Raw genomic sequence first — 65568 nt, forward strand, 5'->3', positions numbered from 1 at the left:
GGTGATGATCCCTGTGTTCGAAACGGCTCTTTGTTCCCTGGACTGCGTAGGTGAGCAGGAGGTGGGGTGGGGACCCTCCAGAAGCAGCAGAATCCAGCTCCTCTTTGTCTTCAGGGCACCCACCACCCTCAAGGTCTTCCCCGGTTCCGGGACCTCTTTGTAGCAGTGGGGTGCAGGCCCCACTGCCTCCCAAGGCTCCTGGAGCCCTCGCCTTGCCCTGTGCCAGAGGGCATGAGGCTGGGTTCGCTGGGCTCAGAAGCCCCCACTCTCTGAGCTGCTCCGGCTGTGGTAGCTGGGAGTGGGGCTCTGGGAGGGACTTCGTGTGCGGCTGCGGGTCCGACTACGGCTGCTGTAGCTTCCGTGGCTGTGGCCGGGGCTGGGGCTGTGGCTGGGGCTCCGGCTGGAGTAGTCACTGCTCAGGCAGCTGGAGGAGGACGAGGGGCTGGGTCGGTAGTAGGGGATGGGACGCTTCCGGGCACTGCCGGGAGGGAAAAGCCGATTACAGGCCATTAGGGGCCCTGAGCTCTGCCAGTCCCGGGCCCTCACTCTGGCTCTGAGCCCATCCCCATCAGTGGCCAGGGCTTGCCGGCCTCAGTTTCCCCTGATCTCCGCCTTGGAATTCTCCCCGCCTCCACCTCCACCTCTGCCCCCACAGGATTAGACAGGCAGTGGTTCCTAGCCAATTTCATGTTGATCGCTTTGTTTTTCCTGCAGGGAAAGGGGACCAAGTCTCTGCTTGATTGAAGCAGGTGCTTGATAAATATTTGTTGAATAAACGATACTTTTAAATATAGTCAACTCATATCAGCCAAGCTAAGCAGCAGCTTCTGTGCCTGGGAGGGTTTGTGAATACAGCTGAGTCCTGCTTCTTTGTTCCCCCAAAGAACTGAGGGTTTTGGTTTTGAAGTCACTCAGAGGGAACAGGAGGAGGCCCCTGGCCACTGCTGCCCAGGCCCAAGGCCCTGGCCCAAGGCCCCCAGCCTCCCAGCCCCCCACACCTTACTCCACTACCTCCCCCTGGCCCGGAGTTAGTCTGAAGCCAGGAGACTGTGACCCAGAGGAAAGAAGATAGAGTTAAGGAGGCGACAGCGCCCCACCGCGCGGGGTTAATTCTGAGAAAGAAAACATGGATAAGTTAGTTGGCAGGGGAGGAGGAGGCAGACTGGGAGCGGGCAGGAGTGGGTGCCAGGTGGAAGGCGTGGAGGTCCAGCTGTCTTAGGGCACCCTGCTTATGTGGGTATCTACTGGGGGGGTATCCCAACCTGGCAGGCTGGCCTCTAGCTCTGATAGGAGAACTGAAGCCCAGAGAGGCAGGCTTATCTCCTAAGGCTGCCCAGCAAGGCCAGAGCAGAGGCGGCCTCAGCATTTTGCCTGTGGTCCTTTACCCCATGTCAGGGACCTGGGGCTGCAGAGTGATTTCCACAAATGCAGACCATCCTCTCACCTGGAGACCCAGGCCCAGAGCCCCAGTCCTGACAGACTGTGTGGGCACAGTGGGAGGGATTGGCTCCTCTCTCAACTGCCCCAGAGACCAGACTGCTGTTGCCCCCTCCTCTAAATTTCCCCCCGGGGTGGGGGGTGCTGAGAAGTGAGCAGAAAGGGTTAGTGAGAAAAGGAGAGGCAGACAGACAGCTGAATAGAGCCAGTCAGCTCACATGGATATCTCCCCTGCGGCCTGTGGAGAGGGGGTCCACCCGGCCCCCAGGCTGGCCACAGGCCACTCAGCAGGCTGGACCTTAAGATGAAGGAGAGAAGGAGAGAGACATCATTGCCAGGAGGTGAATGAGGGGCGGGAAGGAGGAGGGAGGGGCTCCAACAGGGATGGCTGGAACCTTCCAGAGCCGAACTCCTTGCCTGCTGCTGTCCCCAGACCGAGTACCGGCCCCTCCCCTCCAGGCCTCCCGGACGGCTTCCCGTCCGGAGGCCTCCCTCCTCCCGAGCCTGCCCCAGTCTTCGGGTCCTACCCCATCATTTCCCTTCCCCAACCCCCACCTTCTCTCCTCCGGCGCCCCCCCACCCGGCCCTGCACCAGGTTCAGTGGGTGGGGGAGCCCCGCGGTCCGGCACCTGCCTACCTGGTGATGCGCCGCGGCTCCATGAAGCTGGGCGAGTCCCGGCGCCGCTTGCGGATGGGCGAGTAGCTGCGGGAGCGGCGCCGGGCGCGGGCGGCCTCGGCCTCGGCGTGCCTCGCGCGGCTCTCCCCGTCCTTGTCCCTGCGGGGCCCGGCCCGGGGTGAGCGACGCGGCCCGGCCGCCCCCGTCCGGTCCCGCCGCCGCCGCCACCCCTGGACCCGCACTTACCGACCCAGGGTTTTCTTGGGCGACGGCGTGCGGCTGGGGCTGCGGGCCCTCTTCTCCGCCGAGCGCGAGCGGGATTTGGAGGGCGAGCGGCTGGAGCTCCAGGAGCGCGGGTGCGGGCCCGGGCTGCGCGACGAGCTCCTCCCCTCGGGCCCGCCGTGCCTGCCCGGGGACGGCGAGGTGCTGGCGGGCCGGGCGCGCGGGGCCCGCTCCTTGGCCCTGGAGGAGGGGGCACGGCGACAGGAGGGGGACTCTCAGCTGGCAGAGAGTGGGGCCTGAGCAGGGGAGGGGGCCCCCGGGTGACAGGAAAGGGAGTGAGGGGGCCCCCTCGAAGGGAAAGGTCTTGGGAAGGTAAGGGGTTCTATGGGGTTGGCGAGGGGACGGGGGTGGTGTTGGGGGAGAGGGAGGGAGTGGGTTCCAGGAGGAGGGAGGGGGGCTCTGCTGCGGGGAGAGGAAATCAGTGAGGAAGAGGCCTTTCCGTGCCGTCGAGGGAGAGTGATCTTGGGGTTGGAGGGGCTCGTCAGGAAGAAGGGTTTGCTAGCGTGGGAATAGGGCCTGGATTTTAGCGGGGAGATGGGGAGAGGTCTGCTTGGGGGAGGAGGGAGGGAGGGGGAACTCAGTGCGTGGGGAGGGAGGACCACCAGGGAGGGGGGAGGGCTCCGTCGGAGGAGGGTGATCCGCGGGGTGGGGGTAACTCGGTGCGTGGAGAATGACGGGGGCGAGGGCCTGGTGGGCAGAGGGGCTGGCGGGGGTAAGTGCTCAGTGCGGGGAGGGGAGCCCCGGGCGGGTCCCAGGGGCCGAGCCCGCTCACCGTTTCCCGTGCCCGCCGTGGCCTCGCTCGGAGCCGGGCTCGGGCCCGGGGCCGGGGGCGCCGCCGCCCGAGTCGCTGCTGGAGCGGGCCCTGCTGAGCGAGCGCGACGAGCCCCGGGGCGGCGCGGGCCGGGCGCGCCGGCGGCCCCTGCGGCGGGGCGCGGACGCCGAGGACCGCGATCGCCGCCTCCGCCGCCGCCGCCGCCGCCGCCGCCTGGCCGCCCCGCCCGCCGCGCGGCCTCCTCTGCCCCGCGACGACGGCGCCGAGCGCGGGCTCGGGCTCTCCTTCCCCCGCGCGGGCGGCGTGGCTGCGCCGGCCTCCGCCTGGTCGCGGGCCCTGGGCGAGGGCGAGCTGGGCTTCTGACGGGGAGAGAGGCAGAGAGGGCACGGAGCGGGGTGGAGAGGGGACGGGGCGGGGGCGACAGGGGCGGGCAGAGACGGGGCAGAGACGGAGAGTCCAGAGGGGGGCAGACAGAGCCGAGCAGAGAGGAAAGAGACGGGGAAGAGGTTAGCGCAGCAGAGAGAAAGAAGAGGACAGACGGAGAGGGCAGATCCAGAGGAGGAACCAGAGAGGGCGAAGGGGGAGAGAGCGGGCGGGTGGGGGGGGGGGGAGAGAAGGAGAGGGAGCTTTCACCGGGCCCGGGCCGGGGGCCTGCCAGTCCCGGAGCATCGCACACACGGTTCCCCGCGCCTGCCCTGCCTCTGCCTCTCCTGAGTGTCCACCTTCTGGCCTCAACAGTGCAGCTCATGCAAGGTTCTCGGCATGCAGAACACAAGAGGGACGGAGCGGTGGGGGCTGGGGCGGGGCCGACAGGGAGGGGCATCCAGGACGGGCACGGGGTGGGGGCTGGCATTGCCCCCGCCCCTCGACGGGATGGAGGATCCCGGCAGAGAGAAGAGAGAGGGCGGGCACCGGGGAGGCCGGGCCAGGGCCAGCCCACCAGGCCAGGCCGCCCAACGCGTGGGGGTGGGTGTGGGGGTGTGGGATGGGGGGGGCACACGGCACACAGATGGGGTGGGGGCGGGTCGGGACAACTGAACTCAAAACTGAACCGAAGAAAGGGAGGAAAAACAGAAATTTTAAAAAAAAATCCACAAATGTCATTAGATACCAAAAATCAAAAACAATGTCTGAACTCCTGGGGAACTGACATTTTTCTGTTAACATTTTTTTTCTTTCTTTGTTTTCCGACCCTGCAGAGATCTGTGGAGCTGTCAGTAGCACCCGACTGTCTTTCTGTTTCTCTCTTTTCTTTTCCTTTCTTTTTCTTTTTTTTTAAGTTCTGATTTTTTAAGTCCCTCTTGGTTAACGTCCACTTACCAATAAAGTGGCACTTCCTCCTTTAGTAGGTAAGATGTGTAAGAGAAGGGAAAAGTGTGGTAGCGTAAGTTCATCATTAGATTCACAAAAATGCAAGAGAGATAGAGAGAGAGAGAGAAAAACGCAACCACCCCATTCTAGGCCGGGAGGAGGCCACGCCGCCTCTGGAGGAAGGATGGGTAGCACCTGGCTCCTTGGGCCTGTGCCCAGGGGTCACCTCTGGAGTGACCGCTGGATAGAGATGTGCAATGTTTTTTCTGAAAGTGGACTCAGGACACAAGGATTGGGCTACGGAAAACCGGAAAGGGCCCTGGCTGGGAAGCAGGGCTCTGAGAGCCTGCCACTACCGACCTCACTGAGTGACCTTGGCCAAGTCGCTTGCCCGATCTGGGCCTCAGTTTCCCATCCACAAAATGACAGGGCCAGACTTTGCTTCTGGCTGTCCCTTCCAGAGCAAATGTTCCAGGATTCCCTGACTCCCCTTTTCATCCCCCTCCCTCTGCAGAACTGACCCTTCCTCCTGTCCTTGGGCTTCCGGCCAGTAACAGTTGATTGTATTTGTCTGTGAGTCTGTCTGTCCCTCATTCCTCCCCATCCCTCAGTCACCAGCACCAACTTGACTGTGAGCACCTTCAGGGCCAATCTGGTGTAGGAGTCAGCTTTGTAACCTCGGTTGTTTTTGTTTTTTGCTGTACCACACTGAGCAGCATATGGGATCTTAATTCCACAACCAGGGATCAAACCCGCACCCTGTGCATTGGAAGTGCAGGATCTTAACTACTTAACCAGGGAAGTCCCCTGTAACCTCAGTTTTTATCACAGAACTTGGCATCTAATAGGGCCTCGATACGAGTTACTGAGGAAGGAAGTCAGGCCCTTACATGGGCCAGGGCCCAACCAGGGAGTCCTGGGAAAGGGGCAGGCTCTGGGCCAAGCTCCTTTGGCAGCCTCTTTGGAAGAAAAAGCAAAACCAGCTGCCACGCCTCAGGGCACCTTGCTGCCAGGGACCAGAAGGAGTGTGGCTTCCTTGGTATGGTCCTGGGTACTTCCGGATGGAGGCAGTGTCGGGGGTTGGGGGTGTCAAGACCTCTCTGTGCAAGCATGAACCCATCGACCAAGAAGTTAGCCCCGCTTGGGGCAGGGTGTAGCTAGCTAGCTTGTGATTGGTGGGTGCAGCAGTCAGCGAACACCAGCCATAGCAGGGAAAGCAACTGTTCAAAGCCCAATGGGCCATGAAGCCCAGAGCCTCTGTTTAGAGCAGAGGCAGGCATAGGCAGGCAGAATGGATATCACTGGGGACTGGGGTGCCCCTTGAGCACCCTGACCTTCCTGATCACCAGCTCACCTCTGCTGGGAGAGAGGGAGACTGGAGTGTTTGGCCATGGCCCCTCTGAAATGGCCGTCCACTCTCAGTAGACATCACCAGGAGACCTTCGTCTCTTCTAACACAGACCCCCCTCCTCCCCAGCGCCCAAGCTCCCAGAACTAGGTTCTGTTATCCAGCATCATTTTCCTTCCAGAGGAGGCAAATGAGAAAGACGTCTCCAGGATTCTAACCACTAAGGTCCAGGCCCCTGGACCAGACCCCAGCATGGATCTGGATGCCTTCCGCTTAGCATGTCTTGAAGTCCAAGCTCTTCCCCACTTCCCTCTCACCTCCTTCAAGGCAAATGGCTGCCAGAGGCCAAGATGATACTAACTGGCAAGGTGGAACACCGTGGGATTAGCTCTGATTTGAGTTCGTTACGAAACCTTAAGGAAGTGATCAACTCTGAGAACCTCAGTTTCTCTGTTGGTATCGCGGGGGATAAGTGGATCCTTGCTTGGTAGGCCTGTACAGGGGTTGAGAGGTTCTCTTCAGAGGTTGACTGACTCATGGTCCCTTTACAGATGAATAGGGTCTGAGCAGGGCAGGAAGGCCTGGGGGCCCATGAGGTATCACCCAAGTGCCCAGATGGAAGAGGATATGAGGAAAGCTGTGATGGACAGGGTAGCAGATAGCACCTCCCTGGGGAGACTTCTAGAGCCTGTCTCACCCTGATCCACCCATGCCTCCAGAAGCCGGGGATAAAGAATCACCCTGATCCTGCCAGAGGGTAAGCCTCATCTCCAATTGGGCTCTCATTCTTCCCAGGAGTCTAGGGACATCCAAGTCCAGACACCATGGAACTTCATAGCTGGACAGAACTGATGGCCAAGGACCTCCAAACATCTCCAGGAGCCTGCTCTTAGGGACTCTTGTCCCTTCTTGCCTCTTTCCCCTTCACTTTCTTTCCCACAGCATGGCTGCTGCTGTTGCTGCTGAGTCGCTTCAGTCGTGTCCAACTCTGTGCAACCCCATAGACAGCAGCCCACCAGGCTCCACCGTCCCTGGGATTCTTCAGGCAACAGCATGGCTAATTCCTATCAGTCCTCTACCCTAGCTCAAGGCCACTCCCTCCAGGAAGCCTCTCTTGATCCTCACCCTGAGTTGGGTACTCCTCCATGATCCCACAGATCCTGTTCCTTCCCTCGGTGTGGACTGAGCCAGGCTGTGCCAGGGCTGGGGGTACCATGGCCAGCAGGAACTAGCTCCCTATCCATGGTTCATCTCTTCCCTCGCATCATTCTGAGTGATTTTTGTCAGTCCTCCGGCCTGGCAGGTGGGGGCTGTGAACCCAGGTCTGCCTGCCTCTCCCTGGCATGGACACCCAGATCGGGCCTGGCATGGAGGAGGATCAGCAGGTGCTGGCCTAATGTGTGCATGCAGGAATGAAGGACCTCACCTGCCTCTGAGCCTTGCTCTCAGGAGCCTCTCTGCTCCTTGGTACCACTTGCTACTTGCCACCTTTTGCTTATCATGCAAGACATTTTGTGGGGGAAAGACAAGAATAGTAAGGGAGAGGGCGCTCACCTGATCCTGGTATCCTTTAGGGCAAGAACAAGTGAGCATCTGAAACCATTACCCCCTCTAACTCAGCATCTGAAAATCCCATTTCAGGAGCTCTGGTCACACTGGACACTCCTCGAAGGTGAGGCCTCCACTCTCCCATGAGGCTGGGACAGAGTCTCCTCCAGCGGAACAACAGTGCTTTCTCCCTCCCCGAGCAGTTTCTTTCTCTGCCCTCCAGCACCACCCAGGAATGAGGGCGACCTCCCCAGGACCTACTTTTGGGCCAAACATGGGGGTGGGAAGGAGAGGATGAATAGGCAGCCTTTCTCTTGTCGAAAGCTCAGGATGGAGCCCTGCTGAGGCCTCCCAAGGGCTGTGATATCAAACTTCTGCAGCAGCTCCCAGGTGGGAGAGGAAACAGTGTCAAGGGCAGGTATGGGGAGGGGAGGCCCCTGAGGACCAACTGCTGATGTGTATCCTCCGCGTGCCTGCATGTGCACTGAGCTGGGAGTCCCAGGTCCCCAGATCGAGGCCTAGTTTTGCCTCAGCATCTCAGGGGGACCCTGGCCCTTGTTGACTGTCCCTTCTGGATCATCTGCACTGGAGCACTGCATTTAGCTCAAATCTGGAAGAATGGAAGGATGCTGGGGGACTGAGGGAGCCCCGGTCTGGTTGGGTTATGGTTCAGGCAGCGGGCAGGTGAGCTGAGTGTCATCCTCTCCATCTCTCAGATTGCCCCACAGAGACTTTGCCAAGCAGCCATCCTATTGTGTACTTCCGGCACCTGTTCCTGGCCAGCTGGCATTGCCCCTGAAGTTAAACTACCATTTAACACCTGAAAGATACAGCAGGGAGGCAGTTCAGCCCTGATGCCAGCTACCACCCCAGAGTCTGTGGCTCCCTGCTAAAGCTCCACCTGCCGCCAGGGCAAGACCGAAGGGGCCCAGAAGGGCCTGGAGGGTGGAACACAGCTGTTTCCTTAGGACTGACCTCAGCCGGAACTTCTTCCAGGATCTGGAGGCCAACAGGCCCAGCACAGACCCCCTCCAACATTGCTTATTGCCCAGGGTGGCTCCGGGGATGGGCAGGGGTGAAGGGTCAGGGGCTTAACAGCTACTCCAGAAAACAGAAATCAAGTTGGCTCGACCGCAGCATACAATTCAGGAAGGGAACACAAACTCAGAATGCTAAACCACACAGAAATGCATTCGGACAACAAAATGAGAGAGAGGGCCATGAGGGAGGGGCTGGGGGCAGGATGGAGAAGAAGAAGGGGAAGGTGGGAAAGGAGGGTAGAATGAACCAGAAAAGCTGTGGGGGGCGGGGGTGGAAAGTCAAGAAAACTAAACGACAAACCAGGAAACACAGCTTTGCAGCTCATTTGGAGAAAATGCAAGTTACAAATGAGTAGTCACTAAAAGAAAGAAAGAAAATGGGAGGGGAGAAAAACCAACCAGAGCGAGATCGAGAGATTGAGAGAGAAAGAAAACCACATTCAAACCAAGCAGAGTGGCGGGGCTTATCTGGAGATGGGAGCGGCGCACAGCGGAGCCAGAATACCTACCTTCTCAGTGGTCAGGGACGGGAATGCAATAATAAAAGAGAAAAGAAGGTCTCCGCATTGGGAATGCAGAATCCGGGAAGACAGAGACGCTAAGCTGTGCTCCCCCTCTGAATCGCACGGGGCAGCCTTGCGGCTTTCTGCTTTTGGTCTAGTCCCAGGGATGGGAGTGCGATCCTGCCCAGCCATTTCTGTTTGCTTTTTTTTTTTTTTTAACCCACACACTCCAAGAGTCAACCTTTCCTTAACTCTTTAAACAACAGAAAACCTCCAGAGGGCATGCAGGAAGCAGCTGATGGGAACAGAACCACTGCATGGGTGAAGGAAGGGCTGGCAGCGTATGGGGAGAGAGGCCCAAGTCAGGGGCGAGAGGTGGTGAGGAAGAGACAGAGAGACACACATAGAGACAGACAGACCAAGAGACGCAGAGAAACAAGGGCAGAAGGAAGCACAGACAGAGGCGGGAAGACAGAGGGGAAGGTGGACCCACACAGAAGAGAAAAGCTGCTTAAACACGGCCAATCAGAGTGGACTGATGGGGTGAAAGGGATCATGCATTTAAAAGGGAAGGCAACCACAGACTCAATTTGGAGGACTGGCTCAGCCTCAACTCCCCTTTACCCCTGGCTTCAGTATCATTTTTGCTGGCCCTGGTGGCTCAGACAGTAAAGCGTCTGTCTACAATGCAGGAGACCTGGGTTCAATCCCTGGGTCAGGAAGATCTGCTGGAGAAGGAAATGGCAATCCACTCCAGTACTATTGCCTGGAAAATCCCTGGACAGAGGAGCCTGGTGGGCTACAGTCCCTGGGGTCGAAAAGAGTCGGACATGACTGAGCGACTTCACTTTCACTTTCAGTATCATTTTACCAAAATTCATCCCTTCTGTCTTCTGGTTTCATCCTGGAAGAAATGCCAGGATGTCCCTTCCTATCCTGACTGCCCCCCTACAGCTGTGGTCACTGCTCTTTCCTGGGGTGGGGGGGCCAGGTAGGGTGGGACGGGGAGGCTGAGATGAGGCAGGTTGGGGAGATCCACGGGCACCTTTTCTTGGAGTCACTCTAGGCCACCCACTGGATGATGAGACTTGAGCCTGAGGCAGAGGCCAGAGAGAGCCCGGGGGCCTTGCTCCCCAAGTCCTCTGCCATCCTCACCAAACAGCAAGGCTTCCCTCAACACTTTCGACACTAGGGGCAGGTGCAGCTGAGGCAGGGGACCCTGCTGCCTAAGGCTGCAAAACCTGCAGCCTGTGTGTTGGGGAGGGCAGAGCTAGCAGGTATGTTCTTGGGGGTGGAGGGAGGCAGGTGAGATGGGATGGAAGGACTTGTCCCGTGAGGTCATCTTCCTCCTCTGTCCCACATAGCTTGCTTTGAGTCACTCCCTTCCCCTTCTGTGCCTGTTTATTTCCCCACATGTATGGGAACTGTGGGGGTGCGGGGCTCTGTGGGTCTCTGAGGCAGCAATCATGTAGAACTGGGCTGTGTAATGTTGGGCCCCCCATAGCCTGATTTTGGTGCAGGCAGGCTCCCGTGCTGGGGAGCTGAGAGAGCTGGAAGCCGGCCTTGACACCTGTTGGGATCCCCAGGGAGGGAAGCAGGAGCTGAGACACCCAGCAGCCACCTCCCACATCCTCCTCCCCTTGCTCAGGGCTCCTTGAAGTGGGTTTTCTATTGACAACCCTCCCACATCTTGGCTGTGCCTGGGAATCTTGAGGTTAGAGGGCTGCAGTCTCCTTTTGGTTCAACCTCTAAAAAGCGGTGTGACCTTGAGCTGGTCACTTGACCTCTCTGAGTCGCAGGGAACAATAAACAGCAGAACCCAGAAATCCCTCTGGGGCTCAGCTCTGCCCTGGAATGGGACAACTAACAGATGTGTCAGGAGCTAGCACTCAGTCCAACCCAGGATGGACTTTTTCTTTTGCCTGAGAGTATCTGGCTTTGCAACCCTCACCTGAATTAAACTCTATCGTGCGTCTTCAGCTCCCTGCTCCAGGGCCTCCTAAGGATCTGAGACCTGGAAGGAATGGAACTGAGAAAGTTCAGGGCTCTGGGAAGCAATGGATGATGACCTCTTGCCTTCCCTGTGTTTCTCAGCTTCTCACCAAGGTTCCTTATAGACTGAGACATGGACGCACCATCTTTTGTTAATTTAAAAGCTGAAGCAGTTCCAGCTTATGCCCTGAGGTGGAGGGGAGGGCTGGTTGGTGCCCAAGGTTTGGCAGGAGCTGTTGGTACTCGAGTCTTTTTTTCTTTTTTTTTTTTTTAGGAGTTATCTTCCCTTTTAAATCCTGATTACAAAGGAAAAAAATATAGATATGTATATGACTAATGTTCACTTGAGATTCAAAAACCATCTCTGCATTAGAAGGAACAATCCCCACAGTAACACACACAAAAGCAAAATTCTAGAACAACATAGAAGATAGAGGAAAAAAACCCCGAGAGATGCTTTGCATTTCTGTACGTTACAAAATGAAAAAAAAGAAAGGAAATACGAAGAAAACAAAATAACAGGAAAAATTACATAAACTTCCCCACCCCCCCCTTGCCGGCTAAACAAGAAATGGAATCACAGTATTACCACGTTTCAAATGGGAGGCTAAAAAAAAACAAACAAAAACATAGACGGGGTTAAAAAACGGTGAGCTTTTTCTTTTCCCATTTGTTTCTCTCTCTTTCCTTTTTTTTTAAAGGTAGCATCCAAGAATATCAGCCCACCCTCGGGTACTTTTTCCCAAAGACATTTTTGGTTACTGGCCAAAGTCTGTGACCCCAGAGCCCACCTCACCTCCCTGGAATGAGAACTCATGTCATTTCACTCCTCCGAAAGGATGTGCAGGCAAGAGGGGATGAGGTTCGGGTGAGAGGCCTAGGATGTTCCGAAGTCCCAGACCTCCTAGGATGCAAGGGGTAGAGAGGATCTGGGGGGCATGCTTGGCGGGAAGAGTAACAAAGTGTTGTCTTCTAGAAAACTCCCAGGGCAGTGCCAACTTCCATATTTGTTAGGGAGACAGGACTGGGGTGCTGCAGAGGCTTCCTCCCCACGGCCGGCCGGAAGCTAGGCAGCCTTCCCTGATTGCCCTCTCCTGGGGTTTTACTTAATTGGCCATTATGTCTGCGCAGGCCCTGGGCCCTTGCTGGCTGTCGTTTGGGCCTCCAGGGAGGGGGAGGCAGAAGGCCCTGATGGAGAGAACCTGCATTTCTGCGCTTGTCAGAAGATAGGAAGTTTCCTGGAGAAGGTGTCTGGGCCGCTGTGCTAATCCAGCTCTGTGCCCATGGGGTTGGGGATGGGGATGCTCTATGGGGTTTGCCCAAGTTGGACATCTCCTCCGTGGCCTGTGGCACCAGTCCCTGTCCTGGCCGCCCTCAGCTACCTCTGTGAGCCCTCTCCTCCGACCAAGACAGACCCAGGGACACAGGAGTGATCCTCCCCATGTAGCCCAATGAGGCCCTTTGGAGCCCAGGAGCCTGGCACCCTGTCCAGGTGGGACGGTTTCAAGACAGGGGATGTCCTTAAATAAAAATGATCCTGAGACTCAGCCTTTTGTCAGCTGCCCTTGGCTTTCCTCGCGGAGGCCATAGGAGTAAGGGTGTTTGAGAAAAGAAAAGGAGTGAAAGGAAACAGCCAAAAATCAAAATGAAACTGACCAACACGTACATGTTTGCTGCTGAGACCTGAGGTCTGGGGAGGGACAGCCCCCACCGTCACTGAGGCTCCTAAGGGTAGCCTGCAGGTCTGGGGGGGGACCTGCTGGCCTACCCACCCCAAGTCCCCTGTGCCCATCCAGTGCCCCTGCCAGGCTCCACCCTGGACTCTAAGATGGACAGACAAAAGGGGATGTGGGCCTCTGGGGGGACCTGGGAGAGCCTCCCACCCTGGCCCAGCCCATCCACCCAGCAAAGGCTTCTTCATCAGTCACCACACAGCCCCATGGGTCTCCCGGAGTCTGTGCACCTACTAGAAGTTGGGTGGGGACAGCACCTCTGAGGGAGACGTGTGTGTGGGGAGGTGCCTTAGGAAGGATGGGCCGAGGGAAGTGAAGCTGCAGGTTTGAGACCCTTGTCTAAGCAATGCCCTCGAAAGGACAAGTTTTCCCTGGAGCAGGGACTGCAGAAATGCAAGGGGACAGACGGGGGAGGGATCTGAGAGAGGGAGAGGGGCTGTGAGGGGGCTGAGGAAGGAAGGGCTCTCCAGAGGGGGAAAGGACTCGGTGGGGAGAGGAAGGCTCGGGGCGCCAGTGACGCCAGAGGTCGGGGGTGGGGGGGTGTGGGGGGGCGGGCCTGACTCTTGAACCTTGTATCCCAACTGCGACTCCTACCACAGCCCATGCCCCCTCCTACCCCCCCCCCCGCCCCCCCCCGCCATACGCCTGCGGGAAGCGGGGCCGAAGGCCTGGGTTCCTTTTCAGCTCTTTACCCAACTGGCTGATGTCCCAGTGGTCAACCTGCTCTGGCCTTCAGTGTGCCAAGGTCAGGGGTGCAGACCTCCCTCACCCTGACACTAAGGCCAACTGGGCGAAACCACCCGGCCTTCCTGGCCGCTCTGGTGCGGGCAGGGCCCCAGGGACCGGGGAGCGGCCGGCCCCCTCGCACTCACTGGCCCCTACCCCGCGGCGACCCGGTGCGACCCCGCTCCGCCCCCGACCCCGCTCGGCGCAGCCCGCGCGGCGCGCGAACCCTCCGCAAAGCCAAGCGTACGTACATCGAGCGGGCTCTGCGCCGAGCCCGGGCGGCCCCCGTGCGCTCCGCTCCGCTGCCTGCTGCCGCCGTTCTGCTGGGGCGACCCCCACCCGCTGCCGCCGGATGGGGACGGCGACCGGCTCCCGCTGGACCGCTGGCTACCCGTCTTCCGCCCGTCGTCTCGGTGTTTGGGGCTTAGCCTGCATCGGGGGAGCCAGCGTGGGACTCCCGGTCTGCAAGCTCCCGCCCCTCCCTCCTTCCTCCCCCACTCCCTCCCCTGCCCCCTCCCTTCGCCAGGAAACCCTTCCCGGGAGAGAGCAAGTTCCCAGCCCTCACATTGCCTTGGTCCCCAGTCACAGTCGGGGGCGCCTTTGGGCAAGGGCAGTACCACGGTCCCATGTGGCGCTGGGACCCGCCCGCCGAAGCTGCAGATGTAAAAGGTGCGGGTTCGATCCCTGTGTGGGGAAGATCCCCTGGAGGAGGCCATGGCAACCCACTCCAGTCTCCTTGCCTGGAGAATCCCATGGACAGAGAAGCCTGGCAGGGCTATAGCGAAGCTATAGTCCATGGGGTCACAAAAAGTTGAACACGACGGAAGCGACCTAGCATATGCCCAGCACAGCTGTCCTAGTAAATTTACCCACTGATGCTGTTCCTGTCTGTCCACCAGTGCCACTAACCAGCCTTGGGGACTGCAGGCACCCTCCCTTCAGCAGAAAGGGAGCTCAGCCACCCCTTAGAGCCCCCTGGTAGCCTGGCACCTACCTGCTGGGTGATCTGGAATTACTGTAATGGGAGGACAGGGAGGGGCTGTGGGAGCTGCCGCTGCTGTGACGATGGGACCTGCGGCCTGGGGACTCTGCGTGTGGCCTGGGAGAGAAATTGGCTGCCCTCACGGTCTGCCCCATCTCCCTGGGGGATCCCTGTGAAGGCCTGATGGAAGCCTCTGCTTCCATCCCTGACCCCCCTCATGTAGTTTACCCCTGCCCACATAGCCCATGGGGGCCACCCCATACTCTCCCCTCCCATAACCTGTACCCCCAAAACCTCCCTCTCCTCCCGTGGCCCCCATACCTCCCCCCACATAGTCTCCTACAAAAATAACACAAGCCGTGCCCATCCTGGGTACAGAGCTAGTCCATGTGGGTCATTTGTCAGTATTAGGAAAAAGGCGTCCTTCTCTCTAGGCAATCCCAGCCTCCCAGGATCTCATTCGGCCCTCAGCTGGTGTTCTTATGACTTCGATGGGGGCAGGGGTGGGGGGCACTCTCTGCTTCCTCTCTGGGTCTGAATTTTTCCATCTGGGCAGCAGGGACAAAAATGAACTATCTTCAAGGGCCTGATTCTGTGATTCCAGAAGGCCAGGGCTTTTTTTGAGGGGGATGGGGGAGGGGCGGGCTGAGGGTCTGGAGAGTGGGAGAGGGTACTCACCTTTTCCTCTCTTTGTTCTTTTCTTTTCGTTTGCTCTTGGGGCTTCGAGATCTACAGAAAGCAGAGACTACCGTGACAGCACAGCCTGAGCCCAAGCTGGCCCGGGAAGGGCGGGGCCTGGGAGCCCTGCAGCTGGGCTGTGTCCTGAGGTGTGCTCCTCTCTTGGGCTGGTGTGGACCCGCCCACCCCACCCCACTGCTTTGGTCCCTGTTAATCTGCAGGCCTTCTTCCCTCCTCCTGTAAGTCCTGGCCTGGATCACCTTGCATCTGGGTCCCACTTCTGTTCCCCCCAGGAGTGCCACAGGAGATGTGACCCTGGCCCCAGAAGGAGGGGTGACCTGCCCTTTCCTTCTGGCATTGGTCTGGGGAGAGGCCCTTCTGATGAGTCGCCACGGTGAGGATGGCCCCTCCAGACCTCATCTGTGACCCCGGGGCCCCAGGTTGCCTCGGACAGGTCTCTCTAGGGCAGAGTCCAGGCCTCCTGCCCCTCTGTCTTATGTGGTCCAGGCCTGGTGCCTAGGAAAGAAATGCTTTCCCCTGGGTTTGATGATCTTCCTGCTTTGGGATTACTCTTCTGGATCCTCTCCCATCTCATCCTGCTCTCTGGGGTGAGCCCCTCAGCCCAGCTCCTTCTGCCTTTGACCGAGATGGACCAAGAAGCTTCCGCTCAGGCTTCTAAGGTCTCACCCCTGTGGGTCTCTCAGCCCCACTCTCCTTGATGTCACCAGACTCCTGCTCAATCCCTCTAGCCCTGAACACATGCCTCCTCCTGACCAGAAACAAAGTGATGCTAAGAAATGCCAGAATGTGTTTCACCTGAGAGAAGAGTGGGTCGGGGGCAGGCCCAGGATTCCAGAGGTTTGGGTTCTAGAACCCAAGCTTCCTGCTTTGGGCGGGGAGCTGGTCTGGCCTCAGATCATCTCTAGGTCCTTCCCAGGACTGACGGGAATGGGACAGAGGATCTGTGCAAGCTGATGCTGACCACTGAGGGGCAGGAGGGGCCCCCATTGGCCCAGAAGGACTAGAGGAGGGTGGCAGGGGAGGAGGGAGATGGGAAACTGGGGGATTGGGAGAGCCAGGATTAGGTGCTGTTGTTTAGTCGCTCAGTCATGTCCCACTACTTTCTGATCCCATGGACTATAGCCCACCAGCTTCTTTGTCCATGGGATGTTCTGGGCAAGAAGACTGGAGTGGATTGCCATTTCCCTCTCCAGGGGATCTTCCCAACCCAGGGATCAAATCCACATCTCTGCATCTCCTGCAATGCACGCAGATTCTTTTACCACTGAGCCACCGGGGAAGCTCTGGGAATAAGGTGTGGCCATGGGCAAATGCTCACTGCCTGAAAGGAAACTGAGAACTCTGCCCCTCCTCAGGGGAGCTGCGGGTGGTGGGTCTGGCTCCAATGCCAACAGTGGGGATGTGACTGCCCCACAGCCTCCTGTCCTCTGCGCTGAGTTTTCTTCCACTTTCCACATGCCTGCCTCTACTTGGGTTCTGGCCTTACACCTCCTTCTCTGCAATCCGTCCTGAAAAAGTCACTGTCCTGCTGTCGTGCTCAGAGTCCCTTGCTGGCTCCCAGCCCCACAGAGTGGAGGTTTCACAGTCTGGCAATTAGGCCTGTTGGCGGCTGGCACCAGCCCCCCAGAAACTTCACATGCAGGCACAGCCCGCTTGCCCTGTCTCCTACTTACTGAGCCTTTCTACTTCAGGGAGATCCTTCTGCCTGCAGGCCCTTTCTCTGAGAATCTGGGGTCCTGATGTTTCTGCCTTCCTGACTGGCACCTCCACAGATATATCCCTTGGACACTGGACCAGTATACTGTGTTGTCTGGACATTCTTGGGGCTCCCAAGGCAAGGCTGACTCATGGGGCAAATGAGAGCTGCAATGGCCTTCCTCCTCCCCAACCCTCCAGCGCTCTGTCTGGCTCTGGGGAGGAGTCCCTGGTGTGGGAAGATGGAGCGGACAGGACCCTGGCAACCCTCCTCGCATCATGGCTTCCTCAGGCCCTGCAGGGGGGGCCACTGGCCTCTGTCCATGTCCTCCTGCCCTGCCTCCACGGGGCGCCACTCACCTGTGCCGCCTCTTCCTCCGGGACCCAGATTCAGACCTGTAGGGCCACAGAAGGGTTCTCTTGAGCCCACACACAGCCTTGGTCATGGAGGAGGGCAGTCCCACGGAAGTAAGCGGAGGCCCCCGGGGACAGAGGGTACCTGTCTCGGCGGTGTTTCTTCACACTCTTCTTCTTCTTGCGAAGGGGTGAGGAGCTCCCACAGCTGCGGACATAGTGACGGGGGTCGGGGGTGGGGGCTGTCTAGTGAACTGGGGCCCTGGGATGGGTGGGGGTGGCATGGTGGTGGAGATGGCTGGGGAAGCCCGGGCGCCTGGGGCCTTGAGGTTGAAAAGGGGATTCCAGGGCTTCAAGCCAACAGCCATCCTACAGCGAATCAAGGCCCTGAGGGCCCACTAGGTCCCTGAGAGAAGTTGATGGAGCTGCCTGTGTTGTCCCCTCGTCACCTTTCCAGCCCCCTGGACTGTTTCAAACCCAAAGGTTAGAGGCTCCAGTGATGGGATTTCTGGCCTCTGCAGGGAAGTGCTGGAACGCTGGCTGGTGCCCAGGCCCTGAGGTGCAGGCCTCCAGCCTCTGGGGAATGGCCTGGGACCCTCTCCCACCCAAAGACACCCTCTCCTGGCCCAGCCCATCCCTCCCTGCCCCACCCTCATCACTGACCTGCACTCAGAGTCTAGTCTCCTCTTTTTGCTGAGGGCGGGGCAGAAAGAGGGGGAGACAGACAATTGGATGGGATTAGTGTGGGCTCCAGACATTTGCCAGGGCCTCACTTAGGAGAGGGGAGAAGGCGCGTGTAGAGATGGGGAGCCATAGGTGACCCCAGCCGGGGGTGTGCAGGACCCCTGTGGGAGGGTGCTGGGGACCAAGAGCAGGTGCTCCGAGGTGTGAGGCTGGGTCGTGGGCCTGAGCAATTCGGGGGTGGCTGGACATTGGGGTAGGGTGGGGAGGGGGAACTCAGTGGGGGAAAGGGCCTGGTGAAGGGAGGGGGCTCAGTGAGGGGCAGGGCCCACAGTGCTGGGTGTCAGAGCTCTGCCCGCCCAGGGATGGGCACCTGGGGGCCCCACTGCGCCCCTCCCACCGCCTCCAGCCCGGGGGGCGGCTCTCACCGGCTTCTCCGGTGGCCGCCTTTCTTTTTCTTCTTCTTCTTGGGAGGGGGCGACGCGGAACTGCTGGACCAGTGCTTGGTCCTGGGTGAGAAGGGGGACAGGGTGGGGCAGGGCGGGGGGCGGGGGGTGGCGGCGGTGAGGGCAGAGGTGACGGGGGAGGGGCGGCCCCCATCCCACCCCCCATCCCCCGCCGCGGCGGGCGCTGACCTGTCCCCCCGGTGCCCGCGGTAGCAGGAGGCCGGGCAGTCGCAGTCCACCGGGCCGTCGTCCTCGTCGAAGGGCGCGTACTCCAGGCCCAGCTCGGTGCCCTCGATCAGCCGCGGGGTCTCCGCCACGCTGCCGGCGACAGGGACGCTCAGCACCTGCCGCCCGGCAGCCGCGCCTTCCCGCTGACCCGGGCAGCGAGGTGGGGATGGCCCCGACCCCTCGAAGGTCATCGGGGGTGGGGAGGGGATCTGGGGAACCACACCAGGAGCCTCCCTCACAGGGCGCCAGCCTCAGCGATGCTCTATTTTGTCCCCATCCTCAACCAACCAACCGTGCCCTATTTTGCAAAAGAGAAAGAGGAGCACCAAGCCCTCCCCCCTCACTTAGCCCCCGCTTCTAGGTTCTCACCCTCTGGGCGCCCCCTCCTCCTCAGTGAGGCCCCTCCCCTCGCTGAGGCCCCTCCCGACACGGATTCTTTGCCCCTCGGTCCCCTTCATTGAGCCCCCCTGCACCATTAACCCCAGAGGCCTCATCCCGAGCCCCTTTCCCCTCCTTAGTCCCCCTTTTCCGCCACCGAGCCCCGCTCTCTCTCTGAGGCCCTTCCCCCTCTCTGAGCTCCCCCGTCTCTGATATCTGTCCTTCCTTAATCCAGCAGACCCTTCGCCCCCTCCCCGCCTCCCCCCAGCCCGGTCCTCCCTCCAGCCCCGCTGCCTCTCTGAAATATTCATAGCCTCTCCTCCTCCTCTCGGCAGCCTCCGGAGGCCTGGTGGCTCTTCTCCCGCTGCCTGGCTGTCATCAATCACTGCCCAGTGGCAGCGGGCGCCGGCCTCGGCACCCTGCCCGCCTCCGGGGCTCCCCATCCATCTTGCCGCACTCTCCCCTTCACTCCACAGGGACCGCAGCATCTGGTCCCCGCTCCCGGGCTCAGGAGCCCCCAGCCATCTTCTGCCACCGACGGCTGTTCCTGGAGGGCACTTGGAGGAGCGGGTGCTTTGTCCTTAAAGGCTGCTGGGCTTAAGGCAAGGGTGGGAGCTTTGAAGCTGCACATGTGCCCTAATTATGCGCTGTCCCTGAGTCGCTGTGTGACCCAGTGCCTGTCACTCTTGCTCCCTCTCTGAGCCTCTTTTTTCAACAGGGGCATCCTAATTACCTTATAGGATGGTTATGACAATTCTCTGAAGTCCCGACGTGTACACATTTGTTTTTTTACTGGACACGCCCAGAAACAGACCCTCCAAAGGCCCAGGTCCAGGGTGATGGCCCCTCATCTTCCATTTTTCATTCCTGCGCCAGCTCAGACAGTGCCCCTCCCAGATGGAGGCTCAGCCCTGGTTTTGCCAGGCTCATCCTTTTCCTGCCCAGAGCGAGGGAGGCCAGGGCTGGGATGGCAGAGCATTAAAGACGTGACATGAGCTTTGGATTCACACAGACAGGCCTGAATCCAGGCATGACCGTGATCACTGAGCCTCTGGGTCCTTATCTATACAATGGGGTAAAGAATAGCCCAGCTTTGAGGAGAGGATTAAGTAGGAGTTTGGCTATGAAGCTCCTGACAGAGGCCTGGCCCGCGACTGTGGTCTTCCGCACGGTCACCATTGCTAGACAGAGGAACCTCAGTCAGACACACACACCAACACCTCCTCTTCCAGGAAGAAAAGTGGTTTTGACACATGAAAGAGACTGGGCAAGATCACAGCTACAGGTGAGATTTTCAGGCACAAACTCCAGCAGAGCACCCACTTAGCAGTTCTTTGAAGACTGATTTTTGTATTTAAAAAAAAAGAAAGAAAGAAGAATGTAACCCAAATTGGACAAGGTTTGATAGCCTTGAGGCCTGTGTCAAGAACGTCATTTGCTGGACTTCCCTGGTGGTTCAGTCTCCCTACTCCCACTGCAGGGGGCACAGGTTTGATCCCTGGTCAGGGAACCAAGATCCCACATGCCTCACAGTGAGGCAAAAAGAAAAAGAAAGAATGTTATTTGGATCCCAAACACCATCCTGGCCTTGGCAGCCTAAAAGTCACACAGGTGTTATGAGAGGTTTTTCTGGGGGGATGGACGGTCATGTCATTGCTCTGCTCCCTCAGAGCCAAACACCTGCACATCCCTTTATTCAAACCTCTCCTCTCTTCCCCATGCTCCTCTTCCTGAAGCCAGGGGCCTCCTACTTCCTGTCCCTTGAACTCCACAGCCTATCCCAGGGCCCATCATCCCCACACATAGCCCTCAGCCACACAAATGCCTGACACATACACCATAGACTTTGGCAAAACTTCAGGGCACCAAAAACATTGTGTGGGTGAGCTGGTGGGAGGAGGGAACTTCCCTTGATCCCGACAGAAGGCAGGGAATCCTTTCTTGCCTCCTGACATCGAGCTGGGTTAGCCACTGAGTCCAGGCCCTCGCTGGGCCCTCCTTATTGTGCTGGCTGCACTCCTAGACACGTCTTTCCTTTCTACCCCTGCGTTGGGGACAGGGCTCCCCACGCCTGCCCCGCCCCATCCTCCCTGCCTGAGACCTTATTGTTTGATCTCTCTTACTTTCCAGGCTTTTCTAAGAGGCTGACTTGGGATCTTTTATCTGCTGGAAGCATTGGAAGACAGGCATGGGGACTTCTCTAGTAGCCCAGTGGTTAAGACTCTGTGCTTCTAATGCAGGAGGGCCCAGGTTCAATCCCTGGTCACAGAACTAGAGGCCATATGCTACAGCTAAGAATTTGCATGCTGCAGCTAAAAAAAAAAAAAAAGGCCCCGTATGCTGCAATGAAGATCCCATGTGCTGTAACTAAGACCCGATGTAGCCAAATAAATAAAAAAATTTTTAAAGAAATAGACAGGCATAGAGGAGATGCATGTTTGGAGAGACATACAAGGTCTCAGAACCTTCTGGTAAGACTTGTCCTGGCAGTTCCAGTGATGTAAACAGACTTAGGCTGAGGCCTGTATTGCTGGTTTTGTGCAGCTGGTGCCACCACATCCACTTTGCAGGCTCTCTCAGGGCCAGGACACTGGGTTCTCCTGTTCTGACCTTCCTGGCTCATTATAATATATATCATAAATAATGCCACTCATGAGAATGTTCTCTAATGTATAAATGGTTCTCCATGGTTCACATTCCACTCAGAACCAATTCCTGATTTAGAGAAATTGCATTCTCCCATTTCACAGATGAGAAAATCGAGGCCCCAGGGACGGAAAGAAATATCTATGGTTTGGGGACCTTTGATTAAGAATGCAAGTTCACCTAAGCAATTGACTTTGAGAGTTCATGTGCACACAGGCCGGCCCTGGACTCTACCGGCTGGGCTTCCTCACTGTGGATGTTAGCTCAGCCATCCCCTTCCTGCTTTGTAGACACAGTTGTGAGTGTCTACACTGAATTCTAGATTTATTTAGTGATTTCTGCTCTTAAGTTCACATTTGTTAGCAAGTTTACCCCTCACCACGTATATGGAATAGGCCAGGGAGGCCTTCTTCCCCAGCAACAGAACACACCGAGCCCCACAGAGCTGACCAAAGCAGGCCCAGCCAGAGTCCACTGCAGAGGGACCAAGGGCCAATCGGGACTGAACCCAGCATCACCCGGGACACCTGCTGGACCGGCTGCTCCCGGGAAGGGCTCTGACCTAGGAAGAGATGCCTGTCACACGCTCTTCCTCCTGACAGCAGTTTCACTAATTAACTAGTTCTGTTTCCCTTTTGCCAGGAGCCTAATGGCCAATTGACAGATGACTGAGTTCACACAGGGGAGAAGGAGGCTTCCAGGCAAAGGGGAGGCCCTTTCTCCTCACAGCCTGGGTGCCAGGCCTACTGGGGCTGGGGGGAGGGGGCAAGGGTGGCAGGAACAGAGATAAATCAGGCCTGGGGCCTCTCCTATAGCTCCTCATAGCACGGGGCAAATATATGAGACTCTTTGGAATGCCATGGACTGTAGCCCACCAGGATCCTCTGCCCATGGGATTCTCCAGGCAAGAATACTGGAATGGGTTGCTATTCCCTTCTCCAGGGGATCTTCCTGAACCAGGGGTCGAACCCAGGTCTCCTCCTTTGCAGGTGGATTCTTTATTGTCCCAGCCACCAAACAAACTGCTAACAAACTTGTCTTCTATGTCTTTAACATTTTAGTAGGATCCTGGGACCCTGCCAAGTCTATATTCTCCCCTGCTTCCAGAGCAGGAGTCCTCCTTGGAGGTTTGTGTTTCCACCCAGAGAGCAGGGAGCGTGTCTTTTTCTTTTTCCCTCCCCACCTCATAGCACTAATACAGGGTTGGGTGTACAGCACAGACCCTCAAGGACATTTCTTCGGATGATGGACATTGCAACCTTTCCGTGACCTCCTTCCCAACATGTCCTGGTTCTTAAATGCATTATTCATTCATTCAAGGAAAGAGAAGATCAGGACTACTGGAAAAGACTTGGAAGTCATCCACTAACAGGAGGGCATTCCAGCTGGGGATGGATGGGATCCCCAGGAAGAACAGGGAAGGCAGACCTGAGGACCTAGCAGATCCTCGTGGGGAGCCAAATGGGCAGGAGGAAGGGAGGAGCAGAAAGCCATCAGAGGGGCAGGAAGACAGTCACAAAGGGCTGACTCTTGGAAGCCAGGGAGAGGGAAAGCAGGTTTCCAGAGGGAAAGCAGGTTTCCAGAGGGAAAGCAGGTTTCCAGAGGGGAGCGGTGGCACGTGCCAGGAGAGGCCAGGCCTGCGGAGGCGCCCGGGCCAGGCCAAGCAAGACTCAGACAGCTGCAGCAGGTCACGGGAGTCATGGGGGCAGAAGCCAGATCTCCGTGGCTTAAGGAAGCGGAGACAATGTGTACTGCACGCTCTATAGAAATCTGATGGAGAAAAGAGAGAAACTTGTGGGCTGGCGGCTGGAGGAGAAAGCAGAGTTGGGGAAGGACCGGAAGCCGACTAAGAGGAAGGAGCCCAAGGGAGGGTGTGGGCTGGAGGGGCGGTTATCGCTGGAAGGGCCCTGAGAAGGTGGCAAAGGCAGGTTCTGGAAGAGGCCTCTTGCCCTCACACTGGATGGAAGGGGAGAGGGTGGCTGCTTTTCCAGAGGAGCTCTGGGGGGCATTTGAGGGGGCACGGATCAGACAGGCAGGACCTGATGGTTTTGGAGGTGGTACGGGTTGCAGCGGAAAGATCTGGCTGTCTGGAGGTTTGAGAAGGGAAGGGAGGGAGAAGCTCACCCTGGCCTGGGGGCGGGGATGAACCTGCAGGGTGTTACTGAGGCAGCCACAGCCCCTGCCGAGGGGGTGCTGTGGGCTCTGGGAGGCTCGGGAGACAAGGGTGTGGTGTGACCTCTGAGGGGAGAGAGCAGGCCGGCTGAGCCTGGCTCCCCTAGAGCACCCACAAACCCCCACAAGCCTGAGGCTGGCCTGACTCTGGTTTTGGGTTTTTTTCCCCCCTTTTTGGCCATACCACGTGGCATCTGAGATCTTAGTTCCCTGACTGGGGATTGAACCAGTGCCCCCTGCAGTGGATGCGTGGAGCCCTAACTGTTGGACCGTCAGGGAAAATCACCATCACTGACTCTGCTTTGTGCTCTTGCTCAAGCCAGAGAAGTGAGGTTAAGTGGGGTTAGGAGGGGAACCCCCTCACCCGAAATAGTCTACAATTTCTATAGGCTGGGCTTCCCTGTCTTCGAAATCCATCTCTTCCTGCAATGCTGTTTGCCCTCAAGACAACAGCAAGGAAAAGCATTCAGAAGGCACTGCTGCTGTTTTACTTTCCTGCCAACAAAGGTGCCCAGGGACTTAAGGTCTCAGCAAGATGCCCACCCTGCCGTCACAACAGGACACTTGCAGGGACAGGCTGGCCCTGCCCTCCTATGGCAGCTGCTCAACTTTATATGGTTTCAAGCGGTTGATAGTTCTCCGAGACGAAGTCTGCCTCCGTGTAACCTCCTTGTCTTATCCGCAGCCCACGGCACCCAGTGCTCCTGTCCTGTGTCAGCTGCAGAGATGTCACCCCTACAGAGCCTGTGCTCTCTTTACCGGATGGGCCTTTGGCCGAGCCAGTGATGGCTTTTGGTGCGCTGGTCATTTCTCTCCAGCATCCGTGTTTACTCAGCAGGCCACTATCTAGGTGATAATAGCTGGGGCGGAGGGCCTAGTCTATCAGCCAATAACAACACTGAGGGCAGAACACTTCTCTAGTCTCCTGGTTTGCAGCCCAAGATTCCCGGAGGTGAGATATGGGCTCTGTCTTCCACCGCTGGGCCAGGTTGGCAGGGAGAGGACTTCAGTGATGCCCAGGTGCCCAGCAGCTCTTGCCTAGTGCCCTGGGCCAGGCCAGAGCTTCCGGTGGACAAGAACCATACCCTCTCTGTCTCCTCTTCTTTCTTCCCACCTCCAGCCCCGACCACCTGAGTGAGCCCTGGGAAGGCTGCCCAGGGCTGGCCGGAGGCTGCCCCCTCCCCCGCCCTGGGCGCCCCCCACCCTGGCAGCACTCACACGTGGGCCCCAGGCCGGTCCTCCCTGGTGAGCATTCCCTCCTTCTCCATCAGCATCTGCCGGAAAGTCCTGACCTTCTGCCGGGTCTCCTCCTCTGAGTACCTGCGGGGCACAAGGAAGGTGAGAGCTGCAGTCTGGGCTCTGGTTTCCTCCCCACCTGCCCCCCCCCAGCCCCTCCTCCCAGCCTTCAGTCACGCAGGCACTCTCCAGCTGGATATGACCTGTCCGAGGTCACACCACCACCAAGGTTCTCAGCGCTGGGGAATCCGAGGTCACACCACCACCAAGGTTCTCAGCGCTGGGGAAGCGCAAAGCTGACGCATTTTGCACCAGATCAGCCAACGAGCCAAGTAAACCAACAACCAGGCAAGCCAACACATAAACTAAAGGGAGTGTTCCCAGAGGTGAGGACATCTCCCAGGGGAGACCGGGCTCTTCCTCCTGGCCCTGTCCCACCCTGGGACAGGCCTCCCTCCCACACCCAGGCTGCAGTCCCTCTCTGGAGACATTTTAGGGGAGAAGTGAGACCCCTGACCTTGACATATATGTGGCCTTTTCTGCCTTCCTCACCATGTTCTGGGGAGGGCCTCAGGGCATCCCTGCCTCTACAGCGTCAAGGCTGCCAAGTGGCCGGTCCAGGATCCCAGAGGTAGATTCATGGCTACCCAGCTTGGGATGGGGGTGGGGGGGATGTAGTCCGGGCTTTGGATGGAGGCTCCTGACTTCTCTCCTCCGCCCTCCCTCCCTCCCTGAGCCCAGTCTCAGGCTGAGGACCAAGGCCCAGAATCACCTACCCCTCATCTTTGTTCCCACATCCGGGGGTCACTGTCACCGCTCCCACACCACCAGTGTGACAGCTGTCCAGGCCTCCCAGCCCATGTCCATGCTGACCCCTGGGGCGTCTGTGCTCACCCAGCCCCTGGCCCTGTGCCCAGCACACACCAGCTGTCAGTGGCTGTTGCTGACTGAGTCTTGTCTCCTAAGCTCCCACCCTCTCCTCCTCCTGGGCTGCCCTGGACAGAAACCATGGTGGCCAAATAGGACCTGGAGTCCCACCCCCTCTGTCACGTGGCTATGAGCTCTCTGTGCACACAGCAAGCCCATTCCCCTCAACCCTATCCATGAAAACGGTACATCCTTCCTTGTCAGGGACCCCATTTCTTTTCTCCCTTCTTCCCTCCTCTCCTTCAACAAGCATTTGGGATTGACTCAGCCTTTTTGGAGAGCAATTTCACAATTGTTTTCAAATACCTTAAAAAAAAAAAAAAAGCAATACAGCTTTGATTCATAAATTAACTTCCAGGTTTACTCTGTGGAAATAACCATGGCTGAACACAAAGATGTGACTCATTGGAAGTTTACAGCAGGACGAGTCCTCCTGCCTCCCCAGGGAGGTTAGGTGCTAACATTTGTGTTTCCATAGCAACCTCAGCCTCCTGGTTCCTCCTGGAGGGGTGGTTTCTGGGCTAGTCTTCATCTGTTGACTCTTCTGCACCTTACACTGGCCTGGGAATTCCCCGAGGACAGGGACCTTGTCTGTCTGAATTGACCTTGTGTCCCCAGCATCTGGCACCTTGCCTGCCACATGGGGCCTCCAAAAATGCTTTTGAATTCTGGCGTGACAGTTTTTGAATCTCAGTGCTCCCACTTTCTAGATCTGTGACCTTGCACAAGTCCACATGCTTCTCTTAGTCTGAGTCTGTACACCCGTGCAATGGGATAGTAACCCGCCTTTCAATATTGTTGTAGGATTAAGGGAGATGACACGTAAAAGCACTATGCACAGTACCTAGCGCACAGCAGGTGTTCAAGAAATGGTGGTGATTGAGGATTATCTGTCCCAGAGCGATGGGGCCAGAGGGTCTAATTGTCCCAGGCTCTGTGCCTTTTTCTACCCTAGACCCCTCCCAGGTCAGCAGGGTCCTGGGTCAGAAATCACCTGAACCTCTCCCCTCTGCTCTCCCAGGAGGCAAAGGCTGAGATGGAGAAGGAGGCTAGTACCCAAACCTTCCATGCCCTGTGGGTGCGACAGCACCTGCCAACTCAAGGCCATGCAGGAGGCCCGGCTGGATAACAGTCAAGGGCTCGGATGGGGAAGAGGGTAGGCAGGGCGAGGATGCCTGTCTCAGCGCCCCAGCCTCCTGGCTCAGCTGCTTCCCCAGCCAGTCTGGCTCCCTCACTGCCACTTCCACCATTTGGGAAAAATGCATCAAATTCATTTTTGCTCTGGGGACTTCATGGGTTGCCCTTTGGGGCTGGGGTGGGGTGAGGGGACAATACATTTTTAAAGAGGTCCCCAGAGTGGAAAATGTCTCCTTCTGCCTGCCTTTGCCCAGATCCAGCATTTCCTAGAAAATCACTTCCTTGGTCATTAAGTTGATCTTCATCACGTGGTGGTAGTGGCCCATTTTACAGATGAAGAAATAGAGCAGGGAGAGGGGAGGGCTCAAAGCTCCAAGCCCAGCTTAGTAGTCCTCATGAGAAGGGGCATGGTGGGTAGGATGTGGGAAGGGGGATGTTTCGGGCCAAGGCTGGAACATCACCTCATAGAGGTTGGGGGCTTTGTCCCCGCCTCCACAGTGACTGTGGGCTGCTCATAGAGACTGCCCAGGAAGATGGCACCAAAGGCAGCATCCATCACCAGTGAATTAGCCACCATCCATCAGTATTAAGAAAGGGATTGCTTTTCAATGGGGCCAAAGAATGTGTGTTTCCATGACTAGCGGGAAAGTGAAGTCGCTCAGTTGTGTCCGACTCTTTGCGACCCCATGAACTGTAGCCTATCAGGCTCCTCCGTCCATGGGATTTTCCAGGCAAGAGTGATGGAGTGGATTGCCATTTCCTTCTCCAAAATGACTAGCAGGAATATTTGTCAAATGCCTGCGAACCTGGTAAATAAATGCAAATGAACCAGTGTTTCTTGAAACAGATATTAATGACCGGATTTTTAGCAGAGCAAAGATCCCTAGCGTTTGTGGAGCACTTTCTGGGGACTGGAGTGGGGTGCAGGAGCCCTGTACCTGCCTTAGTCCACAGGCCCCTCAGAACAACCCCCTACTTAACAGGCCAGTAGCTATGGCTTGCCCAAGGTCACAGGGCAGAGCTGGAAGCCCCGACTGTTGGGTTCCAGAGTGGCTGTGGCCTCTACCGCCGGGGCAGCCGCTAAGAGATGGCAGAGGGAGCGGGTTGATAACCGGAGAGCTAGCTTTATGGGAGACTCCAGTCTAAGGACCACCGGGAGTGAGGGCTTGGGTGGTGGAAGGGCCCCTGATAGAATATCTGGAGACGACCTGTTGGGTGCATCCCAGCGAGGAATGAGCCTTTGATGCCAGGTGATTAGATACCAAAGACAGGGTCAACAGCCATCCCCCTTCACCTGAGGCTGCCCCCCTGGGATAATAAGCCTGCCACGGCAGGGGGAGATAGCGGACTTGTGGGGAGGGTCTGCCATGAGTGAGGGCCCTTAGGAGTTCTCTGAAAGCTTGAGGCGAGAACTTTCCTATGGACAAAGTTAGGTGAAGAGGGTGGGGCTTAGGAAGGGGGCAGGGCCCCATAAGGGGGGGGCGGGGCTTTGTGAGTGGAAGAGGGCGGGGTTTGTGAGGGGAAGTGGGCAGGGCTCTGTGAGGGAGAAGGGGCGGGGCTTGTGTGGGGAAAGGGGTATTTTCCTAGAACGAAGCACGGAAGGCTGGCTCTCAGCTGTCCCAGGCATCTGTTCCCTAGCAACGCCCACCCTCCCACACTCCCTCCACTCCCGGAGTCTCTCAATTCAGCAGGATCTGCAGGTTTAATTAAGGTCTGGGACTCTCTCTGCATAAGGATACTCCACTCCCCACCCTAACCCCCAGGGATCTCATTTCTTCGGTCACATCCACAGCTCATCAAGCCTGTTTTCATTACTAGCTGGAAATCTCCTTTCTGTCTCCAACAGCCTTCCACCCATCCATTCCTCTCTGCAGGGATCCTCCCCACCCCCACCTGGTCTCCAGCTGGAGGTGAACAGCAAATTCCTGCGCCCTTTTCTTACAAGCCGCCCTGCCTGGCAGCCTTGGCCCTGCCTTCCTAAGGGCCTGTGGTGGCAGTGACAGTCTCTGTCTGAGCCTCAGTGTCTTCTGGGCTCCACAGGGGCGAGTGAGCCTTGTCCTGGCTGCCTCTTGGGGATGAACAGAAACAGGTGTGGTCTGGAAGGGCCGCTGTGCAAAGGCGGTCTGCTCCCACGTGGCTCCAGGCGCTAACGCACTGGGCCTTTCCGATTTCTCAGCTCACTGACAGTGCCAGCCTGTTGGGCACGCCCTGCTCCCCACTTTGACTCCCTCAACAGCAAGCCCAGTAGTTTCAAAGTACTCAGCCAAATGCAGAAAGGAGCCTTGGGAACTCCAGTTTTCCTTGGAGAGGTAGAGATGGGAATGACTCTGTTTTTTTCTCTTTTTTTTCTTTTTTGCCTCCAGTTCCACATTACGATGGCTGTCCCGTCTTCACGGGATTTTCAGGGGAGGTCCCTAAATCCTTACTGACTGATGCACTATCCTTCCTTTTCAGCCTGATGAACTCCTACTCATCCTTCAAGGCCCATTCAAATGTCTTCTATCAGAATCTCCCCTCCGAGCTCCTGAAGCACTTGACCTTTCCTGTCCTGCTGTCCTTTCTATAATCCTGATCCTAACCTATTTTATGGTGGAGTTGGTGTTAACATGCCTGTTTCCCTTCTGAGATGGGGAAGGAATAGGGGTTGGGAGAGGAGTCTTTGAGGAAGTGACTCCAATTCGGCTCTGGGGACCAGTGTTGCCCAGCACAGCATCTGGCCCACTTGTGTGCCCCTGGTTCTGAACTAGACAGGGTGAAATCTAAGCTTCTGGGCATGGCTGCTGGCTGGAATTCCCTTGCTGAAATCACAGGCAGCCCTCACACGTAGTAGGGGCCCGCTGTGCATTCTTGCCTGGCTGCCGCACCTGCCTATAGACCAGGCAGCTCGAACCACCCATCTTACAGACGGGAAAACTGAGGCCTCAAGTTGTCATTAACATTTACATGCCCCTCTTCTACACCAGACTGGATGTTTCTCGTAGGCATGGGCTGTGTCTCCTTGGCTGCTGTGACTCTAAGCCCAGATGAGAACTTTATATAGAGCAGGAGTTCAAGACAGCTTATTGGTAGAATAAAGTAATACATGAATGAAAGTTCTACTGGGCCTGCAATAGCTCAGATTCTGACCTTTCAGGCTCCGGGATCCCAACGCTGGCCCCGCCCTGGCCCCGCCCCGAGTCCCTCCCGACCCCGCCCACAGCCCGCCCCGCCCCCTTCCCCCGCTCACCCTTGCTCCTCCATCATCTCCTGCAGTTCCATGCACTTGAGCTCCACTCGCCGCTTGCGCTCGTGGTCCAGGATCTCGCGGTGCGCGCGCTTCACCAGGCCGGGCTCCGCGGCGCGCAGCTCCTCCTCTGCCCGCGGCCAGGCCCCCGACGAGGCGCCCGGCTGCGGAAAGCCGTTCGCCGCGTCGGGCGGGGACGGCACGCTGGCCGCCCCGTTGTTCACGGTGGATGACATAGTGGCTGCCCCTGGAGCGGCTGGCCTCGGCCCTGCGGGACACACACAGACATCCGGCGGGATGGTCACTTCTCGGCCACCTGCTAAGCTCTTCTCGGCGCGGGTTAATCCTGGAGATTTAAAGGCCCACTCAAGGCTCTAATCCGCTTCCACTCTGGCTGCAGAGCCGGGCGGTGGCAGGTTTGCACCTGTGGGTCACACCTCAGGGCATGAGGGGGCATCGGACACTGGGCTGTCCCCATCGGTAAGGTGAGGTGGATTCAAGGCGGACTAGATGGCTTCTAAAGGAGGTTTGTCGCCTTCAGGGACCTAGTAACCATCCAGGACAAAGCTCTCTACCCCGGTTCCAATGCCTGGGCCTGACTGCCTGGTCACTGCCTGTTCCCTGTCTGCACACCTGGCAGTTCCCCAGGTTTTATTCTTGTTTTTCCTTCAGGTTCAGTTTAATACCAGCTTCTCACTCCCCAGTACCCATTTTTCTGGCTCTGGTCCCTGGAGTCACAGACCACACGTGCTCCCCATCCCAGTCTGCTCCCGGACAGCTGTGCAGAGACCAGAAGATGGAACCTTCTCCAGGCTCACCTCCATTCCCACTACAGATGCAGTTTTCAGTTCCTGCTTCGATCTGGCTAACTTTTCCAAAGTCAGCATTCCAGGTGGGGGCCTATCTGGGCTGAAGCCCACAGGGCCGTCCCCTCCTTTGTTCTGGAAACATCGCTTGTGAGGCTGTGACCAGAAGTGGCACTGACATTAACTTTCCAGGCAGCCACATCCTTTCGCCAGCTCAGGGTGGGAAGGGAGTAAGCATGGCTTGGAAGGTGAGAAGTGGTGGCTCCACGGCCCAAAGTAGAGCATGCACCTGTATGTACCCTGCACAGACATGCATACACACACACACACGCACATACACACACACACAAGCACATACACACCATGGACTTATCTTAACAGAGGGGAGGCACCTCCTGAGCTATTTCCAAATCCTTTCTCCAAGGCTCTGCTAGTTGCTAAGCAACAGGGAGGCCGCCTTCCCAGGGAGTGGGATGGGAGGGAGGGAAGGGGTGGAGGGAGGTGGGAAGAGAAGGAACCGGGCATGTCTGGACATCCCAGATGGGGCCTTCCTGCAATACCCCCCCAGCCCCCACAACACATACTCTCCTCACTGGCTTCAAAGTGTCCAGAGCCATGGAGTCTGAAAGGCAGAGAAGAGAGAGGGGGACCAGGAGAGGAAAAAGGCCTTGAAGGAGACAGTGACAGGAGGTGACAATGGTAACACAAGCTCCTTTCATATGTTCATCTGCCCAAGTGTCTGGGTCTAGGCCAGCGTTCTCCATGCCTTGCTGTGTGACCCTGAGGATGTTCCTGCCCCTCTCTGAGCCTCTGTTCTCAACCTGTGCCTGGAAGCATCATCCAGATTCTTCAGGAAGGCTCTTTGGGCTTTACAGAACAAAGCTGGTTTTCTAAGCCCTGCCTGCTTCCTGCCTGTCCCTACCCCAGCCCTGCAACCCTAGCTCTACCACGCTTTCTCCGAGGGTAACTCACAAGTATCACCCACTCACCAAGCCCCACACAGAGCTCTGCTTGTCTCATGCCCTGAGCCAGGGACATGCATGGAGCTTGGAGACCCCCATTGTCCTGGCCCACCACAGCTTACCAACATCAAGTTTGGTCTCATATTCCATCTTGACACTGCTCACATTTACCCATCTCCTTCTCTCTCATTACCACCTCAGTTAAAGCCTCTGCTTCTGGTCCATTCTGGCATCAGCATCCTGTCTGCCCACCCCCCTGCCCTGACCTCTTTCTGTTCATCTTCCATCAGCAACATGGGAGACTGGGCCAGGAGCAAATCAGACCCTGCCATGCCCTAGTTAACAGCCTCCAGTGGCTTCCGGTCACCCTGGCTCCCGGTCCTGACACGGCTTGGACCTGCTTCCTGAACCAGCCTGTCCACTGCCACGCCCACACAGATCCTCCATCCCTCTTGCATCCAGGCCTCCCCTCCCTCCCACCACTGCTCCCTTTCCCTAGGATGCTCTGTACTTGACTCTGGTGTGATCTCAAAGTCACTGCTCACAGGCATCACCACTTTCTGGAAGCCTCCCTCCTCCGCTCTCTGGTGCTCTCCCCCCTCACTGTCATCGTGGGCTCACAGGTTTCACTCCACCTGTGGGCTGAGGGCTTTTTAGCCCCAATTCCTGGTGCCAGCAAAGCGTCTGAAACACATGGGGCTCAGTGCCTATGAGCGGAATAAAGAGACAAACAGGGAGACAGACCTATTGTATAGCACCTGGAACTCTGCTCAGTGTTATGTCCCAGCCTGGATGGGAGGGGCATTTGGGGGAGAAAGGATCCTTGTATACATATGGCTGAGTCCCTTCTCTGTTCACCTGAAACTACCGCAACATTGTTAATCGGCTATACCCCAATACAAAATAATTTAAAGTTTGGAAAAAAAGGGAGATAGGACTGAGGACTATAGGTGGGGTCCCTGATATAGCCTTCAAGACCCCTTTGTATTTCTTCTTATGCAATCTTGCAGCTTTATTCAGTGCTAAACTTTATCCTGAAGCCAACATCCAGCTCCTCAGCCTGGGTCACCTGTCCCCAAACATGCACTCCCACTCCTTGGAGCCTTTGCCCACGTGGTTCCCAGTGCTAGAATTCCATTGCTTCTCTTCCCTACCTGGGGAACTCCAGCACATCCTTCAGAGTTCAGTCCCAATGTCACCTCCTCCGGGAAGCCTTCCCTGCTTCTGACGAAGGATGAGCCGTTCCCTCCTTGTGCCCCCACAGCTTTTGTCCTCAGCTCTTTAGATACTGAGTCTCAATTTATTGTCTGCGTCTGACCCCTGGTCTAGCCCTTCGAGGGGAGGGGACCAGCCCTTCATTCCAGCTCCCCTGAGCCTACTCAGCACCTGGCAATGCCAAAGATGCACCGGGGGTGTGGGAGCAAAGTGCTCAGGCCCCGAGAGAGCCGTGGAGACAGGTTCTCAGTGATGCTGCTCTGCATGCTTGCCCTCGATGTGGGGGAGGCTCCCCAGCCAAGAACTTGGCCTGAGCTCCTTGAGGGTGGGGCAGGGGAAGCTGGTGGGAGCAGTTCTGAGTGCACTCAGGTCTCCACACCCTGAGAAACCCCATCGCCAGCACTAGGAGAATGCCTGGCTCAGATGGCTAGGCTGCTGGGGGGCAGTCTTTCAGAAGCCACTGAAGTAGAGGAGAGGGGCGGGAAGACAAGACGGATGCTGTCTGGGTTTCCACTAGCACAGATGGTGAATTCTGCCAGCTTCACCTGGTAATGGAGGGCGCTAGGCAGGAATCTGAGGGACGTTATTAAAAGAATGACCCCTGAGCCCCTAGCGGAGCAGCCAGGCCCCTAAGACCAAATCATTGTATGCTGAGCCCACTTCTTTCCTAGTCAGGGTTGCTGGACCAGCAGACCAGGAAGTTATTGCAGATGTCAGGTCTGGAGTGGGTTGCCATTCCCTTCTCCAGAGGATCTTCCTGACCTAGAGATTGAACCTGGGTCTCCCGAGTTACAGGCAGACTCTACCCTCTGAGCCACCAGGGAAGCCCTTATCTGATATTATCTATTACAGGATTATTGTGAAATTTCATAAGGAGAGAGAGACACTGCGTTGGTGGGAACTAATATTCTGTGCTATTTTAATTGGTGGGCGGATTAACCTGTGCTCAGAGGGAGCTGATGAATGGGTCCCTGTCACGTTAGATGGGGGTATCTAGAGAAGGACCGCAGGGCTCCGTCCTCACCCATGTCTGATCTAGTATGTTCACCACTGACTGTAGAGAACTTTGAAAACCTGATGACCAGATTCACTGAGACGACCACTTGGGAAGGTTCAGAAATCCAGAGTCAGAATCTAAAAAGACTCAACAGACGGAAAAGATGGGAGGAGTCTGAGAAGGTGAAGCCGGATAACGAGAAATGCCACATCCTGACGCTGGGTCCCAAACGAACTTTCTAAAATTGGAGTGAGGTAGACATATGTTAGAAGGCGCATATTTAGGGAGAATTTAGGGGTTTTCAGTGGTCACAGGCTCAATTTGAGTCAATATCATAATGTGGCTGCCAAAAGCGCATGTTATCTCAGCCTACATCAACAAAAATATAATGTCTGGAAGGGGGAAGTGATAAGAATATATAAGTGGTTGGAGGATTTAGGCCAAACCTGGCTGAGTCTGCTGAGAAGCTTGTTAGAAGTAGGTTGGGATGCCTGATTTTGCAAATAAAAAATACAGGATGCACAGTTAAAATAATTTGAATTTCATGAATTTCATATTTGGGGCATCCTCATACTAAAAAGAATTATTCATTGTTTATCTGAAATTCAAATTAAACTAAGTGTCTTGTATTTTATATGATTCCTGTCGAAACCTACTGAATCAAAATCTCCGAGGGTGAAACTGTCAGTGTTCTCCAGGTGATTCTGATACAGACCATCTATGGAACAGCAATTGGGGGCCAGCGTCTAGAACAGCAGTTCTCAAATCTTATTAGTAGAGTCACCTGAAGGGCTTGTTAAACCATAGATGGCCAGGGTCTTGTTGTTGTTTAGTTGCTAAGTTGTGTTTGGCTCTTTTGAGATTACATGGACTGTTGCCTGCCAGGCTCCTCTGTCCATGGGCTTTCCCAGGCAAGGATACTGGAGTAGGTTGCCATTTCCTTCTCCAGGGGATCTTCCTGACCCAGGGATCAAACCCGCATCTCCTGATTGGCAGGCAGATTCTTTACCCACCTGGAAAGCCCATGGCCAGAGTCTACCCCTAGAATTTCTGACTCAGTAGATCTGGGGTGGGTGCTGATAATCTGCTTTTCTAACAAGTTTCCTCTTTGCCAGATCTTGAACCCCACTTAAAGGAGCAAGACCCTAGCCAAACGAGATGGTTTTAGAAGACAAAACCAGGACTCCTGTGAGGAAGTGGACTTCATATAAGCCCAAGATAGGATTTTTCCCCTGCTAACAAAACTTTACAAAAACTAAGTAGTAGGGGGGCTTCCCTGGTGGTCCAGTAGCTAAGACTCCAATGCAGGGGGCCTGGGCTTGATCCCTGGTCCGGGAACTAGATCCCACACATTCAGCAACTAAAAAAAAAAACCCTGCACACAGCAAGGAAGGTGGAAGATCCCACACGCCACAGCTAAGACCCAGTGCCACCAAACAAATAAATAATTTAATATAAATAAAAGCTAGGTGGCTCATCCCAGGATGAGTGAGTTTCCCATTACAGGAGCTGCTTAAATAGGAGATAGACTATTATGTTCACTTGACAAACACAGCACATACTCCTTTGCCATCTTCTCCCTCCCCTACCAACAAACTGGAGATTTGGAGACAAACAAGACCCCATCCTGGCCCTCTGGGAGCTCACCAGCTGGTTTGGGAAACCATAGGTAATCACAGCATAGTGTGATAGAAGAGAATTTGAGAAGAGTCTGCGTCTCCAGGCAGTTGGTCGGGGCAGGCTTCCCAGAAGGGGGCGGAAGGAGCTGTAGACGGGGACTCCAGAGCAGCGGGGGCCTGACCAGGATTCGAGAAATAAATAGACAGACTGGGCAAGACTGGGTGTGGGGTGGAGAAAGGTGCCTCAGATGATACTGGGTCCCTGGCTTGGGTGACCAGGTGCAGCCATTTGCTGTGATGGAGAATATGGAGGATAAACTGGGCTGTGTTAAGGGGGAGGGGCTTGTGGGGTCAAACAGGCAGCAGTGAGGTCTAGAGCCGTGAACCTGACCCTGACCCTGACTTGTTAAGATGCTTGGGGACATTGACGCTGTGTCTCTTTGGAGACAGGGCAACACATGGGAAGTCTTTTCTCTACCCGTTTGGCTGTGAGACCCTGAATGAGTCTGTTTCTATCTCTGGACCCTTGCTTCGTCACTGGACAATGAGGGGCTGGACTCAAAGACCCCACAAGTCTTGTCCTGCTCTGGAAGTCTAGGTTATACTAGCAATGTATGTATGAGCCAAGCCTTCAGCCCGCTTCCTCCCTGCATCTGTAGCCAGTGGCCAGAGCCACATCAGCTCCGCCCAGAGCTCAGCCTGGGGCCGTCCCAGCACTGGGTCAGGTCCCATGGGTAGGCCAAACCCATGTGCGGATTAAGTCATGGGGGGAGGGGGAGCATCCTCCCTTCTGCCAGCCAGGAAGTGGTTAAAAGGCCCGAGCTCTGACTTCCAAGCCTCACAGCTGAGTCCCTGGGCCTGCCTCCTTCCCTCAGACCCCAGCCTGGGTCCCCTGAGCAGGCCTGGCTGAGGACAGGATGGAACACAGTCTGGCAGCTGGTACCTGCAAGTCCAGCCCTGCTGGTAGACATTAACTGATGGGGCAACAGCCCATCCGTCCTGCGGGGTCCAGCCTGCTGACAGGCACAGAGGTCTCTGAGTTAATGAGCTCATCACTCACCCCGAAGCTCAGAGGGGTAGATGCTGAGGGCGGGAGTGACCGGCCCAGGCCGGGGGGGAGGGAACAGAGGAACACGTATGCGTCTGAGGAGACTGGGTCCTGCCCTGGGGAACCTAGCTTGAGGCTGGGAAACAGGGCTGTGCCCTTTGGGAACTCATGAGCTGAGTGACCTTCATCATGTAGCTTAAACTCTGTGCCTTGGTTTCCTTGCTAATCACGCAAGTCACAAGTGTTTGTCGCTCAGTCGTGCCCGACTCTTTGCGACCCCATGGACTGCAGCCCACCAGGCTTCTCTGTTCATGGGATTTTCCAGGCAAGGATACTGGAGTGGGTCGCCTTTTCCTTCTCCAGGGGATCTTCCCAACCCAGGGATCGAACCTGGGTCTCCTCCACTGCAGGCAGATTCTTAACCATCTGAGCGACGAGGGGAGCCCCTCCTTGCTGATGATCTGGAACTAATAACAGCGCCCTCCTTGCAGGGCCGTGGTAAAGGGCTAATGCATGTGGCATGCTAGCACAGGGCATGCCGCGAATGTCTCATAAGCAGCGGTGATTTGTCAGGGGTGACCGTCCTCTTCCAGACGTGGAGGGGGCGAGGAGTCCCTGGACATCCAGATGTCCAGAAGGCTGAGCTATGATTGGGGGCTGAGGACTGAGACCCAAGGATGAGCAAGGTTGCTGCTTGTCAGGGGAGAAGAGGGCAGAGGCCGGAGCCCAGGGCAAGGATGACCTGAGCCACCGTCTCCCCCCTGCCACCCCCCACTGGCCTCAGCAAACATCTCCCATCTCACGTGCACTGTCTCAGTCCCCAGCCCACATGGCACCAACCCAGGGACCCCTTTTGTTCCTGAAGCTTAGAAACTTCTCTCCCCCAGCAGGCAGCATCACTCTCCGGGGGGCTCCTTCTCCCCGCCCCCCTGCTGGCCAGAGGCCCAGCTCCCCAGTGATGACGGGAGGATGCAGGGCTTCTGCACCTTCAAAGGTACAGGTTCCTACAGCTTCCCGTAAACTCTCGACCTGTGCACACAGTTCAACCACCTTCTTGCCACTGAGGTCCTTCTGTTGCCTCCCACTGGCTCAGGAACAAGCAGCATTCGGTTTGGGATCAGAAGATTCGAGCTCGAGTTCTGCTTCTACCAGTTCTCCCTGGGTGATCAGGGAATGTTACCAAACATCCCCGAGCCTGAGCTTTCTCATCCATAAAGTGGAGACGATAGTCCCTACCTCGGGACTTCCCTAGCAGTCCAGTGTTTAAGACTCTGCTCTTCCAACACAAGGAACACGGGTTTGATCCCTGGTTGGGGAACTAAGATCCCACATGCTCTGTGGAGCGGCAAAAAAAAAATAAAAAATTCCCTCCCTCACAGGGTGGTGGGATCATTCATTCTTTCAGTGACAAGCTTGTTCTGAAGACAGATCCTGATTACCCCTGTCCCCACCCTGTCCCAAGCCAAGGGAGCAAAAAAGAGACCAGGGTGGGTCTGTATTTGCCTGTGATGGTCAGGGAAGGTTTCACAAGAGCAAAGGTGTTTGAAGTGGTCCAAGGATGAGTCTAAGGAAGGGGGTGGTCCAAGCAGGGGCAGGGGGGTGTGTGGCACAGGCTGAAGGCTCAGGGATAGTGGGGTCTGGGGACGTGGAATTAAGAGGGTCAGGATGGAGTGGGGTGTGTGATGGTGACCAGTCTTCCCATGAAGGTGGAGACTGAAAACCCAGGGTTAGCCCTTCCGGAGAAAAAGCCCAGTGTGGAGCAAGGTAAGGGAGTGGGAGGGACATGTTTCCTGAGTTTCCTGGAGGAAAAAAACAAATTCCTTGTAACTGTCACAAACGTGATGGAACTGATAAACACACAAGAAACCAGGCACTTAGCTTGTGAAACCAAGTCTGGGTCTTTGTAGAAATGAGTGTGTAACAACAATGGTTTTTGTCAAGATATTTGATGAATCTGGCAAAGAAAATCCATCTCCGGTGTGTCTGAGGAAACTGGGTGCACCCCTTCCCCACCCCAGTCCCTGCCCTGAAGCCAGGCTGCACCCCTGATGCTGGTGAGTGTCCTCAGAGTGCCCGGTGGAGGGGGGTCTCCAGCCAACCCCTCCCTTCCCTGTGGGGACCCTTCTCCAGACCTCCAGGAGGTGTGGGCGGGAGGCAGAGGTAATCAGCCCACGGTCAGAAGAAGCTTTCCTGTGCTCCCTCCCTGCCCCAGGCAGTGGGGCTTGGGGAGTTATGGGAGATGGCCTCTCAGCCCTAAGGGCAGGTCACTTACTCGTGTCACAGCTACTCTGAGAATCTGAGGCTCACCAGAGGGGATGCAGTGGGAGAGGCATGGTGAAGAAGCAAGATAACTGCTGGGATGGGGGACTGGCGGCAGAGACATCAACTGAGCTGGAGTGTGTTCGCGGAGGAGCATAGCTGGGAGGTCTTCCTGGAGGAGGAATCATGAAACATAAGTAGGAGCTAGTGGACATAGAAGGGGAGGAAGGATGTCTTGGGCAGAGTGTGGGGCATGTGGGAAGAAGGCTTGGAGAGAAAAAGGGAAGAACCCTGGGGTTGTGCACAGTGGGCCAGGAGGGGCCGGAGGAGCTAGGGATACCCTGCAGGCCGTGGGGAGCTCATGAAGGCTGCTGGGCTGGGGAAGTCACGGTCAGCTCTGCATTTCAGAAAGATCTCTCTGGCTTCCTGGAGCCTTCGATGTTGGTGGCTTCTGCCCTGGAGAAAGGTCTGACTCTCAGGGACAACTCGGTCCACATTAACCAAGATGTATCAGCAAGTGACAGAAGAGCCGGCCTGGGTTCAAATCACTTACTATGGGCCCTAAGGCGACTTGACCTCATTTTGCTCAGTTTCCTCATTTGTAAAATGGGGTTAATCTAAGCACCCCCTGCCTTAGAGGTGAGGGAATGAACATATGCCCAGTGTGGCAGTGCCCAGGACCGTAGGAAATTCCGTGTATAGTTATTTAGTGTCTGTACTACCCATCAGTTCAGTTCAGTCACTGAGTTACGTCTGACTCTGTGACCCCATGGACTGCAGCATGCCAGGCTTCCCTGTCCATCACCAACTCCCAGAGCTTGCTCAAACTCGTGCCCATTGAGTTGGTGATGTACTACCCATAAACAACACCAGCTCGTCTAAACCACTACAGGCATGAGTTAATCAGGAAGACATACAGTAGAAATCAGAGGTTGATGTGTTTGATAATGCATCAGATCAGTGTCCGCTTGTGAAGACTAGTAGATAGATTGCCACCCACACGGACCAGTAGGGACCAGTGTTCACAGGGAAACAGATGCTGCGGGGCGAGGCCGGGGAGGAAGGCACTCAGTAGGCTGGAAGCGAGAGGGTTAGCCGAGCAGGCTTCCTCCCAGCCTCCTTGGAGTCTCTCTTGGGAGACGCTGGCACCGCTGTTTGTTACCCAACCCTCAAGAAGACGCTGCAGGGGGGAGGGAGAGAGCTGAAAGCCTTTTCAATTATTCAACAGTCGGAGCTTCCTGCTGCTCCTGTTGGAGCCAGGGGAAGGCCAGCTAGAGCCCCTGGGCTGGATCTGGCTGGCTTAGGGGGAGGGCTGGTTGTTGGAGGGACAGCAGCCCTCACGGTCCCACTCCTGCCCCCCCGCCCTGCTCCAGTGCCATCTGCAGGGTGGCGCGGAGGGGGCAGCTGCGCCTGGCAGGCAGGCTTGGAGCTGTCTCCTGCCCTGCAGACTCAGACTGTGCTGTGGAATGGAGGCAGCGGGTTGGCGAAGTTCCCAGAGCCAAGGTGGGGTGTCTGAGGGAAGCCAGGGAGGAAGGGCATGTCCACTGTCCGCAGGAGAGGGCCAGGCAGCTTAGCTGGCACCTGCGTCCTGGGCAACCTGTCGAGCCCCCCTGTATCTCAGACACACGGGGCTCTGAGCCACCCAAGAACATGCTGCCCAACAGCTCCCTGTGCCTGGAGTGCTCTTCCCCTTCTGGTTCATCCTACAGGACTCTGCTCAGGCATCACCTCCTCTGTGAAGCCCTCCCAGACTTCCACCGGGGGATGCGCCTCTGTGGTGCTCCCAGAGCCTCACCCTGTGGTCTCCACCCTCAATGCTTACCTTGCTCTGTTGTGACTATGTGCCCCTGACCTAGCGAGGGCTATCTAAGGGCAGGGACTGGGTTGTGTCCATTTTTGTGCCCCTATTGCCCAGCACAGAGCTTGGCACAAAGCAACCATCTGTGAGTATTTGTTGAAACCCAGCCTGTGTTTGTACTGATGGGGAGCTCACTACTTGTGGTTTTTTTGTATGTTTGTTTGTTTTTTACCACCTCCATCTCTGGGGACCTCGGTGGCAAAGTTTCCTGGTTACCACTCTCATTATGCCCAGACTTTACATGTGCTGATATTTGCAAAGACCACATGGTCACATACTTGGTAAGCCCTGGAGCCCAGCTCTGTCATTCAATGGATAGGAAGGCCCTGCCTGGCACTAGGCTCCTGCCCACCAGCCCTGGGCCCTGTCTTTGTCCCTGTTGGCTCTGATTTGAGTTCCTAGAGCAGAGGGCCTGGATGGCAGGTCCCCAGGGACAGAGAGGCCTAAGCTATCTGCTCCCTACAGAGCGACCCACAGTAAAAGCAAGACAGCCTAAATGAGACCAGTGCAGATCACTGCAACCCAGGACAGGCCAGAGAAGAACCAGGAGCTCAGATTAGATGCTTGCTCCTTGGAAGAAAAGCTATGAGCAACCTAGACAGCATATTAAAAAGCAAAGACATTACTTTGCTGACAAAGATCTGTGTAGTCAAAGCTATGGTTTTTTTCACTAGTCATGCATGGATGCGAGAGTTGGACCATAAAGAAGGCTGAGCACCAAAGAATTGATGCTTTTGAACTGTGGTGTTGGAGAAGGCTCTTGAGCAACCCTTGGACTGCAAGGAGATCAAACCAGTCCATCCTAAAGGAAATCAGTCCTGAATATTCATCGAAAGGACTGATGCTGAAACTAAAACTCCAATACTTTGGCCACCTAAGGCAAAGAACTGACTCATTTGAAAAGACCCTGATGCTGGGCAAGATTGAAGGCAGGAGGAGAAGGGGACGACAGAATATGAGATGGTTGGAGGGCATCACTGACTCAATGGACATGAGTTTGAGCAAACTCTGGGAGATAGTGAAGGACAGGGAAGCCTGGCGTGCTGCAGTCCATGGGGTTGCAAAGAGTGGGATGCGACTAAGCACCCGAACAACGACAACGTAGGGGACCCACAGACCAATGCAGACCAGTGGAGCAGAGAGAACTCACAATACCGGCCACTGAAAACAACCCAGACCAGGTCAATTCCGGAAGCAGGCTGTGCAGACCAGAACTGGAAGCAGACAAGCAAGCTGTGTGTCAGTCTCCCCTCCCCTGTGTTTCAGTGGAACAAAGGAATCCCTGCCCCCACCCAGCCCACTCTATTTCCTTTCACAGCCCTCAGTGGCCTTCAGAGAACTGTAGACTTCCAGACAGGGAAGAGAAAGCCACAGATTCCCTGTGGCTGCCTGAGCTCGAACGGAGATTTGGGGTGGCAGGGAGGAGACGGAGAGGAGAACCTCATTGTGGCTGAGCTGTCCCTGATGGCCTGGGCTGCCAGGGAAGTGGGGGCCTCTGTGTCCTGGGGAGGGTCCAAGCCAGATGGCCTTGGGGTAGCGTCCTGGAGAGAGCCACCTAAGGCGTCAGGACACCATGCTCTCCGAGGACTCTCCCCAGCTGGCCTCTAGGGCTGCAAGCGAGAGCAGCTCAGTTGTGTCTGACTGTTTGAAACCAAGTGGACTGCACAGTCCACGGAATTCTCCAGGCCAGAATACTGGAGTGGGTAGCTGTTCCCTTTTCCAGGGGATCTTCCCAACCCAGGGAACGAAGCCAGGTCTCCCGCGCTGCAGGCGGCTTCTTTACCAGCTGAGCCACCAGGGGAGGTCTGGAGTAAAACCAGAGGTGCCCCAAGTTGTCATCAGCTTCATTATTTCCTCTACCCGCTTCTTCTCCCCACAAAGGTCAGACCCGCCCTGGTTCACACCTGAGGGCTGGGTTAAGGAGAGGGAAAATGGGCTAGAAGCTGTATAACCAGATCTCTTTCCCTTTTCAGGCTTCAGTTTCTCCATCTGGACTAAGCGCTTGGGCCTGGATACTAGTGGGGCCAGGGCAGGGCTGGGCTCTGAATTCTTGGCAGCCCAACACTTCGAAGAGTCCAAGCTGGGTGACGATGTACCCCACGCCCCTGTTGGAGCTATCAGCAGGAAGGGTGTGTGCTGGACAGACAGACAAGCCCCTTCCAACCACTGGGGAGGGTGCAGCAGGGAGACAGGGCAGCTGCCTCTGCTGCCCACACAATCTCATTATGGAAAATTCCCTCTATTGACTCAGCTTTAATCAGGCAGGCTGCCCTGGGCATCCCCCCCAGGTTTCTGCTGGGCTGGGTGAGATCAAAGAGAGAGTCGGGCTGGGGGCTGGAGCCTCGTCTGCCATTCCCATCGATCCAGATGCGCCTCTCGTTGCTAGGCAACCGCCTCCAGTCTCATCTGGTCCTTCCTTCCCCAGGGGCTGCAGGATCAGGCAGTAAAGGGGGAGAGAGACCCCACATTCATTCTCTAAGTCTTCCCTTACCAAGCTTGAGATCTCTGTCATCAAGCCGGGAGCTTTCCTCACGCCCTGAAGGACCCCTCATCCTGGGAGCTTGACTCTCCCACCAAAATGGACCTCCTTTCTCCCCTTACATTTGTATTCATCTCCAGAATACTTGAAACCCACACCTCCTATGCCCCCCTGTAAGCACATCAGGAAGCTAAGCCAGGGATTCACCAGAGAGGGGAAGGGACCCTCTGGAGCAGGGGGGGAGGTCAGTGAACAGACCAGAGGCAGCTGCAGGCTACCGTCTTCCAGCCCAGCATCGGACTAGATGTGGGAGCCATTGAATCTTGAAAGAGTGGCTCTGAAGACAAATTCACACTTTCAGTTTTGAGTGGGTTGCCTTTTTTTTTTTCTTTTTCCAAAACGTAGGATGCATTTCATAGTAGTTTTTTCTTTTTTGTTTCAAGTGCTATAATTTAAAACTGTAAGTTGTGTTTTAAAACAGGTATAAAAATGTACTGTGGGTTTTGGGGGCTGTCATTGACTAAATAATGCAAATTGGATCATTTTATCACAGTTTAATATTTTGCATCATTGATATACCCTATACTGCTTCATCTTTCCCTTTTTAAAAAAACAAATGTGTGCACGTCATCCCCACAGTTGTTAGGTGGTGACCTACTTATATCACGGCTTATTTAGGATTTTAAGGTCTCTCCCCACTCTGAGGTCTTTGCAGCCCTTGGGGATAGAAAGTACTCACTCTTGCCTCTGGTACTTGATCGGACTTTTTGTTTTGTTTAAATGCAACTATGGGAAAGGAAGGGGTGATGCAGTTCCCAAAGCATGAAGACCCAGGACTCAGGTGTCCGAGGACCGCCCCTGTGAGCCACCGGGAGAGGCACCACCTGGGCACCTCCGTCCTGCCTCTGCCTGCCGCCTGCTCCCCCAGCTCCAAAGGGCACCAACAACTCCGCCCCACGCCCCTGCCCAGACCCAGTCACATGCTTCAACTCTGAGAGGCACCGCTTTCCAGGGCCCTTGACAAATGGTAGCCAATTAATGTCAATTAATCTGATTAGCCTAAATAGTTAATTAAGCAGTTAATTAACAACATCATTGACAATAACCTATGGCTCTCCAGGGATGGTGGGTGGGAGGCAGGGATGGCAGGGGGGCATGGGGGGCCCTCCTTGCTCTGGGAAAGGACAAGCCCTGTAAGTTCACAGGGGGAATGGGGGTCACTCTGGCAGCTACGGCCTCTCCGAGTCCCTGCCTGGCTCTACCTTGGGCCCCAGAATCTTCATCAGGGGGTTCGACCCTACCCTGGCCACAACCCCTTCCCCAGCCCCTGGCCAGATCTGAGAGAGTCTGATTCTACTAGAGGCTGAATGTCAGCACAGCAGAGGAGGCAGAAAGGCATCCTGTCTGGGAAACGGTTCCACCCCAAAGTCCAAGCATGGAGTTCCCCCTCTGCTGCCACGCCCGGCCCCATCCCAGTCCGTACACCTCAGAGAGTTTACAGGCCCCACCAGGGCCCTGGACTCGCCCAAGCTGTGGAGCAGTCTTGGAGGGGAATTGCCCATTCTACAGATGAGAAAACTGAGCACCTCCCACGTGCCAGGCCCTGTGCTTGCTCTGCACAGGATCGCTGCCCTCAAAGGGCTCCTCATCTGGGATGTCACAGAACAGTGCAGCCTCTTTGCTTGGTGACGCTGGTGACATTAACAACCTCTCTGTGGTTCAATAGCCTCCGCTGTGACCTGACTCTGTTGTAAGACGTTGCGAGGACTAAATGAGTTAGGACTTGTGAAACCCTTGCGATGGTGCCTGGCACATGGGAGATGCCAAATGGGTGCCCCTGATGGTTACCGAGGGAGACACCCAGGAGGACAGAATATAAAAGGCGGGGCGAGAAAGAGGTGGTACCTGGGGGCTTGGAACAAGGCATGGCACAAAAGACACGGGAGCAGAGACTGAAGGTCGAGGAGGTAAAGGAAGCAGGAGGAAGAGCATGCAGGCAAGGGAAAGAGCATCTGCAAAGCAGAGGCCCCGATTCTTGCTGCTAGCGTGGGTAGTCCCCGGGGAGCCCCTTCACTGACCACCTGGCACTATCTCAGCATGGTTAATCGGCTCTACTCCAGTATAAAATGAAATGTTACAAAAAATTCAGACCCCCCCCTCAGGTCCTACAATCAGGCTCTACATGGGCGGGTCCCAGGAACCTGCTGTTCACGGACTGTTCTGGAAATACTGAGGCTGGTACTCTGCACCTGGAGACCATGGCTGCCGCGGTTCTGGGTGTCCCAGCTGCGGCAGGGGAGGTCCCAGGCCATGTGACCTGTGTCCTGAAAGCTTACCGCCGGCCCCCCATCCACTCCATCTGTCCAGTCCTGTCTGCCCTTCAGAGATGACCTTCCTGAAACTGCTCTGGCCATGTGCTTACCTGTGGGAAACCTCCCTTGGTTTCTCTGCCGCCTGCAGGAGAAAGGCCAGACTCCGCAGCCTGGCATTAAGACCCCTCACGAGGCCTCCCTTTCCAGCCTGGCCCCACACTCCTTAGTTTCTCCAGCCACCCTCTTCCCCAAGTACCCGGGACTCTTCCCTCCTCCAGGACTGTTGTTCAGGCTGTTCCTGCTGCCAGAAATGACCTTCCCCTTTTTTTCCCCCTGGCAGATCTGTCCTCCTCTTCTGGGGACCATCTGTGAAGCTGGCTCCAACGTCAACCAGGTGGGCCACCCTGCCCCCAGCGCCAGTGCCCCCGCAGCTCTCTGGATGGTCCCACGTAACCCGTATTCCATCCCCAAATAGTCACCAGCTCTCGGGCCTGACTCCACATTAGACTGAGGGATGTTTCTCCCTTTCTCCAGTGCTGAGCATGGGGCTTGGGGATGACAATGATAACTGAGTGTTTTAGTTCAGAGGAGCTGCTGAGCTCATGTTTGATGAATGAATGAATGACCATCTCTACTTTCTGATGTATGAGGAGCAGAGGACAGAGGAAGAGAGAATTAGGGAGGCAGGAAAGAGAGGTGTTCTGGGGTCAATAAGGGATGGGTCATAAGGACAAGGAAGCATGAGAGAGACTCTGCCAGGCAGGGAGTGGGGACAGGGCTGCCTGGAGGCGAGACCTGCTACAAGTCCCAGCTCCCGCTCCATCCCGCTCTGGCCACCCCCTGCGAGGAGAGGTGGCTGGGCCCCTCTGCCTGGCCTGAAGCCCACCTCCCCACCTGCTTCTTCGGTGCTGACAGCCACGTCCCCCCGCCCCAACTCCGACCATGCCCAGACCCCTGCCCCCTGGTGAGCCTGGCCTAGATCCACCCTTGTCAAACCTCCCGGGGGCACATCCCCCACACCCGCCCCACCGCAGCTGTGCCCCCCACCCCGGCCCCCTACCCTTGGCCTCTTTCTCCCCATCGTCCTCCCGCCCAAGGCAGCGAGATGGGGCTTCCTTAAGGGCGGGTGTGATCATTTCGTAACACTGCTCCAAAGCCTTCCCTCACTCCCATCCCTTTCCAAACCAACTCCCAGCACTAACAGCGGTTTTCAAGGTCCTTAAAGACCTGACCTGGCTGGCCACACCTCTGGAGTTGCCCTCTAGCTCCAGGCGTGCCATGGCTAAGTCAGATCATCGACTGTCCTCTTAGTTCCCTGGGGCTTCTCACCCCCGGCCGTGGGCCCGCTGTTATCAGGAGTGCCTTACCTTTACTTTCTCTGTCTGGCACCTTTTCTGTCTCTCTCCCAAGCCCGACTTCAAGGTCTCTCTCCCTAGCACCTCCTCTGGCTGTCCACATCTCTGTGGACACCTTAGTCCCTAGCACAACCTCAACGGCCATCCCTCAGTTCCCTCACGCCTCTCCTTCCTACTAGCGCGGGAGCTCCTCAAGGTGAGGGCGGGTGTCTGCCTCACGGCTATGTCCCCGCTGTTCATACGATGCCGGGAAAATAGGAGGCACTCGGTGGATGCTAACGGTGTGGTCTCACTCAAGTGACCGCCACCTCTGGGCAGTGCACTGGGTCTTGTCCCTCCTTGGGTGCCTTGGCACTCACCCCCCAAATTGCTTGTCAGCATGCACCTGGTGTTATTATGCCCATTTCACAGGGAAGGGAAACAGACCTGATCATGGAGGTGAGGGTCTAGATGCGATCAGAGCCCAGGAGACTGGCAGTCGCCTGATTCCCAGTTCTGAGCTCCCTCTTTTAAGGTCTGAGTGGGGCCAGGTTCTCACCCTGCCCATGGGATGTAGGGCTGTCTCCTGCTCCGCCTCCCCCGGCAGCCTTGGCCCTCCCCTGCCGAGGTCCCTGGGGGAGGGAAACAGGCCGCCTGTCCCTGCCCCAGTCCCCAGCTGACCCTGGCACAGGCCCCAGAGTCATCCTCCCCAAGGGAAACCCATGATCAGCAGACCCCCAAGGTGTGCCCCACCCAAGAGCATCGGAGAAGAGCAAGCCCCCCACCCCCACCCCCGCAGCTCTCCCTGGCTCCCTGGGAAGCTCTCCACCAGTGCCCAGTGTTCATCTGGCCTCGAAAAGTAGGCTTTTTGCAGAATCTTTAAAGATATCAGAAAATTCTCACTATAGAGTGAAAAATAGCACACCTACTTCGCTCAACAGGGTGTTCCCCGTTATTTAATGCTGTGTATCTATGATCACACGGACAAAGTCCTGGTAGGAAGGACCCGTTTGTTCACGGTGGGACCACATGTGCCCTTTCTCTCCTTGGTTTTTCTATCTCTCGAGTCTAACCCGATGAGGATGCACCATTCTTAACATCAGAAGAATTCAACGAAACTTACTAATCTCTATCCTAGGGAGTTTTGGGGGATGGGGGTGGGGATGGGACTCAGTCCTAGGAGAGATCTCAGAGCCAAAGGCCATTCTGCATGCTAGAAACAGGCAGGCTAAGAGCACCCCCCTCCCACCACCCCACCCCAGCTCAGTAAGCTGCTTGGGCCTCAGGGTCCGGTTCCTTGGGCCCAGGTCCCCCTCCAGTCCTCCCAGGCCCCGGCAGGATGCTCCAGCTGGCACAGCAGCCTCTGCAGTGGGCAGGAGGCCAGGGCGGGGGCGGCAGGATGCTGAGGCCAGGCTGACTGCCGGGGAAGCAGCGACACAGACGGATGGGCAGGCGGCTTTTGGCTATAAGCGAGGAGCCCCTGGGGGTTGGGGGCTGCTCTGGAGCCCTGGCACACATGGCCACCAAGGTCTCTCTCCCAGGTGCAAGGGGCAGCCGAAGCCTGCCTGGCTCGCTTGCCTAGGCCCCCTGAGAACCCTGTCCTGGATGACACAGAGTCAAGAGAGCTGACGCCCTCCTGTTCTCATGACCCAGAAGAAGGTGAAGGGAGGGGAACCCAGGGGTGTCAGTGGGCATGAGGCCCCAGTGAAGACCTCGGCTAGGCCAGGTTGGGGTCTGTAACTGTCAGTAACGGTCCCTCCCCATCATGGGCTCCTCCTGAGCTCTCACTCCGCCCCCTCCCTTCTCTAACCCCCTCCTCCTCTCTGATCTCACTCCCCTCTACTGCCCTCTTCTAACTCCTCTCCACTCATGATTGCCCTCCTTTCTCTAAGTACCACCACCCTGTGCTTCCTCCCCCTTCCTGAGCCTCCATGACCCACGGAGTTGCCTGCCTTCAGCTGGAGCCCTCTTCCTTTCTCTCCTCAATCCCTTTCCCCTCTCGCTGAGCCCAGTTGTTGGAATTGAGAAGGAACTCCCCCATGTCTTGCCCAGCTGCTCCTCCCCCAACACAGCGTGAACCAGAACCAGTGGCCCTACCGACCCACTCCCCTGGCAGGGCTCTGCCTCCTTTCTTTAGAGCGTCAGCTGCAGTCTCTTCCTTTCCCCAAGACTCTAAAAATAAGCCTCCCCCACTGTACCCCGGCTGCTCCCCTGGATGTAGGACCCATGTATATGTGTCCTGTTGGGGGAGGTTCCTGGGATTTCCTGAACAACTCAGGAAGGAGTGTGGAGAGCATCTTTAGTGTCCCTGGAGGTCACCTCAAATCTTGGGCCAGGAGGGCTCCATACTGGCTCAGCCACAGAACCACAATCTCCCAGTGAACCACTGGGCCTCTTCCAGCCACATTTTCCTCTTTTGAGTTAAGACCCCAGGTTTGTAATTTGGAGGGATGTGGGTGCGTAGGCTAAGTCGCTTCAGTCACATCCAACTCTTTGTGACCCTATGGACCATAGCCTGCCAGGCTCCTCTGTCCATGAGATTCTCCAGGCAAGAATACTGGAGTGGGGTATCATGCTCTCCTCCAGGGGATCTTCCCGACCCAGGGATCAAACCTACTTCTCTCACATCTCTTGCACTGGCAGGCAGGTTCTTTACCATTAGTGCTACCTGGGAAGATCCTAGGAGGGGAATAGGTGAATTTTAAATCTCAGTTCCAATGAATAAACCTAACCTTCATACACTGGGGGTGGATTCTACCTCTGCTGATGGAACCACAGGGTTCCTGACACAAGATTTATGGAGCAGAGAGATCTTAAAATCTTAGTGCTGGCAGGGCCTTCAGCAGGGGGCTGGGGTGGGGTGTCATGTGGTCAAACCCTTTTATTTTATAGTTGAGGACACTGAGACCCAGAGACAGGAAGGGACCTGTTCAAGCTCACACAAGGAGCCAGGGTCAGAGATGGGCCCAGAAAGATCCTTGAACTCCATCACATGCCCCCCTCCCCTGCTTCCCATGCACCCCCTGGCAAGCCCCAGTGCCCTGGCTGATCCTCACCGAGGAGAGCCTGGGGAACAGAGGACAGAGTGGTGTTGTGGGAGCCACCTGGGCCCCTGAGGCAGCAGCCTAGGATTGCACCAAGTCCTTGCTCTGTGACCTTGGGAACATCATGTCACTTTCAGATCTGGTTTTGCTCTTCTGTGAAAGGGAGATGGTGGCAGCTTGGCACCCAGTTATGTGAGGATGAAATGAGATAATGTGTGAGAAGTGACAGGCCCATGGCAGGGGCTCAGAGTGTGTGTAGGAGTTAAGGAAGGCAGTGGGGAGTGCCTCTCTCCCATCACCTCAGAGGCACCCTGGCTGGCTGCTGGGACAGGAGGAACTACAGTTCTGCCCCACTGGCAGCAAGAAGCAGGCAAAGGAAAAGGCAGTAGGAGAGGCCGACCCCAGCAATGCTGGCAGCTGCTCTGGACCATGGCCTCATCACAGTGGTGAGGGCTAACTGCCCAGAGAGGAACAGGCGGCCACCGGCTTGCCGAGGTCAGCAAGAGGCTGCCAGGCAGAGAAGGTGAGAGTGGGTGGGGCAGTGGGCAGATGTGCCTGCCAGACCCAGGCTCCCTCTCTGGCAGGTGTCAGGGTGGCAGGGGTGGGTTGTGGTGGGGGCGCCCAGTTGGACAATTCAGAGCGTGTTCCACCTCCAAATATCCCAGTGACCTTGGGGGAGTCAGTTCCTCACTGCATCGCACCTCCTCACCCATATGCCTCAGGCTTCTCACCTGGAAAGCTGGCATCATGAATCAAGAAACTGACATTTAACTGGGTCTTGATATCAAGGGGCCAGGACAGGATATCAGCTCCACTCCTGTCCCAGGGAAGACAGCTTGGGTGGCTTCATGACCTTGCGAAAGTCATTCAAGTCTCATTTCTCAGTTGTGAAATGGGGACATTGATGGCTTCCTTGTTAAGTTTTCATGAGGATGAGCTGAGTTAACTGTAGTCTAGTATGGTGCCTGGTATGAGACCGTCAGCCAGTGTCCACCCACTCTGGGGAAAGGAAGATGTGCTTCAAACAATACTGAAAACTTTTCCCTCTTTGCAGAGCTTCTCCTTAAAAATTCTTACTTGCGTTTGATTTGCTGAAACTTGCCCAGCATTGCATAGCTTAAAACTAGTTTCCTATCCAATAAATAGTTGAGTTATTTCTTTGACCACCAAAGTAGATACTGTTAATGCTATACCTGTTTTACAGATTGGGAAACAGGCTCAGAAAGGTTAAGTGGTTTACCTGAAGTCACACAGCTTAGATGTGAACCCATCTCTCTCACACTTCAAAGTCCATGACTTTCTACCCACTCAGCACTACCTTTTAAAATCCAAACCGCTCTTTATTCGCTCTTCAAGAATTCCTCCTCCATCGCTCACAGGAGAGTGGGATGGGGCATAAAGTTAGGGAAACGAAAAGCTGATGCTGTGTGGGAGCAATTTCTGAGCCAGCTTGGTCCTATTTCTGGCTGGGGAAGGATCTGACACCTGCTGGGATCATGACCTTAAAGATGCTCCCTCTACAGAGAAATTCTCCAAACCCTGCTCAGGTCTCCATCGAAGCACCTGCCTTGTCTCTTGTCATGGAACAAAAGGTCAACCCAGGCCCCTTGAGGCCAGAAGTGGATGAGTGAGTGAGGTCTTGGGAGAGTGAGAAGTTATGGTTGGGATAGAGCACAGACACTGGAGTACCAGGTTAGACCTCGGCGCCCTTTTCTTGCTCCCCTTCAAACTCATCCCCACAATGGACCTTCCGCCAGGAGCAGGAACTGCAGGAGGCTTCACACTGTCCAGGCAGGAGCTCTGGCAGGGAGGGTGAGGAGGAGGCAAGAAAGAGGCTGCGTCTCTTCTCTCTCTCTCTCTTTTTAAACCAAGAATTTGTTCTGGGGTTGGTTGGACCCACTGTGAGCCCCAGAAACCCTCCCTGGGCACCCAGAGAGACCACAGAAACCCCCCTCCCAAACTCCTGATGGTTATTATTTCTTCTGTGCCCTTCATTTTCTCCCCAGTGAGAGAGTAAATGCCATCCTGTGTGAGACCCAGTTCTTATTGCCAGCTTCTGCCTCCCCAGGGGCATTTGGGCAGCTGGGAAAGGGGCCAGACTGTCCCTGATGCTGCCACCCTGTGCTGGACAGAAGCCCAGCATTCAGGTGGGGGCCTGCTCCCTTCATCCCTCCCAGTGACCAGCATCTCCACAGGGTCTCTTCACTGGTCTTTCCCTTCCCTAGGGAGCAGGTCCTTCTTCTCAATTGCGAGAGGGCAATTAGACTGCAGTTGGGTGCCTCTCTAGCATCCTTATGGACCAGGCCGTGGTCATTTAAGCTCAGTGGAGTCCTGCCCGTGACCCGGCAGGGTTCTCACTTTCTCCATCTCTCTCAGTGAAATGAACAACGTTCCTCATCTCTGTTCCCCAGGTGCCTCGCACCCCCCGACCAAACACACAGACAGTCCCCCACCCGCTACCGTCCGCTCTGGCTTCCGTAGACTCTGGGCCCTGGCCCAGCTGGAGAGGCCCAAGATCCAACCCAGTCCCAACCCCTCTGGGAAATGCCCCCGCCCCAGCCGGGGCTCTCACCTCCCTGCTGATTGCTGCGCTCCACCGGGTGCTGGAGCCAGGCCTTCTGGTCCCGCTTGTCTGGGTGGCCTGCGGGCCGCCTCCTCGGCTCGGCTCGGCTCGGCAGGGTAGCTCCGCGGCCCCCGCGGCCCCGCGCCCTCCGTCTCCCCGCGGGCGCCGCCGCCGATTGCTGAAATGCTGGACAGCGCACCACCATGGAGGCGGCCTCCCAGCCCGCCGCTTGCCGGCCAGAGCGGCCCAGCACCTACAGCGCCTTCCACAGGCCTGGAGGCCGCCCGCCGCCGAGGCAAGAGAATGGGCGTCTCTCGTGGAGGAGTGGGGGTTGGGGGACAGAATCTCCACTGCAGTGACCTGTTCCACGACTTAGGGGTCGGGGGCGGGGCAAGAGATCCCGCTGGGATGCCCCCTTTCATCGTGCATCCTGGTGGCCTGGCCGAAGCCAGGCGGGGTGGTGGGAGACATCCCAAAGGAGGGAGGTTTTTGAGAACGGAATCTCTGGACCTTCCCTAGTGCTGCGTTGGCTGTCTGGAGTCCTGAGTTCAAGTCCCCCTTTGGTTACTCTCTTCTTGACCTTGGAAGCCTGTTATCCTGCAGCTTCCGCCTGCGTTTCCTTGGCTGGACAGTGAGCCAGCTGAGTGGAGGGAACTCAGGGGTGGGGCGGGCTCTGCAAGAAGCATTGGAAGCACAGAGAACTTTCTGTCGTGGGAGGAGGCCAGGAAGGACAAAGTTTTTGCTTGGAGCCACGAGCAGTGACCCTGTGCTGTCTAAGGAGGTAGGGCTGAAGTCCCAGAGCAGGGTGGAGGCTGCGGAGGGACGGGGCGAGGCAAGGGTGGCACCTGGGGTGCAGATTATAAGAAGGCCCTTTGCGGGACTTCTCTGCTGGTCGAGGGGTTAAGAATCCACCTGGCAGTGTGTGGGACCCGAGTTTGATCCCTGGTCAGGGAACTAAGATCCTACATGCCCTGGGGCAACAAAGCCCTGTGCTGCACCTAGAGGCCCGTGGGCCACAGTGGAAGATCATCATGCTGCAGGTAAAACCTGATGCAGCCAAAATTTAATAAATATTAAAAAAGAAGAAGAAGAAGAACACCTTTTCACGACACTGAGAGTCATCTGAGTAAATGTTTGTTGTGAATCTGCACGGGTTTGTGTGTGTGTGTCTGTTTCTATATTCCGCCTGTACCCTCCTCCCCTCCCCTCTCCTTTCCCCCAGGTTTCTTCACCTATGGTATGTCTTTGGAGTGTATGTTGGGGTCTGTGTGTGAGTGGTTGGGGTCCGGGCACTGCAGGCCCACTGGGTCTGCAGAACAAAGCTTGGGGGTGGGGGAGAGGGGCGGGCTACAGCTGCTGCTGCCATTACTGCCGCCCCATAGCCCCAGGGGCGAGTCCTCTGCTGGTCTCTTGCCTTCTGGCTGCGTGAATATTTCATAGGCTGGGGCCTTGAGCTGGCCTAGTACCAGTGCGTTTGCTCCCCCTGCCTGGGAGGGGGCTGCCCCCTTTTGCCTGGCCAGGACTCCCAAGGCAGAGCCGGGAGTGGGCAGATCAGGGCTAGGAGGGGGCCCCTTGCCTGGGGAGCCACGGCTGGGTGTGTGGAGGGGCGAGGGTAAAGGAAGCCATAGGAGGAGCAGGGCGGGCAGCGCCCTCCCGGCGTGAAGCCCGTGCCTTAACTGAAGTCACATTGGTATTTTGAAACGTCACTGCACTGATTCGGCTCCTGACCAGCCCCAGCTTCAACTCTGTTTGGGGCTAGTGCCTGGGAACACACAGCTCCAAGCTGGGCAGCCCTCTTCCTGCCTTCCCCTCATCTGCCTCTGCAGCCCCCGCTCCCTGGATTCACAGTGGGAACCACTTTGGTGAAGAAGGGCAGAGGGACCTGCAAGCAGGCCTCCCCAGCCGCCTTGGGCCCTCTCGTCTACCAGACCTGGGATTAGGGAGGCCTGGAGACCTAGGCAGCCTCTTAGCCCCGGTCGCCCCCTCACCCCTTGTATTCCCAGTTCAGAGGAATAGACCTCTATCTTGGTTTCCCTCCCAGCCTGCCAATTTTCCAAAAGGAGCTCCTTCCCTTGTGTTACTTATTTCAGCCAATGGCATCACCATCTGCGCTGGTTTTCCTCTGCTTGCCCCTCTGGTCCGTGCTCCTCCTTCTCTGCCCTCTTCTGGGTCTTGGGAGGCTGACCTCTACAGATTGATTACCCAGGTTCCCTTGTTCTTGGCTACCGATTGGGTTCATCCGAGGGGACGCATCACCAGCAGAACGAAGGGCGGGTAGGAGAGAGGTTAGGTGTTTATTCCCCTGCCCAGTTCCTCTCCAGCTCTGGTCCAGTGTCCCCACATCCACTGCTCCATTCCTTGGCAAGCTCTGGCATTAAGTTTCCTCCCGGTGGCACTTAAGAGCTGGAGGTGCTAATGGCTCCTGCTGTGATAAGTCGCTGGGTGCTTCTCTGTCCCTCACTGGTCCATTCTCCTATCCCCAACGCCATCTCTGTGTTTAGTCCCTTCATCAGCCCCTCTTCCATTAAACTTTTGGAAGTGCTGGTGACTTCATTCTGGGTCCCTGGCCCATCACCTTCCGTCTTAATTCCAGTCTCTAAGTCAGAACCCTGTGAGTCTTTGAGCTTTCCAATTCCCCCTTCTCCCTGCAGACCTTCTGCTTCCTTGAACTGTAGCTTTTCTTCACCCCCAGGGTGTCTGCCTGGCCCAAGCCTGGGTCCTGGACACCGGCTAGTGCCTGTTTTCTCCCCGCTCACTCTCCCCTGAAACATACATCTTTGCTTGGCTAGCACTCAGTCAATGAACCCTTCCAATGAACCTCATAAAATAGCATCTCCCAGTCCTGTACTATCATTCTTATTCTCCTTTTAAAAAGTTTATTGTGGTAAAATATTCATGACATCAATTGGCCATTCTAAGTGTTTACAATTCAATGGTGTCAAGTATATTCACATTGTTGTACAACCATCGTCCAAACCCAAGCTGAAACTCTACCTGTCAAACTCCCCTGGTACCTATCATTCTACTCTCTGTCTCTGCGAATTTGACAGCTCTGGGGACCTCATGTCAGTGGAATCATAGTGTTTGTCTTTTTGTGACTGCCTTATTTCACTCAGCAGAATGTCCTCAAGTTTCCTCCATGTCATAGCATCAGTGGACTTCTGGGTTGTCGCCACTTTTTGGCTCTTGTAAATAATGCTGCAATCAGCATGGTTGCACACATGGCTGAGTCCCTGCTTCCAATTCTTTGGGTTAATACCTAGATGGAATTATTGGATTATGTGGTAATTCTCTGTTTAATTTTTGGAGGAAACACCATACTGTTTTCCATAGCAGGAAAGACCCTGAAGTGAGAGGCTAGGCTGGGCCAGGCTGTGGTGTTTCATTCACCAAAGTTCCGAAGCCCAGAGAATGACGTACAGTGGCTTTGACCTCAAAATTGGCCCTGCCCTTTCTCTCTTATGGTTCCCTGGTGGTTCAGAAGGTAAAGAATCCACCTGCAATGCAGGAGACCCAGGTTCGGTACATGGGTTGGGAAGATCCTCCGGAGAAGGGAATGGCTACCCACTCCAGTAACCTTGCTGAAGAACTCCACGCACAGAGAAGCCTAGCGGGCTACAATCCCTGGGGTTGCAAGCAGTCGGACATGATTGAGTCACTAACACTTTCTCTCTTCCTCTGCCGTCTCTGATACCCTCTCCCGGTGCCAAGCTGCGTCTGGAACGTGAATTCCATGATGGTGGGGCTGTGTTGTGCCCACCTCCCATCACCCACTCTAGCTTGGAGGAGGCAAGAATCATTGCCTAGTGAGTTGAGTTGTCTGGTTTTCTATCCATTTCCAAGCTGCTCTGTTCCCCACGCCCATCTCCCAGTTTAGTTTTTGGTTTGTTTGTTTCTCTACTCCTCAAACAGTGGAGTCCTCCCTTTCTCTCTGGGTCTGCCTTGCCTCTTTCCATTTATCTTTCTCTACGAGGTGATGTAAATGAGCCCCCTGGGGGCACTTGACTGAGGAGTCAGCACCCTCTCTTCTGGCACTTCTCAAAGTGTTTTTTCCACTCTCTGCATCAAAACCACCTTAAGTGCTTGTTGAATGTGTTGGTATCAGAGTCTCTCTCCAGACCCACTCTAATGGTTATCTACTGCTGTGTAACAAACACTCCAAAACACAATGACTCAAAACAACAACCGATATTTCACAAGCTTGTGGGTCAAAAATTTGGGCAGTTCTTGACTATAGGATTCTTCTGCTCCACGAGGCATTAAATGGGGACACTGGGTGGTTTTCAGCTGATGGATGGGTTGTGGACTGGAAAGTCCAGAATGCCTTCATTCACATGTCTGGGGCCCTGGTGGGGATGGCTGGCAGGGCTGAGCTCAGCTCGACTCCTCTCCTTCTGTGAGTCATCTCAGGATTCTCCATATGGTGTCTCCAGCAGAGTCGTCAGACTTCTTACACAGCGGGTGAGGGCTCTGAGAGCAAGTGTTCCAAAAGACAGGAAGTAGAAATTAGAGAGGAAGTAGGAATTAGCTGAACTTCTAAGGCAGGTCAAGGCTCAGCAGACACATCACTTTCCCCATATTCTACTAGTCGAAGCAGCTACAGAGTCCACTCCATTTAAAGCAGTGCTTCCACAGACTTCCCTGGTGGTCCAGGGGTTAAGAACCTGCCTCTCCGTGCAGGGGGTCATGGGTTCAGTCACTGGTCCAGGAGCTAGGATCCCACAGGCGCATGCATGATCAGTCGTATCTGACTCTTTGCCACTGCATGGATTGTAGCCTGCCAGGCTCCTCTGTCCATGAGGTTTTCTAGGCAAGAATATTGGAGTGGGTGGCCATTTCCTACTCCAGGGGATCTTTCCTACCCAGGGATCAAACCCACATCTCCTGTGTGTTTTGCATTGGCAGGCAGATTCTTTACCACTGAGCCACCTAGAAAACCCCAAAAACCCGCATGCAGGGCAACTAAGCCTGTGCGCCGTGACCACTGAGCCCATGCTCTGGAGTCTGTGCTCTGCCGCAAGAGAAGCTGTCACAGTGAGAAGCCCCCACACGGCAACTACAGAGTAGCCCCTGCTTGCTGCGACTAGAGAAAGCCCACGCTTTCCAGCAGCAACGAAGAACCAGCGTGACCAAAAAGAAATAAATAAAAATAAAGTGGTGGTGCTGCCTCACTCATACCCACAGGTAGGGGACAGAGATCGCCCCTTGTGATGGACAAGGAGGTGGTGGCCGTCTTTAATCTGCCAAACCTACTGAGTCACACCCTTTAGGGGTAGACCCACAATTGTGCTCCTTGAAGAACCAAGGCTGTGGCCCTCATCTGCCCGAGACCTTGCCCTCCTCATCCCCTGGGTTGTTCTTTCGCCTCACGGCTACTGGAGCACCCTCAGAGGGAGAGTCCTGAGCTGAGTCCAAAGGATGGGGAAGGTGCGACCGACCCAGTGGGAGGAGTGGGGTCTGGAGTCAGACCCAGGCCCGAAGCCCTTGTGTGCTGCTGACTGGCTCTGTGGATCTGGGAAAGTGACTGAAGCCTCACTGAGCCTCAGTCTTCTCATCTGTAAAATGGGGCCAGCAATCCCTGTCTCTGAGCGTTATATGCCTTTCCTAATTGGAGATCACCTCATGGCCACAGGCTGCAGCGAACTGGTGATGCAGGTGACAGGCCAATGATGTTCTGCTGTCTTTATCTGGAAAATGACGAAACCTGGGCGTCAGGGTCCCGATACCATAGCTGTTCCCTCTTCTCCTGATCCAACCCCAAATGCATTTCCCCCTGTGGTCCTCTCTCTCTCCTTGCCCCCTTCCTTGTCGCATGGCCGCCCCCTTGGAGCCCAGCACTCTGCTGGGTCCTCTCTGCATTCAGGGACCACCGTGCCTTTTTCTCTCAGTGCCTCTTCGCCTGGCCCACCACAGGCCTCTTCCTCTCCATCTCCCGCCCCTCCTCCCAGCACGTCACTCTCTCATTCTCTCCGCAGAGCCTGGGAAATTGAGGAGTCCCTTGAGGCAGACAGGCAGGGCTGACCTTGAAGCAGATCTTTAATAAAAAATGAGCAGAGGCAGCAGCCTCCCTCCCACTCCCCCGCCTGCTTTCCCTGCGCTCCCCTCCTCCCTCCAGCCTGGACTCTCCTGTCCTTTGCCTGTAAATCTGCCATAAGGGGCCATTGCTCTGGGTTAAGCATTGCCCTGTGGTCCTTCTTGCTGTTGTTCAGTTGCTAAGTCGTGTCTGACTCTTTGTGACCCCATGGACTGCAGCACGCCAGGCTTCCCTGCCCATCACCAACTCCCAGAGTTGACTCAAACTCATGTCTATCAAGTCGGTGATGCCATCCAACCATCTCATCCTCTGTCGTCCCCTTCTCCTCCTGCCTTCAATCTTTCCCAGCATCAGGGTCTTTTCCAACGAGTCAGTTCCTCACATCAGGTGACCAAAGCTTCAGACTTAGCCTAAGTTCCTCCGGTGAATATTCAGGACTGATCTCCTCTTGGAGGGTGCAAGTCCCTGGGCTGTGAGAGTGTGAAGGGAAGAAGGTTTTGTTAGAATGGGTGGGGGTCGGAGTGGGGCAGGGGTAATAGCGTAGAGGGGAAGGGAGTTATGCTCTGAGGCTGTGGGCCCTGCCTGTCTCTGCCTTAGAGTCTCTCATGGGAATGCCCCTCCCTGCTGAGGCCTCACAAGTAGCTGAATGGTTCAGCTCCACCCTGGGCTGGAGTTGGGGGCCTGTTGTCAGCAGCCTAGGCCTCACCTGTAGACCCAGGTCCCACTAGGCCTGGGTGCAGGAATGAGAGGGACCCGCACTTTGAGCACTGCCGTATCCTAGCGTTTAGCCTCATTACCTCTGAACCTCCCAATGAGCCCCTGCACCGGGGATCACTGTCCCATCACACTGAGGCTCAGAGAGGTCCAACGCTGCTCATGGCCACCCAGCCCAGACGTGACCTGGGCGATGACTTGAGCCACCAGCTCCTCCACTCAGCTGCTGCAGAGATGCCTCCTCCAGGGTCGTCCCCTTCTCCTCCTGCCTTCAGTCTTGCCCAGCATCAGGCTCTTTTCCAGTGAGTCATTTCTTCCCATCAGGTGGCCAAAGTATTGGAGCTTCAGCTTCAGCATCAGTCCTTCCAGGGAATATTCATGGTTGATTTCCTCTAGGATGGGCTGTACCATGTAACATGTGGGGTCTAACCAACAGCCCCTGCAGTGGAAGTGCGGAGCCTTAACCACTGGACCACCAGGGAAGTCCCCATATATATTTTATTTTAATAAAAATTTTGTTTTAGATGCTTAGGAGAAGGGAGGGTCAGGGTGAGGAGATAAAGAGAGTAAAAGAAAACAGAAATGGTAGCAGAGGGACAGATTGGGCAGAGGACAGCCCTGCCCCTTCCCCTGTCACTGTGGTCCGGGATGTACATTTCCTGTTTCCTTGGCAGGACACCCGTAGACCCTTACTCATCACCCGTCATCTCACCATCCCACACTGGGCGCTGACTGCATCTGGGTCCAGAGAGAATCCAGGTTATCCCTGGGGGCAGGTGCCCTGGCCTGGGTCCCTCATCCCCAAGGAGTGTGCAGTGAACTCTTCTTAAGGTCCTTGAGTGCCACACCTGGGTCCACATGTTCACACCAGGACAGGGTGGGCGGGCGAGGGGTGAGGAGGGCAGGGAGGGATGCGGCCACAGAGATGGCAGCTGAGGCTGTGACTCAGTTTCATCACCAGCGTTCCTCTGCCAGCAGAAGTGATCCCCAGTCACCTGAACCCACTGTACATGTCCACGAGGCACACACACGCCAGATACACACCTCACACGTACCCCATGCAGATGTCACATGCATGTAGTCCCATACATAGCCCCTTACATGTGCCCCATACACACACACACACACACACACTCACGAACACTGTTACATCTCTACACCTGAATGACCCAAACCTCAGACACACACATCACACAACTCCTGGCATACACAGCACGCACATACGCCCACATCAACATGCGACCCGCACACGTGCATCCATGCACACACACACACCCCAACACCTCAGACCCTGGGACAGATGGCTAAAGCTGGCTTGTAGGATGGGAGGGGCACACCCACACTGAAGCTGACAACCCCCCACCCCTGCACCCAGAGGTGGGAGGGGAGCCACTGAGGGTCTTTTTTTCTTTCCATTTTATTTATTTCTTAAAATTTAGTTTTCAGTTTATTTTTTTGATTGAAGGATAATTGCTTTACCAAACTTTGTGGTTTTCTGTCCGACATCAGCAAGAATCAGCCACAGGTAGACCCATGTCCCCTCCCGGACCTACCTCCCATCCCCCTCCCCACCCCACCCTCACTGAGGGTCTCTTTTGAGGAGGGGTCTTTACCCAGGCCCCAATTATTTCATGGGGCCTTTCCTGGCTGTTCAGTGGCCCAAGAGAAGGCCACAGGCCCCACCCCAGCTGGAGCCGAAGTCAGAGTGAGCTGGGGGCAGGGCAGGGAGGCAGAGCCAGGGGCCTGGACCGCTCCACGTGACCCTGTGCTCTGGGGAGGGGGCCGCTGGCCTGGGAGCGGCTGCCTGGGTGGCACAGGGCGAGCGGGAGGTACTTGGGAATCACCTGCTTGCGTGTATCTGTGTGTGTGTACACGCAGTGGTATAAATATGATACATTTAATTGCACACTACCAAAAAGCCTCCTTTTTTCTCCCCCTGGCCCTGCTTTAATGATCTCTGAAGGGACCCCAGCAGCCTGAACCTGCTTCCTGAATCCCGGCAGCTCAGACAAAGCCAGTGGGGTGGCGGTAGGGGGGGACCTTGGTCCTGTGCCTTGCCTGGGCCTGTCCCAGGCCCCCAGCTTCCCCTCCTCCCAGCAGCCTTCACCCTCAGACCCAGAGACTCCCCCATGGGTCCCAGGACAGTCTGACCTCCAAATGAGTAACATGGCAAGGACGATCGCCATTTATTGAGCACCCACTGTGGGCTGAGGATTTATTTGTTTATTTTATTAAATATTTTTTTAATGTTATTTTTTTTTGGTCATGTTGTACAGCATATGGAATCTTAGTGCCCTGACCAGGGAAAGAAACTGTGCCCCGTGCAGTGGAACGGCAGAGTCCCAACCACTGGACCACCTAGGAATTCCCCGATGAGGACTTTAGACACTTAATCCTCTCAGCAAGCAGGGGAATGGCCACAATCCAGGTGCCACAGCTTTGGGGGTGGAGAGTGGGGAGGAAGTTTGGGGTCTGGAGTGAGGCGACCCCTTCTTGGCCTCCCGCAGCCTCATCTCCCAGGCTGTCCTTTGAGACTACACCAGTCCTGTTGGACTCCCCTTCTGGAAGGCTGTGTGGCACTGGGAAGCTTGGAGTCAAATTTATAGCGTAGCAAGATGCCAGGGAAACTTCCGCAATTCTGGTCCCAGCTCCACATTTCTGCTCCTCTGAGCACCTTCTGTGCTGCTATTTAACTCTTTCTTGAAATCGCTTCCTGTTTGTACTGAGCCTTGTCTGAGCCACGCTGTCCAGAGTGCCGCAGGCTTGATGTGCTAGTTTCCCACCTTGAGATGCTCGTCACGATAAATGTCCGAAGTCCTATCAGGGTCCCTTGGAAAGGCCTGGCCTGGGCGGTGGCCTCCTCCTTCGGTCTCTTCTGCAGCTGCTGGGACAGCCCCCCTCCAGCAGCCACGGATGACCCTGCTCCTCGCCGTGGAAAGTGCCCCGGGGCTGGGGTCTTCTCAAGTGTCAGTGGGGACTCAGTCCCACCTGCCAATCACCACCTGCAAGGTCACATGACTGAAGGCTCAGTCTACTGATCATCCCACATTGTATCTGTGCCCAGGAGGTGCCTGGCACAGAGGAGCTGGCCTGGGCGTGTATGCTGTCGCTTGAGTCGTGTTCGACTCTTTTGTGACCCCATGGACTGTAGCCTACCAGGCTCCTCTGTCCATGGGATTCTCCAAGCAAGAATACTGCAGTGGGTTGCTAAGCCCTGCCCCAGGGGATCTTCTCCACGCAGGGATCAAACCTGCACCTCCTACATCTCCAGCATTGGCAGGCAGGTTCTTTATTGCTAGTGCTACCGGGGTAAAAGGGGGCTAAAGCTGCTCTGGGCTTTCATCAGGGCGGGGGCTCCTGGGCAGCCCCTCCCTGCTTCCCTGATTGTTATGGGGGCTGCCTCACAGCTGTGAGATGGTAGACATGGAAGGTTCCAGGTGAGGACAAGATGCTAGGTAATGTAAGCAGGCACTGCCTGGTCAACATCAATGGGCAATGGGCAGCCAGACATTTCCTGCCCCTACCCCCTACCCCAGTCTGGGCCAGGTACACCCAACTTTGGTCTCTGCTTTCACATCTTATGCAGTGCCTGCCACTCAAAACATATGCCCCACGTATACACACACCAGACACCTACACAGACACACACACACCACACAAAATCACCCCGGCCCGTGAAAGAAGCACTCCCAGTCACCCCTGCCCCAGCCCCAAGCATCTGATCACCATCCTGGTCAGGAGCAGAGTTAACCTAATTACCGTCCCGCGGTCTGCCTGGCACGGGGCTCTCCGCCTGGCTGGGAGAGCATTAGTGCCAGCAGGAGCCCGGGGAGGGAGCGGGCTGGGCTGGGAGGAGTTATTTTTAGGCAATGGAGGTGGGGTTTGTAGTCAATCTGGGCTGGAGGCTTCGGGAGGAGGGGGCTTCACAGAGTGATGGTGGGGGGTGGTGCTTAGATTAGGGGGTGGCCTTTCCTAAGAGGGACCAGGCTGGCCCTGGGCTCTCGGGAAGGAGGGGAGGGGACCCAGAGAAGGAGAAAGAGACTGGCCAAGACCTCCTACAGGAGCCGTCCCACTGGGCTGGGTTGCCAGCTGGGAGAATGTGAAATGGCTCTAAAGTGGGGAGAAGGCTCTGTGGGAGCTGACGGCTCCTCTCCCCACCCACAGACAGACAGACAGATACACAGGGTGGGAGCAGGGCGGTGCTTCCCTGTCAGTCCTTGATACAAGCAGCTGGGCAGTGGCAGAGTGGGTGGCCTCCTGAAGGCACACCAGCCCCTCTGTGAACGGCCAGTCCCCTCCTTCAGCCCCTGATCCGGGATCAGTGTTCCCCCCATCCTCTATGGAGTGCCCCCAAGATCCTGTCTCTGGGGGTGGCGGTAGACATCGGGGAACTCCCCAAACTCCCCATAGGGACAGCAGAGCATGGGGAGTCAGCAATACAGGAAATCCAAGGGTCTGGTGTCAAGACAGGAACCAGACTTCCCGTTCTAGACAGTGAACCAAGTTAACGGACATTTACGCTCAAACACAAATACATTTGGGGGAGCGGTTGTTGGTGGTAGGTTTTTTCATGATATATGGAATCATATAATACCCATTTGTTTTCATGTAATAGGTGTGGACCCACTCCAGTTTTCTTGCCTAGAGAATCCCATAGATGAGGAGCCTGGTGGGTGACTTAGCAGCAGCAGCAGCAGCAGTAATGGGTTGTGCAGAGGCTTTTCTTCTCTTTGTCAGATCAGTGCTTCCTTGGAGAGGAAATGTGTGTGTGCTAAGCTGCTTCAGTTGTGTCTGACCCTATGGACTGTAGCCCACCAGGCTCCTCTGTAGGATTCTCCAGGCAAGAATACTGGAGTGGGTTGCCATGCCCCCCTCCAGGGGATCTTCCCGACCCAGGGATCGAACCCACATCTTTTACGTCTTTTCCTGCAATGACAGGCGGGTTCTTTACTGCTTGCACCACCTAGGAGGCCCTGGGAAGGAAAAGGGAGCAGGTAAAACTGCTGGGAATCACCCCAAAGCCCCGCCTCTGGACACTGCCCCGCTGGCTGAAGCCAGGCTGTGGTGGGGGGCTGTGGGGGCCTGTGGGGGGTGGGTGTCAGGCCTGTGGGCTCTGTTGGGGGTGGGAAGTTTGCCCTCTGGGACTGCCTTCCCCAGCCCCGCGGAAGGCACCTTATATCACAGTGGTACTGAAGTATGTAAGCATTGGCTAATGGGTTTGGGTGACGCCAAGGCGCCAGGCGGTACCTCTTTACCATGGGGTGGACCAGGGGGGCCTGGAGCGGGCCTGTGGGTGGGGGCAGCAGCTGTGGATTACGTGGTCCAAGTGTTTCCCAGCCAGGTCAGCTGTACTGGGGCAACCGGTCAAAGATCAGCCCCCCTGGCTCTGCCTTTCAGCACCCGGTTCTGGGTGACCCTGTTCGGCTTCATGAGGAAATTGAATTAAGTATCTACACCCGGGCTGCTTTAGGGAGGTTGCCCCAAGCCCTGAGCCAGCAGGCCTGGGGACGACAGGCAGCTGGAAGATGTGGGTGGCCTCTTAAAGAGCTCCATCTCAAGCCCTAGGGGATTAGAAAGCGGAGCCGTTGAGAAAGGACTCTGCGGGAACTCAGCGGCAGGCAGGGCCTGGCCCAGCTCCCTCGCAGGGCCCAATGAAGGAGGCGCGCTGCAGGTGTCCACAGGCTAGACCTTCCCTTCCTGCCACCCAGCAGCTCGGTCCACCCTGGGTTTGGGTTACTTAATCCCCACCCCCTCAGGGTGTTGGATGAGTGGCCTGTCCCTACTGTCCACTCAGGGCACTGGAGACAGGAGGAGCCAATGGTTACTGATCAGCGTAAGTGGGAAGTTATCCTCCGCCTACTCCTCTGGTGGGGCCCGTGGCATTGGGTTGCGGGGTTATGGTTATGGGGAGGTGGAGAGTAGTGAAAGTGAAAGTCGCTCAGTCTCGTCTGCCTCTGTGCAACCCCGGACTGTATGTAGCCCACCAGGCTGCTCTGTCCATGGGATTCTCTAGGCAAGAATGCTGGAGTGAATAGCCATTGCCTTCTCCAGGGGATCTTCCCGACCCGGAGGTAGAACCTGGGTCTCCTTCATTGCAGGCAGATTCTTTACCATCTGAGCCACCAAGGGCAGGGGTCGGGGTGGGTTTTCTTCTGAAACTCCCCACCTCAACCCTTCTGTGTCTCCAGGCTGATCTCCCTGGACTCTCTCCC

At 56.1% G+C, this 65568-nt stretch overlaps 1 protein-coding gene and 1 non-coding gene across 2 annotated transcripts; one reads left to right on the forward strand and one right to left on the reverse strand.

Annotated features, from left to right (window-relative positions):
• Positions 1-252: 252 nt before the first annotated feature.
• SRRM3 (serine/arginine repetitive matrix 3) lies at positions 253-30348 on the reverse strand. The gene is made up of 14 exons (XM_052635935.1): positions 30116-30348; positions 24808-24909; positions 18355-18483; positions 18148-18228; positions 17702-17731; positions 17184-17246; positions 17045-17080; positions 14969-15019; positions 14303-14407; positions 13560-13737; positions 3108-3466; positions 2300-2515; positions 2075-2212; positions 253-478 (listed from the first exon to the last, which is right to left on the reverse strand). Exons 1-14 carry the CDS (start codon positions 30346-30348, stop codon positions 253-255), a joined length of 1947 nt encoding a protein of 648 aa, XP_052491895.1.
• A 23340-nt stretch (positions 30349-53688) lies between these two features.
• On the forward strand, positions 53689-53786 carry LOC128044088 (small nucleolar RNA snoR126). Its single transcript, XR_008199064.1, has one exon. It is a non-coding gene; the product is annotated as a small nucleolar RNA snoR126 (small nucleolar RNA).
• The last annotated feature ends 11782 nt before the right edge of the window (positions 53787-65568 follow it).

This window comes from Budorcas taxicolor, chromosome 2, assembly GCF_023091745.1.
Source record: "Budorcas taxicolor isolate Tak-1 chromosome 2, Takin1.1, whole genome shotgun sequence".
NCBI classification, from domain to species: domain Eukaryota; kingdom Metazoa; phylum Chordata; class Mammalia; order Artiodactyla; family Bovidae; genus Budorcas; species Budorcas taxicolor.

Bases quoted from the DNA above. Each gene is read 5' to 3' on its own strand.
- SRRM3 (XM_052635935.1), bottom strand. From the start codon at position 30,348: ATGTCATCCACCGTGAACAACGGGGCGGCCAGCGTGCCGTCCCCGCCC. The intron at 18,484-24,807 runs GTGAGTGCTGCC...TGTCGCCGGCAG, and splicing joins GACCGGCCTGGGGCCCACGT to CGTGGCGGAGACCCCGCGGC. The intron at 17,732-18,147 runs GTGAGAGCCGCC...CCCCGCCCTCAG, and splicing joins GGCGGCCACCGGAGAAGCCG to CAAAAAGAGGAGACTAGACT.